The sequence below is a fragment of the Cervus canadensis genome, chromosome 4 (assembly GCF_019320065.1).
Source record: "Cervus canadensis isolate Bull #8, Minnesota chromosome 4, ASM1932006v1, whole genome shotgun sequence".
Taxonomy (NCBI): Eukaryota; Metazoa; Chordata; class Mammalia; order Artiodactyla; family Cervidae; genus Cervus; species Cervus canadensis.
In genome coordinates, this window is record NC_057389.1 from 103,675,048 (window position 1) to 103,743,657 (window position 68,610).

The 68,610-nt window shown below is 50.3% G+C and overlaps 5 protein-coding genes and 1 non-coding gene across 10 annotated transcripts in view; 3 read left to right on the plus strand and 3 right to left on the minus strand.

Annotated features, from left to right (window-relative positions):
- Nucleotides 1-1,357: 1,357 nt before the first annotated feature.
- On the minus strand, nt 1,358-2,997 carry INSL3 (insulin like 3). The gene is made up of 2 exons (XM_043467312.1): nt 2,739-2,997; nt 1,358-1,912 (listed from the first exon to the last, which is right to left on the minus strand). Exons 1-2 carry the CDS (start codon nt 2,926-2,928, stop codon nt 1,704-1,706), a joined length of 399 nt encoding a protein of 132 aa, XP_043323247.1. The 5' UTR covers nt 2,929-2,997; the 3' UTR covers nt 1,358-1,703.
- Nucleotides 2,998-4,758: 1,761 nt separating this feature from the next.
- Nucleotides 4,759-21,773, minus strand: JAK3 (Janus kinase 3). 4 transcript variants are annotated; one of them, XM_043467316.1, is made up of 24 exons: nt 21,587-21,773; nt 18,712-18,904; nt 18,163-18,286; nt 17,728-17,839; nt 17,324-17,469; nt 16,641-16,935; nt 15,919-16,041; nt 15,666-15,823; nt 15,138-15,249; nt 14,737-14,923; nt 13,812-13,939; nt 13,450-13,581; nt 12,664-12,748; nt 11,744-11,871; nt 10,916-11,048; nt 10,683-10,834; nt 10,393-10,543; nt 9,631-9,770; nt 9,370-9,559; nt 8,652-8,776; nt 7,954-8,126; nt 7,473-7,590; nt 7,016-7,126; nt 4,759-6,073 (listed from the first exon to the last, which is right to left on the minus strand). In XM_043467316.1, the coding sequence occupies exons 2-24, from the start codon at nt 18,893-18,895 to the stop codon at nt 5,966-5,968; spliced, it is 3,315 nt and encodes a 1,104-aa protein (XP_043323251.1). In that variant the 5' UTR covers nt 18,896-18,904; nt 21,587-21,773; the 3' UTR covers nt 4,759-5,965. The 4 variants fall into 4 exon arrangements, with proteins under 4 accessions (XP_043323251.1, XP_043323248.1, XP_043323250.1 ...); XM_043467313.1 differs by having other exon boundaries at nt 18,712-18,908; nt 21,587-21,772; XM_043467315.1 differs by lacking the exon at nt 21,587-21,773 and adding an exon at nt 20,648-20,762 and having other exon boundaries at nt 18,712-18,908.
- Nucleotides 21,774-30,599: 8,826 nt separating this feature from the next.
- On the minus strand, nt 30,600-32,070 carry LOC122440728 (glomulin-like). Its single transcript, XM_043467318.1, has one exon. It carries the CDS (start codon nt 32,049-32,051, stop codon nt 30,726-30,728), a length of 1,326 nt encoding a protein of 441 aa, XP_043323253.1. The 5' UTR covers nt 32,052-32,070; the 3' UTR covers nt 30,600-30,725.
- A 14,395-nt stretch (nt 32,071-46,465) lies between these two features.
- On the plus strand, nt 46,466-49,900 carry RPL18A (ribosomal protein L18a). The gene is made up of 5 exons (XM_043467319.1): nt 46,466-46,592; nt 47,931-48,110; nt 48,667-48,796; nt 49,421-49,530; nt 49,754-49,900. The coding sequence occupies exons 1-5, from the start codon at nt 46,575-46,577 to the stop codon at nt 49,844-49,846; spliced, it is 531 nt and encodes a 176-aa protein (XP_043323254.1). The 5' UTR covers nt 46,466-46,574; the 3' UTR covers nt 49,847-49,900.
- Nucleotides 49,168-49,301, plus strand: LOC122441127. Its single transcript, XR_006269262.1, has one exon. It is a non-coding gene; the product is annotated as a small nucleolar RNA SNORA68 (small nucleolar RNA).
- Nucleotides 49,901-55,367: 5,467 nt separating the features above from the next.
- The window catches only part of SLC5A5 (solute carrier family 5 member 5), a 14,249-nt gene continuing 1,006 nt past the window's right edge, over nt 55,368-68,610 (plus strand). Inside the window, exons 1-14 of one of the 2 annotated variants that reach the window (XM_043467320.1) lie at nt 55,711-56,667; nt 57,529-57,594; nt 57,941-57,992; nt 58,177-58,244; nt 59,136-59,290; nt 59,680-59,820; nt 59,894-60,023; nt 60,781-60,869; nt 61,578-61,690; nt 61,765-61,835; nt 62,260-62,346; nt 62,427-62,620; nt 67,202-67,326; nt 68,094-68,209. In XM_043467320.1, the coding sequence (XP_043323255.1) occupies nt 56,311-56,667; nt 57,529-57,594; nt 57,941-57,992; nt 58,177-58,244; nt 59,136-59,290; nt 59,680-59,820; nt 59,894-60,023; nt 60,781-60,869; nt 61,578-61,690; nt 61,765-61,835; nt 62,260-62,346; nt 62,427-62,620; nt 67,202-67,326; nt 68,094-68,209 (1,764 nt within the window). In that variant the 5' untranslated portion in view covers nt 55,711-56,310. Of the gene's footprint in view, nt 56,668-57,528; nt 57,595-57,940; nt 57,993-58,176; nt 58,245-59,135; nt 59,291-59,679; nt 59,821-59,893; nt 60,024-60,780; nt 60,870-61,577; nt 61,691-61,764; nt 61,836-62,259; nt 62,347-62,426; nt 62,621-63,063; nt 63,121-67,201; nt 67,327-68,093; nt 68,210-68,610 lie in introns of those variants that run through there. The other variant, XM_043467321.1, reaches the window with a different exon arrangement.

Consider the following 68,610-nt stretch of genomic DNA (forward strand, 5'->3'; position numbering starts at 1 on the left):
AAAAAAAGATGGCCAGTAGCCACCAAAAATTGAGAGAGGCGGGGGACAGAATCTTCCTGAGGGCCTTTCAGAAAGAACCAACCTTGCCAACACCTTGATTTCTGGCCTCCAGAACTGGGAGGGTATGTTTCTACTATTTTAAGCTGCCCAATTTGTGGCCATTACAGCAGCCTTAGGAAACGAATATACATGTGAACAGATCACATAGTCAAATATCATTTTTTTCCCCAAGAAGGTCAAATCATATAATTTCCATCTCGGGATTAAGGGAGGATGCAAGTGAAAAGAATGGTGAGTGTTGGACCAATAAGTACCCACTGTGACACATGGAAAAAGACCATAAAAAGGTACATGCACCCCAGTGTTCATTGTAGAACTGTTTACAATAGTCAGGACATGGAAGCAACCTAAATATCATCAACAGAAGAATGGATAAAGAAGATGTGCTACATATATACAATGAAATATTACTTAGCCATACGAAGTAATGAAAGTGTGCTATTTGCAGAGATGTGGATGGACCTAAAGATTGTCAGACAGAGTTAAGTAAGTCAGAAAGAGAAAAACAAATATTGTATAATATCGTTTACATGTGGAATCTAGAAAAATGATGCAGATGAACTTATCCGTAAAGCAGGAACAGAGACACAATGTAGAGAACAAATGTGTGGGTACCAAAGAGGGAAGCGAGGGCAGGATGAATTGGGAAATTGGGATCGACATATACATACATTTATATACAAAACAGATAACTAACGAGAACCTACTGTATAGCACAGGGAGCTCTGTGGTGATCTCAGTGGGAAGGAAATCCAAAAAAGAGGGGATATACATATAGCTGAGTTACTTTGCTGTACAGAAACTAATACAACATTGTAATGCAACTGCACCCCAAAATGTTTTTTTAAAAATCTATCCACCATGAGGGGACTCCCCTGGTAGTCCAGTGCCTAAGACTCCATGCTTCTACTGCAGGGGGCACAGTTTCAATCCCTAGTCGGGGAGTTAAGGTCCCACATGCCATGCAGCATCGTCAAAAAAAAAAAAAAAAGCCCACTGTGACTCATTCACACATTCATGTATTGTGTCCACTGATAAGTGGACCTTAAATGAGTTTAAGGCTTGAGACATGACAGAGACCTGGATTCGAAAAACTTGGCTGCTCCCTCCCTGTCTGAACTAGGCAAACAGCCAGCTCCCTTGGCCTGTTTCCCCACTGTGTATTGTTATGACTCTCCAATTATTATTAAGTTTCTAGAAGTGTTGGTGTGTCTGCAGCTGTCAGGGAAAAACCCCAAATGAGGGCTGACCTTGGCTTGTCCCTTTTTCTTGTGAGAAAATGCAACATTGCTTCAGATTCTGCAGGCATCTTATTTATTTACTATTGAGGAGACAACAAGAAGGGTGTTAAAGGCAGGGAGCGGGGCACCTGGGGCTCCTCTGAGGTGAGAACATTTGAGAAGAGTGTCTGGCATATCTGCAAAACCAAGGATCCTCCAAGCCAGATTTGGGGTCTGGTGTTCTCCCTAGTTGGTCTCCCCGAGGACAGGGGGCCTGGGTGAGGTGGTGAGCACCTTGTCCTAGGAGGTAATCAACAACATCCCCCTAGATGTGGGGCTTCATGGTGCTGTGTGGCATCAGGAGTTCACCAGACTGGACCCCTGTGGGTCTCAGGCTCCCCCAAGGCCACGCTCCAACAGGATTCAGTGGGGACAGAGGGTCAGCAGGTCTTGCCGGGTGCAGCCGCTAAGGCAGCAGTGGCGGGCAGGGTTGATGGCAGTTGCCCGGCGGTGGTGGTGGTGATGGCGAGAAGCCTGGGGCAGGGGTTGTGGAGCCAGAACCAGCACAGGGTCCCCACCGGCCATCAGCCCATGGAGGAGATGTTGTCCTTCCAGCCACCGCAGGAGCTCACCTGGGAACGGGGAGGAATTCAGCATAGAGGGAGGAACCCGAGAGGACCCCACCCACACTGCCCCCATGGCAGCCAGACATGCATCATGCACACAAATAGTAAGCATTTATTAAGTGCCTACTCTATACCAGGCACAGACTGAAGCACCCCATCCAGACATGTACACTCTCAACCCACACCCACACTCAAGTCCCCAGCTGGGCACACTCCCACGTACCACCTACGGTAAGAAGGCATAGAGGCTTCACAGAGCAGAAGACAGTAAGGGTGGCATGTGACGCGTGCATGTACACACTCGAGAGAGCCACTTGCTCTCGTAGCCCCTCCCAGTTCCCCGACCCCACCACGTGCATCTCGGCACACCCATCTGCATCTGCCATCTGCACCCAGACTGCACCCAGACTCACACACATAGGACGCCTGTGACTGATGTCCTGCATAATACCCTCTCCCCCAGGGCCGGGTCTACCGTGAGGAGAGCTAGGCGCTGACCCAGAGCAAGCAATTTAAGGGGGCGCCAGGAACACTCAACAGTCAAGATCACTCCTATTATAACTGAATATTTTACTAGTAAAATTAACGCAAAAATTCCTGAAGAGCAAAATGTTGAAGTTGTAAATAAAGATAGGATCGGATCTGACCTTGCACTTGTTAAGACTCTACCTGGCTTCGCACTGATTCCCTTGCCAGGCAGGGGTTCCTCCCCGCAGATTCGCACACGCCAGAGCAGGAAGCCAGAACATGCACGCAAATCAGTCTGCAGACACCGGCACCCCTACCCCTCCCCAGAGACCCCAGCGCACAGTCCTCGCCCGCCCCTACTCACGGTCGCCGCCAGCCACAGGTCGCCGGTCCTCGGAAGACCAGCGCGGGCCGCCGCACAGCCGCACGAGCGCGCGCACGAAGTGGTGGCCACACAGTTTCTCAGGCGCCTCCTGCGCGGCTGCAGGGCTGAGGGCGATCGCAAGGGCCGGGCCCAGCAGCACCAGAGCCCAGGTGAGCGGACGACGGTCCATGGCGGTGAGCGGCACCGGGCCCCAGCGGGGATCCCCCTTATAGGCGCCCAGCCTGCCCCAGCTGGGAGCCTTGGAGAAGGGACACAGCCTTCCCAAAGGACGATGGCTCGGGGAGGTCAAGGGCGGGGTCAGGGCAAGCCTAGTGGAACCTCTGATAGTTGAGTTTTCTCATTTTTATGATGTAAGTGCCTGACATCCTTGGATTGCTCAGGCATCAGCTTCAACCGTGGCTCCCTGATAAATATGACTAAAGAGCAGGACCACCTCTTCCCACGTTTGTTTCATTTATTTTTTTTCCACGTTTGTTTTAGACATCTTGACTGATTTCAGTCTCTTTCCATTGGGGCCACTTGGGCTTTTTAGTTTTGCTTTTGTTTCATTTGTTCTTCTCTTCTTATGCTTTAAACTCCAACCCTTGTTAAATTCATCAGTAAGAGTGAGCCCATGAAGCTTTAGGCTCCCATGCTTGACCCCAGTAAAAGCAGAACCCAGGCCAACGCTGCTTTCTCTACAAGAACCTGGCCCCAGGTGTGCTGGGTCATTTCCAGGTGTGCCATGTGATTTATAAGTAATAAATCTTGATTTTTCCAAACCTTCCTGATGGTTATTGCTGAAAGGCTCTTGCAATCGTAATAACTCCCAGGGCCAGTCCAACCACCACATTGATTATTGATAGGCTGTGTGTGTGCATGCTAAGTCGCTTCAGTCGTGACCAACTCTTAGTGACCCCATGGACCATAGCCCACCAGGCTCCTCTGTCCAAGGGATTCTTCAGGCATGAATACTGGAGTGGGTTGCCATGCCCTTCTCCAAGGGATCTTCCTGACCCAGGGATGGAACCCATGTCTCTTATATCTTCTGCATTGGCAAGCGGGTTCTTTACCACTAGCATCACCTGGGAAACCCATTGATAGGCTGAGAGCCACACAAAATGGCCATGGTCTGTCTTCCTGGGTGTATCTTTCCCAGGGGGACCATTGAAGAGTATTTTTTTTTTTTAAACTAAAGAGAAGAAATAAACTTAGATATAATTCCCTGGGGTGGTGCTGGTGAGCATCCAACCAACTGAGACCAAAGACATTCAGAATCTTGTTATCCTTATTACTGTACAAATAAGGAAATTGAGGCTCAGAGAGGGGATCCCGTAGTTGCCCAAGGTCACAAGAGGCTGGGCCCCAGGGCTGGGAGTGTTTGTTGGTTCTGCCTCCACATCAGGGTCTCCTTGGGTTGAACAGGGGCTGGAGGCCTCTACTGGGTGTCAGTTTTACCCAGGAGGAAAATTAAGGCATAGAGGTTACTCAATCCAGTGCAGAGGAGACCCTGAGCTGAAAACCCTGTGTTGCAACCCCCTACCACTTTTCATCAAAGCAGACCATGACAGTAGGTACAGAGATCTCTGTCTGTCTCTCCCAAGCTTCCTGGTCCTTCTCCGAGTCTCTTCCTGTGTCTCTGTCTCTGTCAGTCTCCAAATCTTTCCATCGGTCCTGAGGAGCAGAGGGCTGCCGTGGCCCCCAGTAATGCTGGACCTATCTCCATAGCCTAACCCTCCCAATAGGGCCTTGCCCTCTGATCTCCCTCAGAGCAGCCTGTTCCCTCCCCCCCCAAGAGCCTGTAATCAGCTCCCCAGGACAGAGCCAAGGCCAGCAGCTGGGGTTCGGGGGAGGGCTTCTGTCCTTGAGGGCCTCACCCTCCTGTCCCTCCTCCCCCAGCATGCCCTGAGGCTCCCATTGAGGCCCCCAGGGGTCTCTATCCCCCAACTCTGATCACATTTCTCCCTGGCTCACACATCCCCAAGAATTCCCATTGCCCAAGTCCAGCAACAAACCATCCTTTCCGCTGAATTTCTTTATTCATTCAATGAACACTCCCAGAGTCCTCTTTGTGCCCACCCCAGCCCAGCTCCCTAAGGAGCCTCCAGGTCAGAGGAGACAGAGCTGGATATAGACGTCCCCCAGCCCTAGAGCTGGAAGTATAGGGCTGAATGGGAGTAGTGGGAGAATCCCAGGGAAGGCTGCAAGGAGGTGATAGCTGGGGTTTTGAGAGATGAATAAGTTTTCCAGGGAGGCAAAAGTTGCAGGAAAAGCTTGGAGGCAGGTATGAAGGAGTGGTGGGGGCTAAGCCTGCACTAGATGCCTTCCCACAAGCTTCCAGAAGTTGACTCTGTAGAGCCCAAGGGCCAACACTATTGCCCATTAGACAGAGGATGGAACTGAAGCCAGAGAAAGGAAGCAACTCGCCCACCATCACACAGCAAGTAAGTGGCAGAGCTGTGGGCTCCAACCTGTGCTCTTAACCCCTGTACTCCGAGCCTCTTCCTCTCGCCATGCCGTTTCCTCTGCCAAGAATGTCTTTCCGTCCTTCAATTGATGAAAAGCTCCTGTTAGGCTCCATTGTCCACTGTATGATCCTCTGGTCCAGAGAGAAAGGGCCCCAGTTTACAGAAGCCCTGGAGAACACTCAGGTTCAGAGCCTGGGGACCTCAGTCTCTCCTGGTCTCTTACACAGTTCTAAACAGTCACACCGGCTCCCCCTCAAAGAGTGGATTTTCAGCCCGGACAGTTGCTCTTGTCCTTGGCTTCCTCCAGCTAAAGAGGGAGATGGGACTAGAAGCCTGAGATGACATATTTAAAGCTACATAATGGCTCCTCTGAAAATGAGAACATGAAGCTGCAGGCTAGACCGTGAGAGGTTGGGAAGATGGAAGGTCCTTAAATGTGGTCCCTTGATTCTGGGGAGTGGATGGAGCTCATTAGACCCCATCATGACATCTGTCTTAATCTTGCCAAGTTCAAAAAGCCACAGGCTGCTGCTGCCCTGCCAACCAGGGTTGCTCCCCCACATGCAATCTCAGGCACCCTATGAGGGGTCTCTGTGAAGCAGGAGGACCAGAAAGGAGCAGGTTCCCGCTCAAGGGCACACGGCAAGTCCATGGAGACCAGAGCCTAGAGGTCTGTGTGCAGGAGATATGAAAAATGACAGAGAATGGTGTTCTCCCTCTAGACAAGCAGGGAAGGTGACAGTCTCATGCCTCTGGACACTACCCCCGGGTTCCACTCCACAGTGCATCCAGCTGGGGGCCCAGGGCACTGAAGGACGGCCGGTCTTGAGGGTTAGGGGCCCAGCACAGCTTCATGAGCTCATGAACCTGAGGGGTGGAGAAGAGACAACAGGGTCACATGGGAGTGGCAGAAAGGACATGACTCCTGTTCGCAGTTTTAAAATATAAACTAGACTCCTGCTCTTGCTCCAAAGCCTCCCATGGCTCCCTATGGGTCTTAGAAAAAAATTTCATCCCCTCCCGTCTCCCTCCCTCTACCATCCCCTCCATCACCTCCTCTCGTGTTCCATGCAGCCACATCTGCCCCCGTCTCATTTTTCAAATACACCAAACTCGTTTCCACCTCAGGGCCTTTGCCCCTGTTGTGTGCTCCACTGAAAATGCTCTCTCCCGGCTCTCCCCTTGGATGGTATCCTCTTCCTCCCTCAGGCACCACCCCCTCTAGGAAGCTGCTCCTGACTATACCTCCCTCATCTCTTTCTAGACATTGATCACCACCAGAATGTTCTTGTTAGCTTCTGGTGGTTACAAGGAGGAGGGGTATTATCTGTTCTGTCCTCCACTGGGTCCCCAGCACCCAGCACAAAGCCCAGCGCACAGTCAGAGCTCAATAAATGCCTGTGGCCTGAGCAAATTAATTTGTGAATGACCAACCACATGTCAGACACTTCCACAAAAGCTCTGATGAGAAACTGTAAGAGTCATTTATTGAGCATCGACTGTATGCTAGACTCCATGATGAGCACTGAAGACGTGTTAGCAAATTGGTCCTCCCCCACCCTATAAGGCATTGTTATTCCCATTTTGGAGACAGGTAAACTGAGGCTCTGAAAGTGTTTGTGCTTTACCATACAGTGAGAGAGCAGCAAAGCAGAGGCCAGAAATCCCCTTCAGCCTCATTCCCTGATCCCTGCTCTCAACCAAGAGATATCTTGGGTGGAGAGTAATTCAGAGGGATCAGCAGGCTTGCTCAAGACACCGCGGTGAATCTACAAAGTGGGAAACTGAGGCAGGCCCTCCAGAGCTCACCTCACTAGGACAGGCAGGAGGTGCGGGCAGCCTCTGGCCCTCGGCCAGCAGCTCCAGGAGGCGGCAGAGGGCTGGAACATCTCTCTCACATCCCATCATCCGCAGGAACTCCTGGAGCCAAGGGAGAGGGCCCGAGGTGGGGGAGGAGCCACCCGGCATGGAGCCGGGCGGCGGAGGGGCGCCCGTTATCGTGGGGGTCAGCCACAGTGAAGGGAGGAAGGGGATCACCCGCCCGTGGTAAGGGAAGGGGGCCCTCCTAACGGGGAGGAGGAGTTGTCTGTGACGGATGCGGAAGGCAGCTGTCTGTGATTGGAGGGGAGGAGCGGGAGGTATCAGTCACAGTGAGAAGAGGTCCTCCCGGAGCATCCAAGGCTGGGACCGGGTGACCCTCAGCACAGAGGACAGGGGCTGGCCTGAGGGGGAAGAGGGTTTGGGGAACCCAGGGGTGCCGACTCACGGCTGAGGGGCTACAGTTCTTGTCACTGTAGGTGAAGAGCTCGTACAGGACCACCCCGAAGCTCCAGACATCCGACTGGCGCGAGAAGATGTTGTCCGAGAGGGACTCGGGGGCGTACCTGGAGGGGGCCAGGGAGGTCTTGGGATGCGACAGTAAGGCAGAGGACAGGAAAGGGAGCAGCCCTGGACTGGGGTGGCTGGTCCCGGTAGGTGGCTATGAGAAAGTCAGTCCCAGCCAGTTCTGAGGCCTCAGCTTCCCTGGCTGTGGGATGGGAGGATGCTCCAAGGCTGTGGGGTGCCGGGGCGGGGCCGGGGCGGAGCCAGAGCAAGAGAAGGCGCGTGATCGGGGAGGAGCCAGGGCTAGGGGGGCGTGGCCACAGCAGGCCCCAGCCCCGCGGGAGGCAGGGCGGAACCGAAAAGCCCCCGAGGCGGAGCGGCCCGGGTAGTGCGGAGGGAGAGTGGGGCTGGGAGGAGGTCCCTACCAGAAGATGGGGCTCTGGCCTGGCTCGCGGACCACGTAGTAGTCTTTGTCGAGAGGCAGCAGCTTGGCGAGGCCGAAGTCGGCGATCTTGACGTGGGTCTCGCTCTCCACCAGGATGTTCCGGGCCGCCAGGTCGCGGTGCACGCAGCGGCAGGAGCCCAGGTATTCCATGCCCTACGGGCGGGCATGGGGTGCAAACCCCCAGGATGACTCCGTAGGAGCCCCAAGTCTGACCTGGAATCCTACAGCAGCCCCAACCCAGATCCCAAGCCTAACCCTACCCCTGACCCATCTTGCACTCCAGTCCTCACCTTCTTATTGTTTTGGACCTACTAGAAGTGTTAGTGGCTCAGTCGTGTCCGACTCTTTGCGACCCCATGGACTGTAGCCCACCAGGCTCCTCTGTCCATGAGATTCTCCAGGCAAGAATACTGGAGTGGGTGGCTATGCCCTCCTCCAGGGGATCTTCCCGACCCAGGGATGGAACCCAGGTCTCCCGCACTGCAAGCAGATTCTTTATCGTTTGAGCCACAAGAGAAGTCCCCGACCTTAGCCCTAACTCAGCCACATTTCCAACCTGACCTGGACCCCAAACTTCCACCCTCAGCCTTCCCGGCGAATCTGTGCAGACCCCGCCCATCGAGCCAGCTCTGTGGACGCGGCGGGTCCACGGTCGCCCCGCCCTCCTCCGCCCCGCACCTTGCAGATCTGGGAGGCGTAGAGGAGCAGGCGGGCAGCGTCCAGGCGGGTGCGGTGTCGCTGCAGGAAGTCGCGCAAGCAGCCGCTGGGCAGATACTCCATGACCAACCGCAGGCTCTGGCGGCCTAGGGGTGGCGGGGGAGGCAGGGAGGGGTCACCACAGCGCCTAACTTCGTCTCCTCCCCCTCCCCATTCTTCTTCCCCGATCAGAATGGGACCGTGTGTCCCCTCCGGGCCTCAATATTGCTTTCTATAAAATGGGAACGGCAACAGTGACACGTATCGCTAGTCTATTTGAGTACTTTCTATAATATACATTAATTCTTTTTAACCTCATAACGACCCGTTTTTTTCAGGTGGGGAAACTGACGATGCCAAGGTAGTCTTAGGCTTCCCCGGTGGCTCCGCCGTAAAGAATCAGCCTGCAATGCAGGAGACTTGCAGGAAATAACGGTTCAATCCCTGGATGGGGAAGATCCCCTGGAGTAGGAAATGGCAACCCACTCCAGTATTCTTGCCTGGAGAATCCCACGGACAGAGGAGCCTGGGGGGCTACAGTCCAGGAGGGGGGTCACAAATGAGTCGGACAAGACTGAGTGACTAAACCAACAAGGCAGATCTGGATAAACAAGATCAGTCAGTAGCATGCCTGCTGGCGTTCTGAGACCACCTGAAATGGTCGTGCAGGATGAGGGCATGTAACTGAAGAGCGGTTCACCTGGGCCGTAGCTGACACCCCGGTACTTGACGATGAAGTCGCTGTGGAGGGCTTTGAGGATCTGGATCTCCCGCTGGAAGTCCCTCTGTTGTTCTGGCCCGCTGTGCTGCAGCTGCTTCACGGCCACCAGGGCCCCTGTGTTGTCGCCCAGCGGGTCATAGCGGCACAGCTCCACGCTGCCAAAGTTGCCCTGCGGGACAACGGGGCTGGTGTCCACACGCATGAGTGCTACCCCACCCACCCCAGCCTAACCCACCTCACCTTGCCCAGCTGTGAGATGTACTTGAGGTGTCTCTCCTCAAAGATGGTAGGGTCCTGGCACGCATAGAACTGGGTGCCATTCCAGAGCCCATCACGGGGTGCCAGGGTGCCAGGTGTGGGGTCTGAGAGGAGCTCATAATCTGGGGGGCAGAGGCAGTGAGTGAGCAGTGTACTGGGCCCTGGGCCCCCGCTCCTAAGCTAACTTGCTGTGTGACCTCCATCTGCATGCTCACCCTCTCTGTGCATTATGGCAGAGCCACTGCAAGCCAAGAGGTAGTTTGTAGGGCTGGGAAAAGGTGCCTCTTGGCAAAGGCAGCCCTCTTATGCAGTGTACATGCTGCACACAGACAGAAAGGCATTTCCCAGACTTCACTGCCATGGGGTGATGGGGAGAGAGACGTATTGGAAGCTCCTTTAGGCCTGGCCCATGAAAACCTAGAGTGGGACCCTCTATACTCTCTCTCCTGTTTACAGTGAATCCAATAGGGGCCTAAGGCCATAGGATGGGTGGAACCACAAAGAGAGAGTTTCTTGCTGACTTGGACACACCCACTGAATGAGAACTACACATCCATCGTGTGTGACCTTGAACTGAAGGGCTTGTCTGTTACAACAGCTGTTGAAGCTCATACTGACTGTAGGTCATCAATCAGTCCAACCTTGCCTGGCACGCAGGGCAGGCTCCACATACAAATCTCACTCTTCTACAGGGTCCAATATGACATCCCAGCCCTGCCCACCCTGCCTGGCCCCAGTGGGCACCTGAAGTGATGAGGCTGTTCAGGTCACGGATGACAGCGCGGAAAGAAGGCCTCTGGCCTGGCTCATAGGCCATGCACTGTTGGATCAGCAGGGCCAGCTCCATCCACTTGGGGGCAGGCAACTGCTGCCGTTCCTGGTAAAACTGGAGCTTCTAAAGGCAGGATGAAGGGTTGGTTACCCCCAGTGAACCTTCAGAGGTACCCCCGAGGCCCGCCCATCCTCCCCAAGCTGGACTTCATTCTGCCCTTCGGTCAGATGAGAGCTCTCGAAGCCAATGCTGGCGCTCTGACCTTGGCAGGCTCCAGGGCGCTGATGGGCACTGTGACACCACTGAACACCTCCCAGACCGTGGCTCCAAAGCCCCACTTGTCAGCTTCCAAGCCAAGTGTTCGGGCCTCCTGGAGACATTCAGGGGCCACCCAGGGGATCCTGTCAGTGAGCACTGGTGCAGGAGGCAAGGATGATCAGGGATCCACTTTCTTGCCCCACTAGGTCCCTCCCTCCTTCACCCCTCAGCACTTACTCTCCAAGCTTAGCACAGTGGGGCTGACACCCGGGTCACTCAGCTTGATGAAAGGCAGGTTCCCGTCAGTCCCCTCACGAGCCAAGAGCACCTTCCGGGCTGAGACATTGCCATGAGGGAGACCTTTGTCTTCCTAAGCGGTCCAAGCACAGGGAAGTGCCGGGGGTTGGGGTGGGGGTGAATGAATATGCTGGTTGGCGAACTCCTACACATCCTTCAAAGCCCACCCCGTACTGCTCAGACCATACTTCAACATCTTTCCTAGACTACTGGCAACACACCTCGTGTGTCCCTCCTCTTCTTGAACACTGCTCCTTCATCCCATGGCTCCTTACTCCCTTCAGACTGGCACTCAAGGCCCCTTGAAATCCAACTCTTGGCCACTCTTCCCATGGGCTTCTCTCTCCCACATCCCCACTCTGGTCTCCTGCCAGGAGAACAGACCTGATACGCCCCTGGACAAGCAACACATCTTCTAAGCTGCAGCCTTTGCCCAGGCTTTTCTCTCAGCCTGACATGCTTTCCTTCCTTTTTTTTTTCTTAATGAGCTTCTACTCAGTCTCCAAGACCCCAACTTTATTGTTCTTTCTTCTGGGGAAGTCTCCCCCGGGGCCAGCCTCGTTGCTCACCAGTCCTCTCAACTTCCATGAATGATCAGCTGTCTCCTGCTCTTACACCTCTGAGCCTGTATGTATGCTGTTCCCTCAGTCTCAAATGCCCTCCACTTGCCCTCCACCCTTGCCAAACTCCTATCCATACAACAGAACCCACTCTCAAAGCCCCATCCACTCTGTGAATGGAGGATGGAGCAGGCAGAGGAGCACTCACCAGGTAGTTGAGGGCATAGGCCAGCTGTTTGATCACCTGTAGCTTCCAGCTGGCTGGCACCAGGTGGCCACACTTGCGTAGGTATGTGTCCAGCGCTCCCAGGCGTACAAATTCCTGAACCATGATACCTGGTGGAAGTAGGAAGGGGCAGGGTTGGGAGGTAGGACTGTATTGTACTCAACAGGCTCTGTCCCCAACCCCAGCTTCAAGTGTCACTTGAACTCTCAGCTCTGACTTTTCTCTCCCCTATTCCTCCATCCTTACCCAACTCACCTCTCTGCTTCCCCACTTCCCATCTCAGAACCATTTGCCTCTAATGCCTGGAAGGTGTTGAGCTCTCTCCATGAGTCACTCCCAACCCTTTGCAAGGTCTGTGATTCTGACTGGAACACCCCTCTTCTCTCACTTCCCTAATGTCTATTTATTCTTGCCTTTCCAGCTTAGAGTGTATCCTTACCTACTCAGAATCACTGCTTGACCTCCAGAGGTTAGCAGCCTCTGATCACCCACAATGACCTGTGCTGCCCCACCACACACAATCGTTTATCATCCTGCTCAGCCTGTCATGTTCTATGCTATGCACCAAGCTCCTGGCACGTGTTGGGCTCCCAATAAACAGCTGCTGAGCTGAGCTGATGGAGACAAGGCTTGCAGAGGCAGCGTGGACCTTGCAAAGCTGCAGAGATGGTACACAATAGATCAGAACCCACGTCTGCCTGACTTGAGATAATTCTGGGGGCTTAAGTATTGGTGGGAGCCTGGAGCTGCTTATTCAAAGAGTGATGATGGAGGGACACGAGTACAGGATGATAGACCCTGGTGGAATGGAGCCCCAGCCAGGGCAGGCTCTGAGTGTGTACTGCTATTGCTGCCGTAGGTGGGCTCAGTGAGGCAGGGCAGAGATGGGGAGTGTCTCTCACTGTCTCCAGCCATGCACACGCCATGGAGCAATATGAGATGCTGATATGACACTTGGCTCATCAAGCTCGCTGCTTCCAGGAATGACTGGGGAGGAAAGAATGGAGAGAACATGTATGGGTTTCTTCCACTCCTGGGTCAGACGAAAGAACCCCGAACTTGCTGCTCACAAACTTGCCTCAGGAGACCTGGCCGCCAGCTTCCTTTGGCCTTGGAGTCCACCATTAATGCACACAGCACTCCGTATCATGATTTTTTTGATGGAGGCAGGAAGTCCCCACTGTAGTCTACCTTGAGTCACTCACCTTCTTGCTCAAAGCTTCCTCTGTGTTGTCCAGCCCCTGAAGATGCCTCCACCCACATCATTCCTCTCTTCTCCTTTGCTCATTCCTCTCTGCCCCACTGTTCTCCTTGCTATTCCTTAAACATGCCAGACTTGGCCCTGCCTCAGGACCTTTGCACTGGCTGTTCCCTCTGTCTGGTATACTCCACCTGTTTGCATCTAAATTCCTCACCCTTCTATATTTCATGGAGATGCTGTGGCTACATTTCTGCTATTTTAAGACCCTGTGTGTGTTCTCTTTGTTTTGGTTTTCTTTTTTGGTTTTTTTTTTTTTTTTGCTTCCCCAATCAGAGATTGAACCTGCACCTGCTGCTGTGGGAGCATGGAGCCTTAACCACTGGACCACCAGGGAAGTCTGACCCTGTGTGTTTTTAAATTTCTCTGAATCCACAACCCCCTCTCCAGCTAAGCCCTAACCCAGAAGGTCTGGTCCCACCCTGCTCACCTCCATGCAATTCTTGTGCTTGGCATCCATCACTTTGAGCAGCACCTCTGTCTCTCGGGCCTCCCCATCCACAATCTCATGGTGACAGCCCCGATAAATCTTGGTGAAGGACCCGTGACCTAGGTTCTCATGCTGGAGAGTGAAGAGGCAACATGAAAGGCCAGTAACAGGGCTCCCATGGGATCCTGTCCCTTAGCTCTGGCCCAAGCAAGGCATAGGTAATGGATCAATTTTACAGACGATGAAACAGAGGCACAAAGAGATTATATCACACGACTGAGGCCACACAGCAGAGACGGATGCAGACCTGGTCTCTGGATCCCAAATGAAGTATGTTTCCCCCATTTCCTGGGGCCCCTTACCCACTGCAGGCTGTCAGCAGGGATCTTGTGAAACGTCATCTGACTCAGCTGGCATTGGAATTGGGGCTGAACAGGGGATGATGTGGGTGGGTTGCAACCTCTCCGGACCACAATCAGATTGGACTTTTCTATGGGGAGTGGAAAGAGGAAGAAAACTAGAGGTCAAAGGTGAAAGGTCCTCAAAGGATTGCTCACTCCCTGTCTCAGTGTGGGGACGTCCTTGGTGGCTCAGATGATAAAGAATCTGCCTGCAATGAGGGAGATCCGGGTTTGATGTCTGGGTCAGGAAGATCCCCTGGAGAAGGGAATGGCAACCCATTCCGGTATTCTTGCCTGGAGAATGCACAGAGAAGCCTGATGGGCTACAGTCCGTAGAGTCACAAAGAGCCGGACACAACTGAGTGACAAATACTGAACTGTCTCAGCGTGGGGTCTTCTGCAGAAGCCAGGTCTAAGATGAGGTTCCAGGGCACACGGTTTATTTGAAAGGAAACTCCAGGAAGTCCCAGTGAGGGGAGGGAGAGTGAGAACAAGATGGAAGGAACTCTGCGGGTGGTATAAATGAGCAGGTCATGCTGTGGGCAGCCTGGTCTCAAGCCCTACTAGGGACTCTGGGAAAATCTGGAGAACTCACACCTCAAAGCTGTCCCATCCCAGGGGTCTGTCTGAGAGCAAAATTCACCCAGAGCAAGAGGCAAGAGATGAACAGAGGCTAAGTGCTCGTGACATCACTCAGATCCAGCTGTGCCTGGATTCAGCCATTCCTGGAAGCAGCCTCTATCCCACAAGCCCTAGGTCACCTTTTTTCCCTCCTAGACTACTTTGACCAGCAGTCTTTGTCACTTGTCACTCAAGAGCTGGGACAGATCACAGAAAGGCAGGGTCCCAGATTGCCTACTCAGCTCGGGGGAGAAGGCAGGCTCACCTTTAGGTCTGGGGTTGCAGCAGAAAGTGAGGTACAGCTCAACCCCATCTACATGCAACCCACCGTTCCAACAGGCTGCCAGGAGCTCGCGAAGACTGCTGTGGGGACGGCCAAGGCCAGCCAGAGAGAAGGTTCCTGTGGGGTCGCACCGGATGAGGCAGCCCTTATAATCCGGGCCCAGGGGGGTCTGCAAAGAGGAGTGAGTGGTGTCTGAGTGGAAGTGGGCGGCACTCTTCCCCTCAAATCTCCAAGTCTTTGCATATTCTGATCCCTCCACTGGGAATGCCTTTCCCCTCCCCTTCTTCAGGAAGCCATGCTGACTCATATTTCAGTTCTCAGCTCAAATTTCATCTCCTCCAGGAAGCCCTCCTTGCCCTCCTGGACCCTGCAGGTAGACTGACCAGGACACAAACAGTTAGGAGGTAGCTGTCGAAATCCTGGGGACTGCGGCGGAGGACGTAGGAGCCGGGAAGTGAGCCCCCAGTCTTGAGTTTGTTGATGGCAAAATCCAGGCTGTGGGGAAAGGTGGAAGAGAATTGAGAGTCGAAGATGGTGAGAAACAGATGGAGGCAGAGAAACCAAACTAAACCTGAGCTCTAATCTTGGTCTCTCTGAAGCCCTGGGAACCTCACCAGGTAACATTCCCTCACTCCCTCCCATGTGTAAAATGAACGGAAAGCTGGGCTTCTGCCTAGGGGATTAAAGAGGAAACCGCAGGCGAAGCCCCACACCTGGGCACCTCCAGCATCCCCAGGAAATGGCTCTGGGGTCTCAAGGAGCCAAAGGGAGGGAAGCGGCTGCAGAAATGAGACCGCAGACTCAGTGAGCGCCAGCTTTGCACCTGGTGCTGTTGAAGGGCTCCTGAGAGGCAAGGACACGGAGGCACCGAGAGGGGAGTGCCAAAGATTTGGTCCCCAGTGAGTCCTTACGTGATGGGGCCGTGGCACTGCTCAGCCACCTCCTCCAGCAGCCGCGGCGGCGCCACCTCCTTGCAGAAGTAGTGCCGCGAGTCCGTGGTCAGCCGGAAGTAGCCATCCACGAGCGCCACGAAGGACAACGCTGCGGGAAGCCCCGGGAACTCGGCCTCCTGTGAGGACCGGTGTCAGGGCCCGCCGCGGTCCGAGGGTGACAATCCCGCGTCCCCGCCGTCAGGGTAGGAAGGGAGGGGCTTCCAGCACCCACCAGGATCTGATTGTCTGTCCTGGTGATGGTGACCAGGCGATGCTCCGCAGCCGGGCCAATGCACGGCGCCTGCTTGATGCTGATATCCACGATTTCTGGAAAGTCGCAGAAGGGCTGGAGGACCTGTGAAGAAGCGGGAGGGCTGAAGCTGGGGGTCCCGCCCCCTCCGCGAACCTAGTCCTTTTTGGAAGCCTGGACCCCACCAGTCCATACTCATGAGGCCCGCTCCTCCCAGCCTCACCGAGTCCCATCCCTCTCCAGTCAAGCCCCCACCAAGCCCTGCCTCCTTCTGTCCACACCATCCCTCTCAACTCCCTCCCCTGCTCATCCCAAATATCCGCCCCCTCACCTCTGCCAAACCCCGAGTCCTTCCCTCGGCCGGTCCCCCACCCCGCCCCAGGTCCCGCCCTCACTTAACTCCCCTTTCTCTCCTGGTGTCTCAGTCCAGCGGGGAGCCTCGCCCAGCCCCAGGCCTGCCTCTTCGCTCCACCTGCCGCTAGCCCCATTCCGAGCCCCGCACACCCACTAGCCCCTCCCTCTACGCGCCGCCCTTTTCATTCCCGCTTCCTCGCTCAGCCCCACCCACACCTCACTGGGCCGGGCGCTCGCCCCAGTCCCGAGCCCCCTCGCTGTCCCGCCTCTCCCTCGGCCCCGCCCCCAATCCCCGCCCACGACCCTGCCCTCCCCTTGGCCCCCGCTCAGCGCCCCCCCACGCCCCGCACCTCTTGTTCTCCCGGGCTCCAGGCGATGCCAGTGCCGCCAGCCACACGGAGCAGCCCCGGCGTATCCTGCCCACCAGCAGCGCCGGGGAGACCCACGCGGAAGGTCTCGGCGGCCCTGTCTGGATCCAGCCGCTCGAGGTCCATGATGTACTTGACCATGAGCGAGTGCCTGTCGGCCTGGCAGGCCGCCACGCGGCGCAAGGCCCGGCGCACCGTCCTTCGGATGCGCCGCCGAGTCACGAAGCTCAGGCCCTGGATGAGGTCGCGCAGGCCAGGGGGCAGGCAGACCTTGTAGCTGCAAGTGGGCCGAGTGGGGCCCTCAGTGTGGGGCGGGGTCTCCGCCCCGGAGGACCGAAGCGGCACATCAGCCCAGCCTCTAGGTGCGGGGCTGGAGTGTGGCCTCAGTAGGGGGTCACACAACATACACAGAAACACGCCCAGGGACAGGCATGGGGGTGGGGGTAGGGAGGGCCTCCATGGGACAGGCAGGGACCCACATGGTCCTTTTAGCTGCCTGAGGTCTGGCTATGGAGTCTCAGGGGGACTGTGTTCAAGGGGAGGGGGTGGGTCCCATGAACACACTGTAGGCTTGGACGTGGCGAGCCGGACTCGTGACGCCCTGGTGGAGCCATGTTGGCTCGCTCCCAGTTAGAGGCTGGGCGCCACAGCCTGGAAGCCCTCACCTGACCGTCTTCAGCAACTCCTCGGGCCGCTGAGCCTGCTCGAGGGCCATCCGGGCCAGGTCCAGAACAGCCAAGCTGAGGCACTCACCCTGTTCCTTGAGGCTGAGGCCTACCGAGAGGCGGCCGCTCACCAGGTCATGGCGGTGCTAGGAGCCAGTCACAGCCCGATCCTGAGCCCTGATGTGGTCAGTAGACCCCCCAGCCCTGGGCCGACCTCCACCCTGGGGCTGCCACTCTGAGCCCCGCCCACCCAGCTGGCCCCTCCCTCTTCATACCGCCCAATTCATTCCCACCTCCTCGCTCAGCCCTACTCACAGGAGAGTCAGCCAAAGCTGCCCAAACATGAGCCCTGACATTGCCCTGTGTACCCCCACCCCTGAGCTGATCCCCACGCAGACACCTACCTGAGCAAAGAGGTGCTCCAGGACTGGCAGATCCAAGATGGCACTGGTCAAGTCCTTTCGTAGCCCAAATCGGTGGCACTTCTCTAGTCCAAACCAGTTGGGAAAATGAAAGCTGTGGGGGAGGGGAGAACCCTGAAGTAGTAGATATGATGAGGGGGGGGGGACTGTGCCAAGACCTCACAGAACCCAGGTTATACCCTTGACTTGCTGTGTGATGTTGGACAAGTGAACCACCGTCTCTGACATTAGTCTTCTCATATGTGAAATGAGCAATGCTCATGCCCTCCCTAAGGCACCCACCAGGAGGTGCAGGGAGATGATGATCCAAGGGTTTCTGTGGTTTTAAACTCCCATTTCCCAAGCCCTCAGCAAAAGGCATGCCCTCCCAGTATCATTTAACCCACATTTATGGGGGTGGGGGGAGACACTTCCTACCGGAGCCTGTAGACAAGGACCTGGGTACCCGTGTCCTCCACGGAGAAGATGTGGCTCGGGGGGAACCAGCAGGACAGGTCTTCCAAAGCCAGAGCAAAGAGGGAGTGGTACACGGGCAGGATGCCTGAGGGGACGCTCGCATCAGTTCCCTCTCAAATCTCCCCATCTGTCCCCTGCAGGCCTGCCATGTTATCCTCATGCAGCCCCACAGGTGCTTTCTCACCTTCAGCTCTGACATCATGTCCCACCCCTGCCATGGACTCAGCCTGCTTCTCAGGGCTCCCTGCCTCTCTCTCCAGGGCATCTCTTTCCACTTAACAGTTTACCTCAAGGGATGGCCATCTGTTTCTTCTAATAGACTATCATGCCTCTGAGTCTACGCACAGGCATAGAATGCCCTGTGCACCCTCCTCCCTTACCAAACTCCTACTCATCCCTCAAAGCCCCAGATCCAATGCTGACTCTGCTTGACAGCTATTCCAGCTCCCAATCTGTGTTCCACACAACCCTAACCCTCCTTCTGATCAAGCCTTCTTGGGACGCACTTACCACTGGCCTTAGCAGCGCAAACACACAGGTCTTCAGCTGAGTGGTCCCCAAAGGAGAAGGACAGGCACTGTGGGGGTCCAGGGCCCCGAGGGGGCAGCAGCACGTGCAGGGCACCAGCCTCTGAAGAGGAGAGGCTGCAGGAGCGCTGAGAAATCAGGGGTGTCTCCTCACTTGGAGGTGCCATGAGTGCAGCCTGCCTGAACACAGAAAAAGGTAGCCCCTCAGTTGGGATCATAGGACAAGTTTGCAGACCTTCTGAGGTAGGAGTGGGGTGGGTGAAAGAAATACAACTGAGTGAGGTAGGGATGAAACCAGAGAAATGAGGAGAGAGGGACAGAAAGAGGACAGACATGGGCAGAGGCAGAGAGAGGGAGCTGAGTGTGCAAGGTGGGTGAGGAGCCATACCACCCCCGGTGAGGGCTGTGCTGGGAAGCTGGAAGACATTCACACAAATTTGTGTGAACTCACACTTCAGACTCTTGGTGTCCAGGGCAAACATCTCTAGTCAACCTCCAGCCTCCACATATACCCACTCTCCAATTCCTTCTCCAGACAGGCATGATCAATCAATCAATCACAGATATAGGGATTTGCTAACCAGCAAGCAGATAGTTATTGGCCTGGGCAAGTGTGCATGCTCAGTTGTGACTGATTCTTTGCGACCCCATGAACTGTAGCCCTCCAGGCTCTTCTGTCCATGGGATTCTTCAGGCAAGAATACTGAAGTGGGTTGCGATTCCCTCCTCCAGGGGATATTCCTGGCATGTGGATTGAACTCAGGACTCCTGCAGCTCCTGCACTGGCCAGCACCACCTATGAAGCCCATTGGCCTGTGCACACATGTGTATAAGGAAATAGAAGTGGCCATCCCTCCTTGTGAAGCTGGAGGATTCTAGCACTTCTGAGGCTGGGGAAAGAAGCTTTTGCAGCTGGAATGGCAACCCACCCCAGTACTCTTGCCTGGAAGATCCCATGGACGGAGAAGCCTGGTCCATGGGGTCACATAGAGTTGGACACGATGGAGCGACTTCACCTAATGCATGCCTTGGGGGCTGATCCAGACATCAGACTCAGTCATCATCAGAGTCAATCAACAGAGATCTCTGCCTCTGTCTCCCCTGATCCCTGCATCTCTGTTCCATTAGTTCCCCAGAATAGGAAGTCCTCCCCGGGTTAGGTCCAGGAGGAAACCACCCACATTATTTCCAGGAGTTCTACACCAGTCACCTTCCAGATCTCTCTCACCCTGGTGGACCCAGAGCTCAGGACGCTGGGCTGAGTAGAGGAAGAAATTGGGTTTCACATGCCATGAGGAAAAGGAGGAAGACGAAGAAGATCTACTTAAATTGACCCAAATGAAGAAGATACAAAGAGAATATTGGTAAAAACTATGTTCCAGGGACTTCCCTGGCAGTCCAGTGGTGAGGACTGCGCTCCCAATGCAGGGGATGTGTGTTTGATCCCTGGTGTGAGAACTAAGATTCCACATGCTGCTGGATGTGGCCAAAAAATATAAAACAAAAAACAAACAACAACAAAAACTATGTTTCACAATAATAGTGGGAGTGGGTGGAGAGTGTTAATGAGGTTTTAACACACTCGGAATATAAGCCTGGGACTGGGGATCGGTGAAAACCTCAGGCTGTGGGTTCTGGGACACAGTTTTCTCAGCTATGAAATGTGCTGACTCCCACCTGCTTCAGTGAGGTAGTTTACTGAGTCCAGCCCGACCTGTCAACACGTTTAAAAGTGAGAGTATTGGCCACTCAGTTGTGTCTGACTCTCAAGACCCCATGGACTGTAACCCACCAGGCTCCTCAGTCCATGGAATTCTCCAGCAAAAATACTGGAGTGGATAGCCATTCCCTTCTCCAGGGGAATCTTCCGAACCCAGGGATTGAACCCAGTTCTCCTGCATTGCAGGCAGATTCTTTACCTTCTGAGTCACCAGGAAAGCCCATTAACACATTCGCTGCTGCCGCTAAGGCGCTTCAGTTGTGGCCGACTCTGTGCGACCCCACAGACTGCAGCCTACCAGGCTCCGACATCCATGGGATTTTCCAGGCAAGAGTACTGGAGTGGGGTGCCATTGCCTTCTCCAATCAACACATTTAATCCCACTAAATGATACAAACCCTTGGTGACATGCTCAGCAAGCACTTGACAAATGTCAGCCAAACCAGATGGGAAGGTCCCTTAGGACAGTGGTTTGAGGCTTACCATCAGGGATGTAGGACGTAGGGAAGAGAGAACTTTCCCCTGGGGACACTCCAGTGTTACCAGCTCCCAGACCAGGAATTGGAACTTTCCCCACCCCACCCTACTCTGTCACTTCTCACAGATATGCCCAAAACCTTATTTCTAACAGTCGCCCTGATCTTTGCACCTTTATGTAAATAGAATCACAAAGCAGTGTCTTTTGTTTAAAATAAATATTTAAAACGTGATTTTTTAAATATCGAAAGTAAAAATAGGAAGTCTATTTGGCGCCCAGAGAAACGTCCCTGTTTTAACATCACAAGTCCCACATGCCCAGAAGGGGAGGTTGGTTGGTCGCCCAGTGCTCGGGCCTGGGAACCTGGGGCATAGGAGTCCCGGAGTGTGTCCCCAGAGCTTGGAGTCCTGGGCGCATGCGCAAGGACTCCTTCAGGTCCGGGAAGCTGGGAATTCGAGGCCTCGTGTTCCGGACGAAGTTGAAGCCCAGCGGGGAAGCGCTTTGCCGGAGGCCGCACCGCTAGCTGTCTCAGCTTATGTCAGAAGGCTTTTCTCTGAGACCTAGAAGGCACACTTGCCTTTGTCCCCAGCGGCGGCCGTCCACAGAGTCTCCCCCCACCCCCACCTCCGACCCGAGCCAAGTGGCTCCATCAGCTCTTACCTGGAGGTGACCGCCCCGGGCCAGCGACGGGAGGGCAGAGCCGGGCAGCAGCCGGAGGAAAGTCCCACTCGCTCCTTCCTGTGTGGGCCCCTCGGCTTCCTGAGCGGCTGTCACTTACCGAAAGTCATGGCCCTGTGGGGGCCGGGGCCGGGGAGGGGCAGAAAGTCCCGGAAGCCTATGCCGCAGCCGTGCTCCTCAGGCTGCTGAAGACCCTGGACCTCAGGGAGGCAGTGATAGCGGAGAGAAGAGCCCAGGTCACACCGAGGGGGTCTCAGCAGGCTCCGGGACTCAGCCTCCGTGGGGCCCTGGCAACCGTCTGGCTTCCTCCGGCCTCAGTTTACCCATTTGTGGCGTGTGTCGGGGGGAGGGGGGTGTGGGCACCCAGAGGACCTGATTTCACACCTAAGGAAGGGAACTGGTCTGGATCTGTCCAGGAAGGAGGCAGGGAAGTGGCCCCAAACAAAAGTGAAGTTCTCCTTTACAGAATTTTTCCAATGAGACCCTGGAAGGTATGGCGGTCCCCTTTTGTGCTCCATGCCCCAAGCCCAGCCCTAGAATCTGTGAAAACCAGACAGACTGGGTCACCTCACTGTCTGGTCTGGCGGGGAGGCAATTAATCATGGATAACCAGGAAAACCAAGATGATGGGACAGGCACAGGCTGAGGCTGAAGGGCCGGGATGAAGGGCGGGGAGCTTGGGGGACGGGCGGGGGCCCGTTCTGTGTAAAGGACATGATGGATCAAGCAGGATGTGAAGCAAGACAAAGACGACTCCTGGTGAACACCACAGGGGCAGAGACCCAGAGGTGAGAGTGAGTAGAGATATTTAAGGCTCAGAGGGCTTGACTGGATGCAGTGGGGAGGGAGGGGGTTTGGCAGCCAGCAGGAGTCAGCTCACAGAGCCAGGTCTGATTGGGGTTTTTTAACACACCTGAGGCTGTCATGTGTGGAGGAGGCAGGAGGCCAGGGCAGTGCTCTTAGTAGGATACAAACCCCAGAAAGTAGAGCTTTGGGATACATTTTTTTTTAATTAATTTATTTTTTATTGAAGGATATGGGGTAAATTTTAGAGCACCTTTTCATCTCTGTGCTCCCCTGGTGTCTCAGATGGTAAAGAATCTCCCTGCAATACAGGAGACCAGGGTTTGATCCCTGGATCTGGAAGATCTGGAGAACCACTCCAGTATTCTTGCCTGGAGAATTCCACGGGACGAGGAGCCTGATGGGCTGCTGTCCCAAAGAGTCAGACACGACTGAGTAACCAGCACTTCATTTTCATCTCTGTAATCCCATCTCAAGCTGTGGCACAAAAGTGGTTTTGGTACATATTTTGTTGACTTCAGCTGAGTCACCCACAGACGCTTACTGGGCACTTCCGGGGTACGGGGCATTGGGGACACACAGCGGGGTACAGCACAGATCCAGTCTCTGCCTGGTGGAGCCAAGAGGGAAGATGAAAATAAATTAGTATCCAGTCAGGGTTTCAGTGGCCCTCGGTGCCAGGCTTCTAGGAGAGACACTAAGTCTGGGAGGGTTTCCTGGAGGAAGTGACTTTGATATACTGAAACCCAAGGACAAGTAGGATTAACCAGTAATCCTGAGGCGTGGAGAGTCCTGGCAGAAGAACAGCCCAGGCAAAGACTGAGAAGCTGGGTAAGGTCACAGTGTTCCTGAGGACAGGGTGGCAGGGGAAGATTGTACTGAGACTTGTTTGTTGGCATCAGTGGGGCCTTTGTGGGCTTTGCGGGTGGAGAGGGAAGAGGTATGAGTTGTGTCCTCACTGCAGCAGGAGCCAGAGCAGGCCTGTGGCAGGAAGTGCTGCATGGGGCTTAGCCAAAGTATTTTTCTTCCACTTCCGGGATGGCTTCAGCAGAGAAGAATGCAAAGAGTGAGTTTCTAGGCCACTGACAACTCTCACAGTGTGAGGGTCACTGTGGTATACTGAGAATGAGCAGAAGGGGGACAGAGTGAGGACAGAGGCACCGTCAGTCCCAGAGAAGTCTCTGGCATGTGTCTCTGGCATGTGAAGTCTCCATGAGGTGATCCCAAGGGGCACAGCCCAGCATTTGCCCGTAAGTTGGATATTTTGTTGATGCAAACATCCTAAATTTTCTCCTGGCATAAAACCCACAAATACAAAGAATAAACAAACGAAACTGGAGACAAAGGTAAACTCATGTCATGGATAAAATATCTCCATAGTATGAACAATGGCTGCATGCATGTGTGCTAAGTCGCATTAGGCATGACCAATTCTTTGCAACCTTGTAACCCGCCAGGCTCATTGGTTCGTGGGATTCTCCAGGCAAGAATACTGGAGTGGGTTGCCATGTCCTCCTCCACGGTATCGTCCCAATCCAGGGATCAAATCCATGTCTCTTTGTCTCCTGTATTGGCAGGAGGGTTCCTTACCATTTGCGTCACCTGGGAAGCTCAAGCAACAATTAGAAGACAATTAAAAAAAAATTCCAGTGACTTAGCAGGATATGAATCCATAGATCACAGAAAATGAAGTACAAATGGCCCTTAAACCGAGAAAAAGATGCTCAGCCTCACTCATAATAGGAGAAATGCAAATTAAAAGTAGAGTTGACCCTCGAATAACAAGGGGTTGAACTGTGATGGTCCATTGATACACAGATTTTTTTCAATAGCTATGTACCACAGTACTGCACATTCTGCAGTTGGTTGAATCAGTGGGACTTCGGGTATGGAGGGCCGTATATAATGTTATCCATGGATTTTTGACTGCACAGAGGTCAGCACTCTTAATCCCTCTGAGTTGTTCAAGGATCAACAGTATAGTGAAACCATGCTTATTTTAATGGACTCAGGAAATGATGAAATTCAACACCTACTCATGATTTTTTTTAAAAAGTCTAACAAACTATGTGCAAATGGGAATTTCCTCAATCTGATAAGGAGTACCTACCAAAAGAAGTCTACAAGTAATATTATACTTAATGTAAAAGACTAAATTGTGTCCTTCAGAGATTGGGAATAAGACAAGAATGTCTATTCAGCATTGTTCTAGAGTTCATAACCACTGCAATGAGGCAAGAAAAATAAATAAAAGGCTTAAAGATTGAAAAGGAGGAGGTAAATTTGTCCTTGTTTGCAGATGATATGATTGCTTATACTGACAATCCAACGAAATCTATGACAACTACTGGAACTAATCAATGAATTTATTAGTTCAAAGTTCACAGTTTAAAAAGTTAATGTATAAAATTCAGTTGAATTTTTTATATACTAGCAAGAAACAATTGAAAATGAAAAAAAATTTTAAATGCCATTTGCAACAGCACCAAAAAAGATAAAATACCTAGAAATAAATGTAACAAAAGACTGTTTTACTAAAAGTTACTGATATTGCTGAGAGAAACTCATGAATACATAAACAAATGCAAAGAAATACCATGTTCATGGATCAGAAGATTCAGTGTTATTAAGACATTAGTTCTTCCCAAACTGGTCTATGTGAAAGTCTCTCGGTCATGTCTGACTCTTTGCAGCCCCATGGAATATACAGTCCATGGAATTCTCCAGGTCAGAATACTGGAGTGGGTAGCCTTTCCCTTTTCCAGGGTATCTCCCCAACCCAGGGATCGAACCTAGGTCTCCCGCATTGCAGGCGGATTATTTAGCAGCTGAACCACAAGGGAAGCCCAAGAATACTGGAGTAGGTAGCTTATCCCTTCTCCAGGGGATCTTCCCAACCCAGGAATCGAACCAGGGACTCCTGCATTGCAGGCAGATTCTTTAACAACTGAGCTATCAGGGAAACTGGTCTATAGAATCAATGTAATTCCAATCTAAATTCAGCAGATTTTTTTTTTTTTAAGAAACTGGCATTGACTTTAAAATTCATATAGAATTATGAAGGGCCAAGCTGATTTTTTAAAAGAAGATAAAATCAGAATAATTATTCCACCTAACTTCTAGGCTTACTATAGAGCTAGAATAAGAAGACAGTTTGGTATTGGTGAAAAGATAGACAGGTAGATCAATAAAACAGAATAGAGCAACAGACCCATATAAATATAGCCAGTTGACTGTTGACACAGATGCTAAGGCAATCAAAGGAGAAAGGAAAATTCTTTTCAACAAATAGTATCAGAACAACTAGACAGCATATGAAAAATAACATTAACCCTTACCTTATATCATACACAAAATTAACTCAATATGAATCACAGAGACTTGAATGCATAACCTAAAACTCTAAGACATCCAGAAAAAAGTAGAAGAAAAAAATTTTGCAAACTGGTAGGCAAAATTGTCTTAGCTAGAAAATTAATAAGTTAGACTTCATCATTTTGCTCTTCAAAAGACACCATCAAGAAAACAGAAAGGTAATACATAGATCAGGAGAAAATATTTGCAATGCATGTATTAAATAAACAAAATACCTGCATCCAGAATATATAAATAATTCTTACAACTCAGTAATAAAACAAACAACTCAATAAGAAATTGGGCAACAGATTTGAATAGACACTTCACCAAAGAGGATATATGCGTGGCCAACGAACATGTGAAAGGATGCTCAACATCACTAGCCTGGGAAGTACAAATCCAAACCACATGAAGATACCATCTCACACCCACAAAATGGGAACAGTTAAAAAGACAATAGCAAGTGTTGACAGCGCACTTCTGGTGTAAAGGAAGAGTGATACAGCCACCGTGGAAAACAGTTTGGCAGTTTCTTAAAGCTAAACATAGAATTACAATCTGACCCAGTCACTCCACTCCTAGGTATTTAGCAAAAATAGAATGGATGTCCCTGCAAGGCCTTGTATACCAGCATTCATTGCAACTTTATTTGTCATCGTCCTAAACTGAAAACAACCAAAAAGTTCATCAGCAGGTGAATGAATGAACAAGCTGGTCCAGCCATCCAGGGCAATACGACTCAGCAATAAAAGGGAATAAACTACTGATAAACACAACACCATGGAACAATTGCTGAACTATCCTGTTGAGTGAAAGAAGCCGAGCACGAAGCTTCCATATAAAATTCTGAACCTTGCAAACTCATCTTAGTGATGGAAAGCAGATCAGGGTTACCTGGGAATGAAAGCATGGCATTGCAGGTATTTTCTCTCAATCTATGTCTTGCCTTTCTGTTTTCTCAGTGGTGTCTTTTGAAGAGCAAAATGATGAAGTCTAATTTATCAATGTTATCTAGCTAAGACAACTTTGCAAAAATTTTTCTTCTGTTTTTTTCTAGATGTCTTATAGTTTTAGGTTATATATTCAGGGATCAAACTCACGCTCTTGGCAATGAAATTGTGGCATCCTAACCACTGGACCAGCAGGGAATCCCCTCACTTCCCTTGTTGGGGACTAAGATCCCACAAGCCATGTGGTGTGGCCAAAAAAGAAAAAGTGGAAATGACCCAGCCCTGTGGAAGGGAGCAGACAAAGCTGAAGAAATTGGTCTGAAACCCAGCAAATCTCCTTCTAGCAAATGAGACTTCCAAGAATGATACCTTTACAGCATTATTTAGTCATCAAAATCACTCTTAGGACAGCAATCTGTTGGAAATAACCTAGATGTCCAGCCACAGGGGATTCATTGAATAACCTATTGCCATTCTCAGCATTGAATATTATGCAGCTATGCAAAAAAAATAAGGTAGCTTAATGCTGACAGTGTGGAAAGACCTCCCAGATGCTGCAGCCAGTGCAGCAGATAGGGATCTAAAGTGGTCGGCACACAGTTTGGAAAAAAGAAACTAGAGACAGAATTAAAGTTTTAAAGATGGGACTGGGAGACTCAAGACCTCTAGGATCAAGAGCCCTGTTCCTCGGAATGACAACACTTTTATTTAGTGTCTTGGCAAGCAGAAAGTATCTGTTGTGCTACAATAAAATCAGCCTCCTGTGTCCCCAGTCACGTCTCCCATTTTATTGATTACTTTGAACTATCTTTGTTGTTTTCTTGTACAAGGGGTATCAGCCAGCTGGAGGTCATAGACCCGCATATGCCTTGGGAAGATATCTTGGTGTGTGTACAAGCAACGTTTTGAATTTGCGCTGACCCAGTGTTCCAAGGTCCACACTATGTTTTTCCTTGGCTTAGCAGGGCATGATGACCCCAACTAGTCAACCTGATGTACTTTTGTTTAGATTATACTGTATTGCTATGTTTTGCTTTTATTCTTTTCCCATGGTGATTTTCTCATGGCTTAGCCAGAGCAATAGGCGGCTGATTGTTAACCCCTGCATGTCCCTCTTTTTGTTTTTGCAGCAGAAAATATGTTGACCTCGCAACTTCTTTCTTCATTAGTTATCGGAGGGCTAGCGTGCATTTGAGGACTAAACAGATTATAGTGAAACAGCAAAACACAGCTAGCGTTCTGATGAGAACACCTCTGATACCTTTGATCCATTCGAGAGGTTTTAATGAGTTAAGGCCTTCTGCTATCCCTTGAAGTATATCCGTACCTGGTAATAGTCTAAGAGAAGCATGCTGTATGCCAATAATTCTTGCTTGTAGCTTTTTAATACTAGAGTAAGGTTGTTGGCCGTATGGCCCTGCAAGTGCCATCTAACATTTCCCCAGGTGTGTTCAGATTGGTTATATTCCTGAGGGGTTACACAGAAAGTAGTAATGTTCCAGTGACACTCTAAATGTATTTTTAATTTAAGATTTTGTACTTCTCCCAAAAGTAGCACTGCATTTTCTAAATCCACCAACCTGTTGTTAATCTCCTCATCTATATGAATTTGGGCTCCCCAAGAGTAACTGGTGGTTGTTTTTTTTTTGTAACTGGCGTTTTTATGCCACTCCTGCACAAAAGTGGTAGTTGGTACCATCTGATGGAGAGCTACTCCCCCCACTGCCGCTGTGGTGGTGATAGCAATAATGCCCATTATGGCGGCATTAAGGAACCCAATAAAACGCTTGGATCTTTTCAGAATGGTATTTAGTACTGTGAGCAAAGTATGCATGTCAGGGGAGAGTTCCCAAGACCTACTTTGAGTTACTGGCAGCCAAACTCCTAAACGTCTGTGCAAAATCACATAGGAACGATTAGAGTTAAATAATGAACTGTTCAAGCAGGTATATGGCTTACAATCCTGGCGGGTCAGATTCCTTTCTGTCTGATTAATAGTTATAGTGCCAATCATAATTACATATGGATCCCTAACACCTGCTTGAGTATAAAATGTCCAATTTGTTGATGTATTGAATGACAGAGTATAATTCGTGGAATAAGAATAATTTACACCCCAAATTTGATATTTTTTCAGGCTTATGGCCAACTTCCATACTTCTGTTTGAGCCCTACCTAATTTGAGCTGTGGCTATGGTGGAGACATGCTAGATAATGGGATAGGCTGAATGTGCAGTAATGTCAGTGTGATTGTATTCAGACACATGCCAATGCAATTTCTTGTAAGGACTGCAGGATGAGTTATGGTATGAGCAATTAGAGACTGCATACCCCTTAGGGGACCAGTCCCAGACAATTCCATAGGAGCCATTAAGTAAGATCACCCCCTCAGTTCCGCGACAATTACCCCAGCGTATTTGGTCTTGTCGGTCTGCCCATATGCGTCTGTTCTCACGCAAGAGTCTATCTGGCTTAGTTAGATTATCTTGATTAGTCTCTTGATATCCAAAGCTCAATCCAGAAAGTAAATGCAGTTGAACCTTAGTGTGATTTCTGTTTAAACAATTTACAGAGAGCCAAGCCTGCACTGATAGATAAGACAGCCCTGGCCAGCACCCAAGCAAAAAGGCCAAGTGTCAAAACCCAAAGTATTGTTAAAGGGGGTCTCCTCTTCTTTTTTATGAATGGGCAAATGCTTATCTTCTGGACCAGGGATCCAGGAAGAGTCATTAACATAAACAGGGATAGATCCTTCACCACAATTAACAGGCCTGAGCAATGGGGGATTTGGTACATAGATAGGACCAATAGGTATATTAGCAAAGAATAGGTATATTCTTTGCTTCTGCCAAAGCCAGGGGTATACTCACTGAGATATCAGGGCAAACATAGCCATGGTCAGGTTGCCTGGAGTCACTGGTCGTTTCTGCTTGGTTTTACTCTATGAGCTGGAATCCACACAGGTTCTAGACCTTCTCCTGGGGAGAGTATAAGCAGGCCTTCTTCCCCATGTAATTAACTTCCCCAGTGACCAAGCATTTGTTAGTGGATCTTGCTACCAAATCACAGACTTAGTTGTATTTGTGGATGTAGCCTGAAAATGTCACTCAGCTGCAGTTTCCATAGTTTGTGCTGAAATAGTCAAAAAATTGAGGGTAAATAAAGCTTTACTCAATATTGTTTGTTGTCCTATGGCATGTCCCCCTTTTTGTTTTTGTATTATATGTTTTTTTTTTTCAGAGTTCTGTTAATTCCTTTAATAATGTTCAAAACATATTGGTACATGTATATAAAACTTAGAAGCTTTTTTTTTTTTTTTCTTTGGGAAGCTTTTTAATGATACAAATTAAGTTGGAAGAACAAATGTTTAATTGCAAATAAGTATATAGCATTTTCTAATTAGCCCCTTGGGTTAAAGAAAAAGTCATATATACCTTTTTATAATACAAGCCAGCCACTATTTCTAAAATTAATCTTCACAGATACTTTCATACTGTAACTATTGCTGGAAAGCTGGTGATAGAGGACTCTGTCCTCTAAGACTCCTGAGGCAGGGAAAAAAAAGGGAAATCAGGAGTAGTTCACAGACTCAGAATTTTTCTCTAAGCTCTTACAGTGCTGTGATAGCCAGTTTAACACTAAGAGTTCTAAAATAGCATCTAACTAGAACATAAAGTGTATCAGAATTTTTAGAAACTCACAACTGTATGAATAAAGGTAATTCCAGTACATTTTATGAAATCATAATATGAAATTATTGATTCATATTAGATTTTTCAACAGTAGTATTTAAAATACACATGGGCATTATTTACCATATAGATACCTTTTTAAAAGGAAACAGTGCTACTGATCCATAATGTGTCATTGCTGAAACAGGTAAGTAAGAGAAGCTACATTTATTTTCTATCAGTGTGTTTTACAGAAAAACTTCTATAAAGGTATTAAATAAACCATAATGAAAAATATAATGTATTACCAGTTTTTATTTAGGAGATGGAGCTTTCACTTTATCCCATATTTTCCTCAGAGGTAGACTTTGTTTTTGTTTCAATGAGTTCTTCTACTCGAGCCAGAACACTTTCAATCAAATCAAATGTGAAAAGAGCTGAATGTAGGACCTTAAGCTGCATTTCAGGAGGCATATTTGGGATCTCCTCTCTACCTACATTTAATGAACAATGATCTTTAGACTTCTGGACTTCTTGGCTATTCTTAATTTCTGCTTCATAATGTGCTTTTGACATATTGAGTCCTGTATGGAGGGGCTTTAAGAAATTATTCTCAATCTTTTCAAGTTCTGTCCACAAACCAGTTTGATTGTCTTTTTCATTGTCTTTGATAACCAAATATCTCAGTAAATTCAACGAAGCCATTATCCTATCTGAGTTTTGCAGTAGATCTGTTTCAGCACCCTCTGGGAGAAAGAGTATCAAATCTAGAAGGGAAATCAGCTGTGGTCCTGTAAACCATTTGTTATATGTTTTCTTTAATGACATGTCAATTTGATTTTTGATATTTTGAATAATAAAGGCCTCCACACCTGAGTGATTACTTGTATTCAGTAAGCACCTAAATAATGTATATTTGCCTTGTGGATCCAATTTGTTAATATATAGCTGAAGCACAGCTAAGCCTTTTTTCCTCAATGTCTCAATGGGGCAAAGGGTCATTACTTTGACTAAGCCCTGAGGTACCGTAAGAAAACTCTTGATTTCTAAGTACTGGTGAAGTAGACTGCTATCCTCTATTCTCAGTAAACCATTCTCCAACAGATCCAATCCTTTGGAGAAAACAGACTCCTCTGTTCTTTGTAAAAGGACTTCAATATGCCCCATATTAAATTGCAAAAGATATGATGGGCTTAAGACCATTGGAAGCTGATCAATACTGATGCCCTGCACAAATACTAGATATGCCAGAGAAGCCATAGAGTCTGATAACTGTTTGTCTTCTTCTTCCTCAAATTCAAGGTAATTCCAAATCTTCTTTTTCCTTCTATGATTAAAAATCATTTTGGGAAAAGGGTATCCAATTGCTGACAAAAATCCCTTTACCAATAAATCAAGCAGCAGGAAATGACACTTTCTTTTATCATCTTCCTTTTCACTCCTTAAAAGTGATCGAACAACAGGACCAACAAGATTCCACCCCATATTCTTGACGATGACCTTATTCTTTTCATTCTGAATAATTTCTAACAGTTGATCTATGTGCCCTTCATCTATACATCTTTGGCCTGCTAACTGAAGCAGGCCAAAATCTTCCTCTTTAAAGTCTTGCTCTTCTAGGATTTGACATCTCTTTATGATAGACTGTAGTTCCTCCACAGCCATTCCTTATTTTTTCCAGTTTTGATGCGCCAGGCCTCTCGCCCCTCCCGCGGCTTTCCGGGTCCCTCCCCTCCCAGCCGGCCCCGCCCCGCGCTGCGCGCCGGGTCTTGGGGGAAAGACGCCAGGGTCGGTTCCCTATATTATATGTTTAAATGATTGATTAGCCCCCTCCACTATGGCCTGTCCTTGTGGATTATAGGGAGTGTCAGTAGAATGTTTTATAGCCCAAATTTTAAGAAATTGTTGGAATGCTCTACTGGTATAAGCAGGGCCATTATCAGTTTTTATAGTTTTTGGTAGTTTTATAACAGCAAAACAAGCATATAAATGTCTTTGTGCATGTTTTGTAGTCTCACTGGATTGAGTAGTGGTCCATATATCAATAGTCACATGTACATGAGAGAGCTTAAAGGAAGATATATGAGTTACATCCATTATAACTATGGATTTTATAGGGAACTGTATACCATCATTATATCAGTGTCTCAGTCACACATTTGTGACTACACACACATAATGTAGGGGACAACACCTTTTGAAACAGGTAATATAGAATACAATATCAGTTCAGTTCAGTTCAGTCGCTCAGTCGTGTCCAACTCTTTGCGACCCCATGAACCACAGCACACCAGGCCTCCCTGCCCATCACCAGCTCCCTGAGTTTACCCAAACTCATGTCCATTGAGTCGGTGATGCCATCTAACCATCTCATCCTCTGTCGTCCCCTTCTCCTTATAGTTAGGAGTAATAGTAAAATCATAAGTAAGAACTTAAGTCAAGAACTTTCATTAGATATAGCCCAATGAAATCTTTACATCATCTGACTTAGTTTGTTAAAGGACTATAGCTTGTTGTTAATTTCCTGGTTGTAGATCCTGGAGCAGCTGATCTTTATTTAAAGACTGGTTACTGAGATAAGCTTTAGAAACAAACTTAAGAGTGTCCTTTTTAGTAACTTAATTAAACCTCTTAGCAATGTAACATAACCACAAGGAACTATATTAGAAGTGAGTCTTAGTAAATACAGACCTTGATTAACAAAACTAGAACGTAACATTCAGTGAAACATAATAGATACCACAGGCCTGACAATGGTTGAGTGGATTTTTCTTTTAGAGCTCCCCAGTATACTCTTAAGATTTTTGTACATGTCTGGAGACAGTCTTTTCTACAATCTACAACTTCTACAACAGCCTGGTTGAGGCTGTTCAGAACCCAAATGTCTCCAATTTCTGGAGGGATGAGGCAGAGAGAAAAGAAAAATGTTTTTATTCTACCCACAGGTGTAAATCACTAAATTGTTTTAAACCATCAGTGACTTGAGGAGAAGAGCTTTTTTATATTTGAAAACAAAGATTAGAAGCCAGTAATATGTCAGACAAAAAGTCATGAAAATTGTAGTCATATTTAGCAGTCTGTTTAATCTCACATAGCCAATCCCTTTGTTTTGCGGTTCTTGCCCGATGACCGAGGACGTCAGTAAAAACGATAGTCTCCGAGAAGTTTGTGAAGTTTTTTGTCAGTGTCTGTACGACCTGTCCAGCAAAGTGGGTGCCCCAATCACTGGAGATTGTAGAAAACACATTTTAACCTTTTTTTTTTCCTCTATTGTGAGATATTAACCCTGAAGTCAGGAAAGGCTTTATTTTATCAAATAAAGTTGAGGTTTGTCAGGGAGCCGGGAAAAGCCAAGCAACTTTTGGACTTCCGGTAGCCCTGACTGGTTTATAGCCATTGTTTATCCATTTTTAAATTTCCTGACGAGGGGTTAGTTTTGTAGAAGCAGAACGAGCTTTGTCTATGTGTGCCATAGTCTCCATAGATCATTGTGAAATATCACTCATTCATTTTATCAAAGTAACAAAAGATTTTAAAAGAAAGTATGAATCACTTAAAGACAAAGAACTTTACATAGTCTGTTATCAAAAGCCATATTCCAAAAAAACTTTGTTCTTTTAATAGGAAGAGAAAACCGAATTCCACATTGGTGCCAGCTTATATTCACTGTGAAAAAAATAGTTATTTACTTAGTCAAAGTAACAATAAGACTTCAAAAGCAGTTTAATGTCTTAAGAAACTTGTACCATGCACAAAACTCTTCTTTCATTTGCCACAAACCTTTTTTTAAACTTTTGTATTCATCACTTCATTTATTTCTTTAGAGAATAGCCACCTGTAAATTTAAACTTACCTTTTTTTAATAGACTGTAATTTCATTTTTAATACCTTTTTAATTAAAAACATAAATTATTTTCTTTAAACAACCATGAACTGCTGACAAATTTAGCTTACATTAAACCTAGGCACATTAAAAGTATTACATAATGTTGATGACTCAAGACATGTCTTAATTAGATTAGCAAACATTAATGTTAGATATTTAATATTGAATATTTTTCAGTTCACATGAACCTGAATTTAAATAGAGCTCATTTATAAATTAACCTCATATTATCCAAAAACAAAGACACACACTGAGACACAGATAAATCTAGACAGACAGACAGACAGAGATCTCATAGTTTTCCACTTGAAATTTAAAATGTCTCTTTTCCTCTTCTTTTTCTCTTGGTTTGAGTTCTACCAATTTGTTCATGGCTGTGTATCCCAAGGACATGATAAGAGTTAAATTAACTTCAGGTTTTTACCCAGGCCTGTTTTTGTTTCTCAGGCAGAACTGGAGCTCCAAAAAAGTATTTTAGTAAGCCAACTTTTTCCTAATTTCATGTGCAAGAAGAATTGGTTTTATAATTTCAAAAAAGATTTTATTTTAGCCAGTTTTCTCTGGAGTTTAAAGAATATCATGGCTATTCAGTGTCAAAAATGTCATCTCTTTTTTTTTTGTAGTCATAGTTTCATAGCTAAAAATTAAACCAGAGAATGTTCAAATTGGCTCTGATGACAGGGGTAGCCTGACTGATAAGTTGTTGTCCCAGCAGGGATTGTCTCTCTGGGAAGGTGAGGTCTTCTCTTAAAGTAAAGAAAGCCTGTCCTTTAACTTCTATTTTCTCCCAGGCTCTTAAGCAGTATCACCTCACCTGTTCTATAACCTGATCTTCCATAAACTCTTGATCTTGAGTTCTCCCCCAATTTCCATTGCCTATCAGTTGATCTAAAGAGATGGGGATCTGCCTGGCTTGGTTATGAGCCGCCATAATCAAGCAGGAGCCCTCAGCACTAATAACCCTGCGCTATTCCCAAGGTAAAAGGAGAACTTACTTCATAGTTCTGAACAGCTTGCTTAAGTTCCTTTAGTATTTAGAAGGGAATCTAGGTACAACCTCATACACCCCATTAGGATTACTAAAATCCGCCCCAGGAGCTGTCCGTTCACGTATTGTCACTGGAAATGCCATAGTCACCTCCAAGTCACCATAGCCTTCAAGTCACTCTCCTGTCAAGCCCACCAAATACCTTTCTGGAGGGGTGACAGAACTGCAGTCTGTCCTAAGGAAGGAGAAGCTTGAGATGCTTCAGTGGTTAAGACAGGAGAGGGAGGAAGAGGAGGCAGAGAAAGTTCGTCTTCCCTAAACAAAGGCGAAGAAGGAACTGCAGCTTTGAGAGCCTTCTGAGTTTTTTGCCCTACCCCCTTGGGCTCTAGCATATTCAGATCATCCCTTTGTTGGGGTTTCACATTCATCCTCTTGCCCTTCTGAGTTTTCTGGGGTCTGGAAAGGTTCTAAAATGGGTTTTATCAGTGCCCAGGTTGACCAGATGGATACAGGCAAGGGCACTCACTCAAAGAAGTTTCTCTAATTCACTACCTATCTTCTCCCATGTTCCTAAATCTAAAGTACCAAGAGAAGGGAACCATGAGCAGTGTTTCTCAATGGCTTGTAAAAGCTCCAATAACCTGCCCTCACTTAATTTTGTTCCCTCTGCTTTGAAATGCTGCCTTAAGAGGCATATATATGGCCAGTATTGTTCTGAGCTTTCTGAATTTCCCATGCTTAACACTGGTTGCAATGCCTGAGAGAGTGTTACTTACCCAAAAGAAGACTTTCAGAGGTCTCACCCCATTCTTACTCCGGACCGTGTGCAGATATTTCAACTTTAGCTTCGCTCTCTGCGATCCTTTGCTTTTGAGCCCGACCTTGGGCGCCATTTGCTGGAGCCAGTGCAGCAGGTAGGGATCCAAAGTAATCCACGCACAGTTTGGAAAAAAGAAACTAGAGACAGAATTAAAGTTTTAAAGATGGGACTGGGAGACTCAAGACCTCTAGGATCAAAAGCTCTGTTCCCTGGAGCGACATCATTTTTATTTAGTGTCTTGGCAAGCAGAAAGTATCTGTTGTGCTACAATAAAATCAGCCTCCTGTGTCCCTGGTCACGTCTCCCATTTTATTGATTACTTTGAACTATCTTTGTTATTTTCTTGTACAAGGGATATCACCCAGCTGGAGGTCATAGACCTGCATATGCTTTGGGAAAACATCTTGGTGTGTGCACAAGCAGCGTTTTGAATTTGCGCTGACCCAGTGTTCCAAGGTCCACACTATGTTTTTCCTTGGCTTAGCAGGGCATGATGACCCCAACTAATCAACCTGATGTACTTTTGTTTAGATTATACTGTATTGCTATATTTTGCTTTTATTCTTAAAAGAATAAAGTGGAATTCTATTCCAATTTCCATAAAAATCATGGTGATTTTCTCATGGCTTAGCCAGAGCAACAGAAGGCTGATTATTAACCCTTGCACCCAGATACTCTGTGAAGGAAAAAGCAAGGTGCAGAAAGTCTGGGCAGGAGGCTTCTGTTTGTATAGAAAGAGAAGAGACAATGAGGATTTCCTCATACTGGCAAAGACTCTGCAGGGAAACATAAAAAACTTGTTCACATGATGTCTGCTGAGGCGGGGAACTGGGGAGCCATGAGAAGTGAAAGAGGGAGACAGTTTATGCTGTTTATCTTTTTGTGCCTGTTGAGTTTTGTATCTGTGGTGCTCAGACGCTCAGTCGTGTTTGACTCTTTGCAACCCCATAGACTGTCGTCCGCTAGGTTCCTCTGTCCGTGGAATTCTCCCAGCAAAAATACCAGGGTGGGTTGCCACTTCCTCCTCCAGAGTATCTTCCTGACCCAGGGATCAAACCCTCATCTCTTGTGTTACTTGCATTGGCAAGCAGATTCTTTACCACTAGCGCCACCTGGGAAGCTTGTACCTGTTAATAGTGTTTAAAAGTTAAGGGCTTCTCCAATGGCTCAATGGTAAGGAGACAGAGGTTCAATCCCTGGTCTGGGAAGATCCCCCGTGCCACAGGGTGACTAAGCCCATGTGCCGCAACTATTGAGCCTGCGCTCTAGAGCCCGGGAGCCGTGACTGCCGAGCCCACGGGCCGCAGCTGCGGAAGCCAACTCGCCCTAGAGCCCGTGCTCCACAAGAGAAGCCTCCGCAGTGAGAGGCCCGAGCACCGCAGCTAGGGTAGCTCCCGATCGCCACAGCTAAAGAAAAGCCCACACAGCAATGAAGACCCAGCACAGCCAAAAGTAAATAAAATGATAAAAGTTAAGTGTTGATCAAAAAAGGAAGTATAGTTAATTACACAGATCGTGGGGGGCGGGGAACGGGAATTCCTGGAGCTGCTGTTCAGATCTTGACCGTGAACCAAACCAATCATTGGGGGTAAGAGCAACAAACACTTCTCAAGCGATCACCAGTACATCAGGTGCCCACTGCGGGTAATTCAGTTAATCCTTGAAACAACCTCAGAGGTGTGAACTGTGATACCCGTATACAGAGGGGAAAATTGAGGCTGGGGGCGGTTGAGTGACAAGAAGAAAGAGCCCCTAGCTTGCTTTGCTTCTCCTTCTCACAATGCCCTAGGATTCCCCTCAAATAGAATGAGAAATGAAAATAAGGATCTGGCCCCTGGGTGTGTGTGTGGTGGGGGAGGGCAGATAGCTGCATAGAGACCAAACTTCCTTACTTAATTTTTCTCCCTAACCTGCACGTCACACTCTGCTGGTACATATCTTTCTTCTTTATCTTGTTTTTGGCCATTTCCCCCATTGCTATGTCAGCTCCCTTCTAGCTGGAGCTTTTGGTTGTCGTGGTCACGGCTGGGTCCCCAGTTCCCAATACACAGTAGGTACTGATGAATAAATGAATGATGAATGAATGAATTCAGAGGAGGAACCTTAGGAAGGTTGAGAGCAGGGACAATTGGGGACAAGAGAGGAGCAGGGAATGAGGCTAGGGCAAGGATGGGGTGGCACCTAGGGTACAGGGGAGCAGGTGGCTTGCAGACATCTGGGGGACAAAAGGACAGGAGCAGAACTCTGGCCAGCAGAGCCCTGGAAGGATGGAGGTGCCGAGATGGAGAAGGAAGTGGTCAGGATGGCGGAGTTCCAAATGTGACAGCCAGGACAGCCCAGGAGGGGCAACTTGATGATGCAAGCCGAGGATTGCATGAGAAGCCTGGATTAACGAACTGGTCCAGGGCACTCAGGGGCGTCCTCTTGAACCAGGAACTTGGCTGCACCTAATTGAATCATGGTGACAGAAATGGAGCAACGCCTGGCTTGAGATCTCTGGTCTAGGACCAGCTTATCCGATCGGATTCCTGCTTGGCCCCAGGTGGGGGCAGCCAGGAGGGGTGCGTAGGGGCAAGAAGGTGGGTCAGGGGCGCAGCGGGAACTGTGACAGCACTTGCCAGGCAGGTGCTGTGCTGTGCCTAGTCGCTCAGTCATGTCCAGCTCTCTGTGACCCCATGGACTGCAGCCCGCCAGGCTCCTCTGTCCATGGGGTTTCTCCAGGGAAGAATACTGGAGTGGGTTGCCATGCCCTCCTGCAGGGCATCTTCCCAACCCAGGGATCAAACCCAGGTCTCCCGCATTGCAGGCGGATTCTTTACCATCTGAGCCACCAGGGAAGCCCAAGAATACTGGAGTGGGTAGGCTATCCCTTCTCCAGGGGATCTTTCAGACCCAATAGTTGAACCAGGGTCTCCTGTTTTGCAGGCGGATTCTTTGCCAGCTGAGCTAGCAGAGAAGCCAGGTAGGGCCAAAATGTAAAAACAAACAAACAAAAAAACACTTTTAGAATACACACACACACACACACACACACACACACAAGTGTTCGTCCCTCTTCTTAGCTGCAAGGGTCATCCTGACCCAGGCTTTGGCGACAGTAGCGCCAGGTCCCAAGGCCAGGGCTCTTCCTATCACCCTCCCTCTCCACTTCACCCTTCTCTCCTCCCTCTTCTGTTCCCCGTCCTTCCTACTGCCCCTCCTCTGGATCCTCTCCTGCCCTCACAGGATTCATTTTGTGCACCAGGCTCTAAGACTTCTTTCCATTGCCTGTTTCCTCCCCGAAGCCTGGGGAAACTGAGACCCAGAGCGTTGAGTTCACACACAGCAGGAGGGGTACAGCCAGCAAAGACAGACAGTACAGACAATTATACACCTTTTAAACCGCGCAATGGTTTCCCTGATGGCTCAGTTATAAAGAATCCACCTGCCAAGGCAGGAGACACAAGAGATGTGGGTTTGATCCCTGGGTCGGAAAGACCCCCTGGAGGAGAAAATGGATTCCCTTGTAGCTCAGTTGGTAAAGAATCTGCTTGCAGCACAGGAGACCCAGGTTCTATCCTTGGGTTGGGAAGATCCCCTGGAGAAAGGAATGGTGTTACCCACTCCAGTATTCTTGCCTGGAAAATCCCATGGGCAGAGGAGCTTGGCGGGCTACAGTCCATGTGGTCACAAAAGAGTTGGATACGACTGAGGACGCACGCACCAGACTTCCCAACAACCCTACAGGCTGGGAACCATAATTAGCCTCATCTTGCAGATGGGGAAACTGAGGCCCAGAGTAGTAATGCCCAGAAAACTTGCTTACCCTACATCAATGTCCTAGGCTATTTGGCCTCAGCCTGGCAGACAGGCAAAGGCTCTTCTGCTATCTAGTGGACACTCATGGCAACACCGTTCAAATGGAGTCACCTCTCACCTGCCAGTGGGCCCAGGGAGGGGGCCAGTCAGGAAGGTGCAAGCCTAATGCCCTGACCACCTTTTCTCTGTCATGTTCTTCTTCCTCCAAGCATTCAAATGTTTACACCCTAAATGTCCGCCTGAAAGGCATCGACTGACTAGTCTCCCTCCTGGGCCCTTCAGCAGAGAAAGACCCCAAAAGGTGGGCGGGGGAGGGGGGTGACATTAATTCGATACATACAAAAAATTAAAGACCACGGATAAAGGTAATTCTGTAATTATAAAAAAACAGCATGCATGCATATTTCTCCTTTTGTCTCAATTGATTTTAAAAAGCAGTTGTATAAAAATTATTAATTTTATTTGGGGGCTTATAACATGTAGAAAGGTAATATATTTGTCAATAATAGCACAAAGGAGATGAGAGGAACAAAGCTGTATTGAAATCGGGAAATAACACCAGGTAGTAATGTTACCCAAAGTGGGGTCTGGCTGTTCACTGCTCAAAAGCCAATAAAAAGGCAAGTTGGTGGAAAGGAAAGTTTGCTTTATTTTGGGTGCTAGCAACAGGGGTGCAGGGGAGGTGGACTCCTTCCAAAGGCTGACATCCCCCCCCCACCCACTGACAATCAGTGGGCAAGAGGTTTTATAGACAGAGGGAGGGGGCTACATGCAGAAATAGCACAGCCAGCTCTGACGGTCATCTTCAAATTGGTCACTCGGTGGTCTGCAGCATCACCCTGACTGTTTCCCTACAGTTAATCTTCAGTTCCAGGGTCAGTTTGTTCCCAAGTCCTTGAGGCCGGTTCTTGAAATTGTAACAGCTTAGCTTATGTCATGGCTACCGTCTGGTTATCATGTAGTTCACTTCTTCTACCTGGTAGGGATTTCAGTATCTTAAAGATAGCACACAGCATACTGCTCAGAATATTATTTACAACCCATGAAGAGGAACTAGAAGTGCTTGACTATGTCTAATGATTAAACTGTTACTGTTTGGTCTTGTTGAACTGTTGCCCTTTGCTTCTGCATTGTCTCACTTCTCTGATTAAACTTATTCTTTGGCTAAAGTTTTTTGTCACAGACGAAAGGCAGGCGGAGGACATGGGTCCTGTTCCATTCTGGTAACTCTAATTGACAAAAACAAAGGAATCAAACCAGAAATTCAAAAAGAGAAAACCAATATAACAACTCTGGATATTTGCCCTCCTTTATTTTTTTGGATTCTTTATCAGACATATAACTGCACGGAGTCATCATTATAACAATGTATTATTTGTTCTGTAACACACGTGGATGCAATATGTAAAACAATAGTAGCATAATAACAATAATAGCATGGGCTTCCCTGGTGGCTCAGATGGTAAAGAATCTGCCTGCAATGCAGGCGACACGGCCGGGTTCCATCCCTGGGTCGGGAAGATCACCTGGAGAAGGGAATACAAACTCCAGTATTCTTGCCTAGAGAATTTTATGGACAGAGGGGCCTTGTGGGCTACACAGTCCAGGGGGTCAAAAAGAGTCAGAACTGAGTGACTTTCACACATAATAATAGGACAAAATGGGGAAGAGGAAATGAGATATGTAAGATCAACATTTCTATATATGTCCTTAAAATTTAGGCAGCATAGAGACTTCCCAGATGGTCTAGTGGGTAAGTCTTCGTGCTCCAAATGCAGGGGCCCAGCTTTGACCCCCAGATGAGGAACTAGATGCCACATGCATGACGTAACTTAGAGTTAGCATATTGCATCTAAGACCCAGTGCAGCCAAAATAAATAAATATTTTTTTAAAAATTTAAGACAGCAAAAATCCAAGGAAATTCTAAGTTGAAATGCATATGGTAAGCCCTAGAACAGTCACTAAGGAAATAACTCAAAATATATACCAAAGAAAATCATTAAAGGAAGTAAAATGTTACACTGGAAAATAGTTGCTTCATGCAACAGTAAGCAGTAAAGAAATAAACAAGTGGGACTACATCAAACTGAAAAGTTTCTGCACAGTAAAAGAAACCATCAACAAAATGAAAAGACAAGCTACAGAATGGGGGAAAATATTTGCAAACTCTATATCTGATAAGGGGTTAATATCCAAAATACATAAAGAAACTCAAAACCCAAACAATGTGATTTTTTTAAATGGGCAGAAGAACCAAATAGAAATTTTTTTCAAAGAAGACATCCAAATGGCCATCAGGTACAGTGCATGAAAAGATGTTTAAAGTCACTAGTCATGGGACAGATTCAAATCAAAACCACAATGAAATATCACTTCACACCTGTTAAAATGCCATCAAAAAGACAAGAGTGGGACATCCCTAGTGGTCCAGCAGTTAAGTTTCTGAGCTTCTGCTGCAGGGGTTGCAGCTCTCATCCCTGGTACGGGAACTAAGATCCCTCACGCCCTGTGCGTGCGCTTAGCCGCTCAGTCATGTCCGACTCTTGCAACCCCGTAGACTACAGTCTATGGAGCCCACCAGGCTCCTCTGTCCCTGGGACTGTCCAGGCAAGAATACTGGAGTGGATTGCGGTTTCCTTCTCCAGGGAATCTTCCTGACACAGGAATTGAGCCCAGGTCTCCTGCATTGCAGGCAGATTCTTTACTGACTGAGCTGAGGGAAGCCCCCCTCATGCCCTGCATGGCAGAAAGAAAGAAAAAAAGACGAGAGAACAGTTGGTGTTTCAAACACGGAAGAGAAAAGAACCTTGTCAAACTGTTGGTAGAAATGTAAATTGATGAAGCCACCTATGGAAAGCAGCTTGGAGGTTCCTTTAAAAAATTAAAATTAGAACTACTATGTGTGCTAAGTCGCTTCAGTCATGTTCGACTTTGCAAAACTTGTGGACCATAGCCCAACAGCCTCCTCTGTCCATGGGATTCTTCAGGCAAGAAAACTGGAGTGGGTTGCCATGCCCTCCTCCAGGGGATCTTCCCGACCCAGGAATCCAACCCATGTCTCCTACAACTTCTGCATTGGCAGGCAGGTTCTTTACCACTAGCACCACCTGGGAAGCCCCCTATGATCCAGCAATTCCACCGCTGTATATTTATCTGGAGGAAACAATAACACTCACTCAAAAGGATATTTGCACTCTCGTATTCACTGCATATGAAGTAGCGTACATCTATGCTGTATCAAGGTGGCTGGCATCCTGTCATATCACTTACATCTTAACCACTAAAGTACCATTGGAACAGCCCACATGTGTTCTATAGGACGGATGGAATGGTTGGGTCTCTGTCGTTAGCTAATGCTTTGCCTTAGTAATAAATATGTGAGGCCTTTTCTGGGGGGAAAAGTGGGCAGGACTTCCCTGGCAGCCCAGTGATTAAGAGTCCACCTGCCAGTGCAGGGAACACAGGTTCGATACCTGCTCCAGGAAGATTCCATATGCTGTGTAGCAGCCAAACCCGTGCACTGCTAAGCCCACACGCTGTGACTGGTGAAGCCCGCGTGCCCCAGAGCCCAGGCTTCGAAAACAGAGAAGCCAGTACACTAAGCCTGCGCACCACAACGAGAGACCAGCGGCCCCTCAGTGCAACTGGAGGAAGCCCACAGAGCAAGGAAGACCCAGCACAGTCAAAAACACACAGACAAAATAAATGCTTTAAAAATGGGCGATGAAATTGAATAGACATTTCTCCGAAGAAGATACAGGTAGGGTCAATAAGTGCAGGAAAAGATGCCCAAAAGCAATATTGCTTTTCAGCGAAAAGCAAATCAAAACTACAATGAAATACCACTTCACACCACTAGGATGGTTATAACAAGAGAAAAATAATATGCTGATGGGAATGTCAAATGACACAGGCATTTTATAAACCACCCTGGCAGTTAAACACAGAATTACCAAGGGACTCGGCAATTCCACCCCTGGCAATATCCAAGAGGAACGAAAACATACCCTGATATAAGGATTTGCATGGAAATGTCATTATTTCCTTATCCACAATAGCCAAAAAGTAGAAACCACACAAGTGTTCATCAGCTGAAGAATGGATAAACAAAATACATCTATGCAAAAGAATATTACTCCGCTGTAAAAAGAAGGATCAAAGTATTGATCCATGATATAATGTCAATGAACCTTGAAAACATTATGTTAACTGAAAAAAGCCAATCACAAAAGATCTCATTTTGTGTGATTCCAATTCCCCAGGTGGCGCAGTGGAGAAGAATCCGCCTGCCAATGCAGGACATACTGGAGACAGAGACACACAGGTTCAATCCCTGGGTGAGGAAGATCCCCTGGAGGAGGAAATGGCAACCTACCACAATATTCTTGGCTGGAAAATTTTAGGGACAGAGGAGACTGGCGGACTACAGTCCATGGGGCCCCAAAGAGTTGGACGTGACTGAGAGACTGAACATGCATGCCATTATGTAGAATGTCTAGAATAGGGAAATCCATGGTGGTGTGAAGTAGATTCCTACAGCCTAGGGCTGGGGAATGGGGAGGGAATGGCAAGCTACTCCTAAGAGTAAGGGGCTTCTTTCAGGGGGGAAGATGGAAATGTTCTCAATTTTATGGTGATGTTGCACACCTGTGTATATATGCTGCTGCTGCTAAGTCACTTCAGTCGTGTCCGACTCTGTTCGAACCCATAGATGGCAGCCCACCAGGCTCCTCTGTCCCTGGGATTCTCCAGGCAAGAATACTGGAGTGGGTTGCCATTTCCTTCTCTAGTGTGTGTATGTGTGTGTGTGTGTATGTGTGTGTGTGTGTGTGTGTGTGTATGTAAATGTAGTTAAAAAAAATTGAATTGTACAACTTACATGTGTGAATTGTATGGCATGTGAGCTATATTGTTTGTTTAACTGACATTCCCCTTTATAAAAAAAACTGTGGCTGTGCTGGGTCTTTGTTGTGGCCCTCAGGGTTTCTTCCTGTTGCAGAGCACAGAGCTCGGGGCAAGGGGGCATGTGGGTTTGTGTGCCCCACCCCATGTGGGATCTCAGTTCTTTGACCCGGGATCAAACCCACCTCCCATGCATTGGAAGGCAGATTCTCAACCACTGGACCACCAGGGAAGTCCCTGTGAACCATATCTTAATTAAACTTATTAATTTTTAATTAATAAAATAAAAATTCTAATTGGGCTCAGCTGTCACCTCCTCCAAGACCTTTCTCTCCTAATATAAACCCTCCAGTTTATCCTCTTTCATGTCTTTCTTCACAGCCTGACTTCGTGAGTTCTTTCCTTTTCCATTCTGGGTCTCCCCTCCAGAGGAGCCATTTTTTTGCCTAAACAAATTGCTAAGCCCGAAGCTTCCAAAGGTGCCGCTGCCCCTTGATCATTTTTAGCACCCCCACAACCACTGCCCCCCCCAGCCCTAAGCCCTATTCTGCCCCAGGATCTGTACTGGAAACAAGCAGATGGGGTTTGAATATCTGCTACTATGAAACACAAATCAGATCCTCCCATAATAATAATTACTATTCCATTGCTTAATGAATGTTCAGTGTGTTTGCTAAGTGTGTCTGACTCTGCGATTCCATGGACTGTAGCCCATCAGGCTCCTCTGTCCATGGGATTTCCCAGGCAAGAATACCGGAGTGGGGTGCCATTTCCTTTTCCAGGGTATCTTCCTGGCCCAGGGATGGAATCCGCATCTCTTGGCAGGCAGATTCTTTACCACTGAGCCACTAGGAAAGCCTTTAATGAACGTTAGCATTTGTAAACTGCTCTGTACCTGGCCTTTCACATGAGTTGAGTGTGAATGAGTGTTATGTGCTCAGTCCTATCCAACCCTTTGCGACCTCATGGACCGTAGCCAGCCAGGCTCCACTCTTCACGGAATTTTCCAGGCAAGGATACTGCAGTGGGTTGCCATTTCCTGCTCCAAGGGATCTTCCGGACCCAGGGATCTAACCTGTGTCTCTTGGTGGGTGGATACCTGACCGCTGCGCCACCCGGGAAGCCAGTATGGTAACATTACTAGGGGGAAAAAACACCTGTACTATTCCCATTTTGTGCTTCCCTGGCGGTTCAGACGGTAAAGAATCCGTCTGCAATGCGGGACACATGGGTTCGACCCCTGAACTGGGAAGACCCCCTGGAGGAGGGCATGGCAACCCACTCCAGTATTCTTGCCTGGAGAATCCCCATGGACAGAGGCGCCTGGCGGGCCCATGTGGTCGCAAACAGTCGAAAACGACTGAGCGACTAAGCACACATTCCCATTTCATAGAAGAGAACGCTCAGGTCCTGGAGCCTCATCACCGGGACGATGATGCACACAGTATGGATATAAAGGCAGGAACCTGGAACCGGCCTCCGAGACCGCCCATTGTACCTACAACTCCCGGCATGCCGCGCGCGCCGACGCTCCCTTACGCCTCGCTTGAACAGGAGGGCTAGTCGCGCTGCGTCTCGGGAGTTGTAGTATCGCCGCAAAGGGAGGCCGGGCTGTGAGAGATTGGTGGATCTGGAGTCAACGAAGAAGCAAATCTTATAGAGCTCGGGGCTGAGGAGCCAATGGGCTCGCGGCATCGAAAGGGCGGGACTTCCGGCCGCGAAATCAAGGTGAGCGGCTGCGCGAGGGCGGCCACTTCCTTTTCGAGGGTGGCGGCGGTCGTGGGTAGAGCGCCATGAAGGCCTCAGGGACGGTAAGGCGGGCGCGGTGGGGCAGAGTCAGAGAACGCGACGCGGACAGAATCGAGGGCTGCGGGAGGAGACATGGGACACGCGGGGAGTGCGCGTTCGGGTTAGGGCCAGTGCGCCGAGGTCCCCAGTTGCGGCCAACATGGCGGCCACTGCGGGAGCCGCGTGGGGAGGCCAGAGCGTGGCCCGGGCCGGCTCGGGAATCGCGGGGGCCGGGGAGTCCGAGTCTCCTTTCAACAGGAAGAGACAAATTGAGCGGTGTGGAAACACGCGCCACGGGACCTCATCGACCTTCCGAGCCTCAGTTTCTCCGTTTGCGAAGTGAATATGGTGCCAAGGGTGGGGCTTGGTGGGCAATAGTGTTCTGTTTCTCTTGGCATGACTGTAAGAGAAAGTAGAAGGAAACTAGTATAATTAGGGGCTGACTTGGGTAGTGGGAGTCTTAACCGCTGTGGCAGGTGCTGGGCAAAATCAGCGTTAGTGCTCACAGATGGAAGAGTAGACCCTGCGGAGAAGCATTTTGGGTGGGTCATTCTCAGCTTTCCAGCTCCATTTTGCACACTGGAAAGGGGTCCGACCGCATCGGTTCCTTCCTGAATGGGTGGTCTGCGAGGCCGGTGAGTCAGATTGAGAGATTAAAGTAAGAATCGAGTTTGTGATGTTTGGGGTTGTTTTCTATTGACATTAATAGTAAAATGGTGACGAGCCATTTTTTGGTGGTGGCGCCTTTCTACTGTATCCCAGGATTTGAACGTGGCAGATATCATGCCCGTTGCATCTGTACAAACAGGGAGCTTCTGCTTGGGAGTCCAAATCTCTTGGACTGCAACTGGGAAACTGAGGCAGCTGCAAGTCGTGACCTACGTTTGGGGAACCCAGAGCTGGGCAGGGAACTGGATTCTTGTCCTGATTCTGCCTGGAGTTGACTGTGAGATTCCCGGCTGGTCACTGTCTCTGGGGTCCCGAATTTTCATTTTGACAAGTTGTGAGCTGGATAGATGCGGTGTTGGAGGAACGAGGCAGCCCCACCGTTCTGTGCCTAGCTAACTTAAAGGGGGAAAGGGGCTGAGAGCCTCACCCAGCTTTCCTGAGCCAGGGCAAAGGGCGTTCAGGCACCTGGGTTAATCCTCCCCACTCTCACTTCTTTTTATGTAGAAGGCTCGGACGGTGGAATGACCCACAGTCACCCAGATATCACAGGAGGGCACTGGGGTGGGACTTGACCTTCTCCATCCCCTGATCCAGTTGTCAACAGGCTTGGGGAAAGGCACAGAGTGAGTCTCCGCAGTTGCCTCTAGACTTTGGGTGCTGGTCCCCGCCTCAACCGCTGTTTTCTTTTTTAGCTTCGAGAGTATAAGGTGGTGGGGCGCTGCCTGCCGACCCCCAAATGCCGTACGCCGCCCCTCTATCGCATGAGGATTTTCGCGCCTAATCATGTTGTTGCCAAGTCCCGCTTCTGGTACTTTGTGTCTCAGTTGAAGAAGATGAAGAAATCCTCGGGGGAAATCGTCTACTGTGGACAGGTATGGGGTATCCGAAGCTGGGCGGGATCGGGGTGAATTTACACTTTCCCATGGGGCATCTGTCACCCTCCAGAGCTAGCAGACTTTACACACCCTGATCCTGTTCCTTTGTGGTCTTCATGCCCATCAGGATGAAATAGGTGGCTTGGTGCCCTTTTCCTAATAAGAAACCCTGGGCCTCATCTGTAAAGTGTGGGGCGTGGCGCTGTACTCTGCACAGTGAGGCTGCATTGGGTCACTGATGGTTTTTTGGCCCAGATGGTCCCAAGAGAATTGTTGGTTGGTTGGGGGGAGTCAGAAGCTGTGTCGGTCCCCATGGCGGGGGAGCATCCCAGCCTGGACTGCCCTGCATCCCTGCGGTTACCATGGGGATTTCCCTCGGACAGCAGATTTCCCCGCGGGTGCCTGAAGGTGCAGGGACTGGGAGACGGGCAAGAGAGGTCCAGAGGCTGGACCATCCTTTGTAGCATTGGGGGCAGAGGTTCAGGGATGGTGGGGGGCCCTGGTCGAGGCCCACTTGCTGTTCTAGGCTCAGCCGGTCTCCTCTCCTTGACAGGTGTTCGAGAAATCTCCCCTGCGAGTGAAGAACTTCGGCATCTGGCTACGCTATGACTCCCGCAGTGGCACGCACAACATGTACCGGGAGTACCGGGACCTGACCACCGCCGGCGCGGTCACCCAGTGCTGTAAGCCGCCGGGTCTCTCCTTCAGACTCAGCAGGGCAGGCACCTTCCCTGTCAGACAGAGGCCTGACAAATGCAAGAGGCTTCTCGGGGCTCGGGGGCAGTCCTCAGGGATGGAGGCAGGGGGAGTGGCGAGGATGCCCCAGGCATGCCTGTTCTGGAACCTGGCAGTAGGTGGGCTCGGGCTGGGGGTGGGTGGAGAGGAGGGGGTCTGGTCCTTCCTGAGCTGGTTCACCACCACCAACTGCATCTGGAGCCTCCCTCTTGAGGTTTAAGGTCAGCCATTATATAGATGCAGCTGCCGCCCGGGGATGGGACCCAGCATTAGCAACCCTGGGTGCTCCCAGCGTGTGTCACCTGCCAGGACCAGAATCCAAGCACCTAAACCCAAGAACTGCTGTTTCTTGTAGCAGTGGTTTAAACAGAGGTGCTAACAGCAAATGTTATCTCGTCGCCTTTGTGGGGCTGCAGCCGTGCCCCTCAAAGTGAATTTGGAGGTTCTACACACTTGGTAGCCAGTGCCTGCTGGGACCAGATGCTGTGTCTGTTTGGTCCCCGAGTGCCCTCCTTCCCCACCCATCATGGGAAAATGTGTACATTCACCCTGCCCCCTCCTGATCTCTACAGACCGAGACATGGGTGCCCGGCACCGAGCCCGGGCCCACTCAATCCAGATCATGAAGGTGGAGGAGATCGCAGCCAGCAAGTGCCGCCGACCAGCGGTCAAGCAGTTCCACGTGAGTGCCCTCAGGGCCCTGCAGGGCAGGCTGGGCTGAGGGGGCTCTGTTGGAACACCAGACTGGTCTGGCAGCGCCCCCAGCCTTGGGAGATGCAATAAGGCAGCGGGTTTGACGCAGGAGCCCAGTGGGGGGTGGCCACACCTCAGTGGTCCCTGGGAGACAAAGTTAAGAGCCTTCCACCACCACCACCACCCCTGCTACCTCCCTTTTCTTATCACAGGACTCCAAGATCAAGTTCCCACTGCCCCACCGCGTCCTCCGTCGCCAGCACAAGCCACGCTTCACCACCAAGAGGCCCAACACCTTCTTTTAGGTGCAGGCCCTCTGTCCCCGGGTCTGCCCAAATAAAACTTAATGGGAAAACCAAGTGCCCAGATACACTTCTTGTTTTCTTTACGCACCCTGCAGAACTCAAAAGGGTGCAGCCAAGCTGTGAGTGCTCTGGGAGGGGTCCTCCTCTCCTTGAGTAGGGCCCCTGCACTGGATTCTCCAAAGAGGGGGGTGGTCTAGGAATGGTGAGCCCCTCCCCACTCCCAGCTCGCTCTCCATTCAGTGCCATCAAGACAGCTCTGCTGTGGGCCTTGGGGTGTGCTGTAGGCCACAGGTTTGGCCCCAGATCTGTCTTGCCTGCCTTGTTATACATGTTTCTCAGCTCTGTGCCACTCCCCCTCATTTCTTGGTGGTAAAATGACAGCTGGCTGCACGCTGCGGGCAAAGCCTATGGGTTTGGTTCTATTCCAGGTGTGGTCTTCCCTACCTAGCCTCCAACCCTGTTGTAGATCCTCAGAGCAGGCACAAGGGGGCGCCCAAGAGGGCTGTGAGCCTGCTGTGCTGGCTGGTTTCCCCTCCACCAGCAGGGGGCCCATTGAATGAAGCTGCCCTAATCCCACCTAGGAGGCCAAGGTCTCTCAGTGGGCATCTTGTACTTGAGGCCTGGGGAGTTCCAGGCATGAAGCTAATCCCACCCTAAGCTCCTCAACCAGAGACCGAGGCACAGCTAAGAATTCAGTTCTTGGTGTTGTCACCTTGGACAGTCCAGGCCCTTTGTACCTTGGTGTCACCCTCAGAAGGTCAGACTAGATTCGCTCAGCTGCTTTGGGGAGCCAGTGTTCTGCAGGCGGTGGATATACAGGTCAGTAAGGGCCTGCCTTGTCTTCCAGAGAGCCGTGGATGGGGAAGAAGCTGAGGCACAGAGCTAGTGTGGGGCGGGGGCACAGCCTCTGCTCCCCCACCTGTGCGAGGAGGGGTTTAGTTGGCGTGGTGATCTTGGGTGGTTTCCAGAAAAGCAACTCACTTCAAATCCCACCTGTTCTTGGAGAGGTTCCTGGGGCAGGGCTCAGGCATGGCTAGCCATTCTCATGGGAAAGACAGGCCCTGGGTCCTCAGTGACCCCGCTTTGCCTGTCCCAGCCCCTGGGACGTCCCAGGTGACACCAGCGGTAAAGAACCTGCCTGCACATGCAGAAAGGTGAGAGACACGGATTCAATCCCTGGGTCGAACGATCCCCTGGAGGAGGGCGTGGCAACCCACTCCAGTATTCTTGCCTGGAGGATCCCGTGGACAGAGGAGCCTGGCGGGCTACAGTCCATGGGTCAGTAAGTCACAAAACCCATGACTGAGCTCACACAGACCGGCACCAGTGGCTCTTCCCTGCCTCCCTGCACTTGCTGAGCGCTCTGCCTAGACGACTGCACAGACCACTGCCTCCCTGGGGATTGTAGACCATACAATGATTGGTTCACAGCACCGTCCCACACCAGACTGAGGGCAGGGACCACAAGTGTCACTGTGAGCCTAGGAGGGGTTATCTGAGACAGGGTTGTGATGGCAATGAACACCCTTCTACCTTCATCTGCACCACATGTGTAAGCCCTGATTGGCAGTGCTGGGCCAAGTTTTTTATATTAATGCCAAAATGCCTGCCACTAACATACTAATTAACATCACTTAATAAGAGGACTATTTTCCTTCAGCCTTGCCAACACCATGGGTGAACAAGCTACTGGCTGAAAATAAACCTTAGGATTTGCTTTTCCTTATGTGGAAAGCATTCTGCCCTGATACAAAATAATCACTCATAGGAAAAAACCTTAGGAACTTGAATCATTCCTCTCATGGGCTGCAGGGTTGGTATGGTACGGGCGTTCCTTAGTGGTGCAGTGGTTGGGATTGCAGTGCTTACACTGCCGGGGCCTGGGTTTGATCCCTGGTCAGGAACTAAAGATCTTGCAAGCCTTGTGATGTGACCAAAAAAAAAAAAAAAGAAAAAGCTCAGGTATGTGGAGCAAAAGGCTGAAAAAATTTTCCCCACATATATTAGAAATACTTTTTCCTCAGGGCACTTCATCCTGGTGTTTAAGACATTTGTCCAGCCAAATTTTTCTTGAATATCTGCCTAGGTGATTTAATTAACCCTGTGAACCCTGGCAGAAATTCCTGGTTACCCTAAAGATTTCTCCTTTCTCAGGCGTCCCCATATCTAGGTGCCACCCAGAAAAAGTTTGGCAGCTTCCTTTTCACTTAAGGATGGGCGTGTGATATTAGCAGTAGTGATGCATGCATTTCCAGGAAATAATCTGGCTGGGATGTAGGGACAATGGCTGGTTCTCCACCAGCTGTTTGGCCGTGAAGCGCCTGATGCTTGTTACTGGGGCAGGTCAGCCCACTCTGAGCCTTAGTTTTCTCCTGTATAAAGTAGAAATGGTGATCCCTTAGGTCTCAGGTGGGGGCTTCAGATGAGATAGAGGTTGAAAGGCCAGAAATGTCAGGTGGGAGAATAGACCCCCAGGAAAGTGGAAGGCCAGAGATGGCCCCACAAAGGCCCCCCATGCACCCCCATCCCCGCCTTGAAGCTCTGCCAAAATTTCATCCACATTACAGCCTGGGAACTTGGAGAGGGCGTTGCCCCCAGCCAGCTGGGGAATGGAGTCAGTCTCATAGAGGAGGCCTTGAACCAAGAGATGAGTGAGCCCTCAGCTTGCTAACACACCCATTCGTACACCCCCTGCCATGTAACCGCCCACCTGGCGATTACCCCACAAAGCGTGCATAGAGCAGTCACCCAGAAGCTGGCTGAGATGAGGCCCACTGAAGCGAACCCTCCAGTCTCCAGTGGTAGTCATGCCAGGACCAACCAGCACAAAGGCCCGGAGCTAGAAGAAATGGGCCCTCTGTGTGGGCCTGTGGAGCAAGACTGGCCGCTTGGATTGCTGCCTCCCCTCAGTGGTCAGCTCAGGCCCAGGGACAAGTCTTTTCCCGGGCCCACGCGGCCAGCCCGAAGGTGGGCAGGAATCTGCTCCCCACAAACCCTTAGGTGCTGAGGCACTCCCAGGACCCTCCCCAGGCTTCTCCAGGTGCCGGCTGTCCCAGACTGGACAGGCTGGGAGCCCTGGAGGAGGGCCACACCTCCCTGACCCACCCCGCACCTCGTTTCTGAGTCAGGCAAGGCAAGCGGGGGCCTCGGGTGACCCATGGTAGATCCTGAAACCCAGAGAGACTGGGAATCACAGGATCAGAATCCTCAGGACTTGGAATCAGGGAATCTTCTAGACAATGACAGCCACTGGTGGTAATAATGGTTTGCTTTGACTGAATGCAGGATTGGATGTTCCAGGACATACCCAGCAGGCCATGCTGGAGCAGCTAGAACAGCTCACAGCCTCTCATCTCTGACCCCTGCCCTGGCTCCAGGGAGACATGAGGACTCTGGGGATACCCAGGCGGCAGGCAGGAGTGGTGGCAGCAGATATCCCCTCAGCACCCCGACATCCCTGCCCCTTTTGCTTAGCCCACTGCTGCTGGGCTCTCGGGGACTGCCCTGCTCCTCTCCCCCATCCAGGGGGAGTCCTCGGGTCCTGCCTGCCCTCCTCCCATCCCATAATTGGAGTCATACAGTCCAGGAAGGCATACCTGCTTCCCCTCCCTCTTCCCTGCCCTCCACATTTCCTCCCCACCCCACCACCGCCACCCTGCAGGGCTTCCAACTCTGAGCCTACCAACCAGGAAATCCAAAACATGTTCTGAATCTACCCATTTTTCCCCACCCTCAACCCCTGCCTTGGACCCGGTGGGTTTTTCAGAACCTGTGGTGATTTAGTCGTTAAGTCATGCCCAGTTCTTATGACCCCATGGACTGTAGCCTGCCAGGCTCTTCTGTCCATGGGATTTCCCAAGCAAGCATGCTGGGGTGGGTTGCCAGTTCCTTCTCCAGGGGTCTTCCTGACCCAGGGATCGAACCCAGATCTCCTGCTTTGCAGGTGGACTCTTCATCGACTGACCCATCAGGGAAACTAGGTCCCTCATTTGCTCCAGACTCTCCAATTGCTCCCACCCAGTGCCCTCAATAAAATCCAGACCCCCTCCAAGGTTCCCGGTCTACAGTGATCCTCCCTGTCCTGCTCTTTCCAACCTCGGGGCCCTGCCCCCAGCTCTCCAAACCTGGCTCACTCTCTGCTGCAGGGTCCCCCTCTGAGGCCTCACATTAAGCGTCCCCCACCTCCATCCCCCAGGCTGTCTCCATCTCTGACCTTGCTTTTGTCATGTTAGCTTCTGAAATGGGTATTCATCTGCTGGCTCGATCAGAGCCCTGAGGCCACGAGCAGGGCATGTCCACCTGGATCCTGTTGTGTGCCCAGTGGCTGCTGCATGGCCCTGCACACAGTAGGTGCTTAATGAAAGGGTCTCAGACCAAGTGTTAGTCTGCAGCCTGGACCCTCCTTCCACCAGGGTAGAAGAGAGGGGAGACAGGACAGCTTTTGCCCTAACTTGCATCAATCTGCATATATTTGCATTTTCTTGCTTGGCTTTGCGGGGAATCTTCCTGCATTTCCCTTTCCCAACAAGTTTTCAAGGAGGATGCAGCAGAGAAGGGAAAGGAGGAGGAACGCGGTGTCCTCTGCACCCTTCTGGCAAAGGTGAAGGGAGCATCAGTTCAGTTCAGTCGCTCAGTCTTGTCCGACTCTTTGCGACCCCATGGACTGCAGCACACCAGGCCTCCCTGTCCATCATCAACTCCCGGAGTTTACTCAAATTCATATCCATTAAGTCAGTGATGCCATCCAACCAACTCATCCTCTGTCGTCCCCTTCTCCTCCCGCCTTGAACAGGAGGCACTTTAGTTCTTCTTCGCTTTCTGCCATAAAGTGAAGGGTGCATACCAGCAAACAGTAGATGCCCGAGTGGAGCCGCGGCATCCCATCTCCAGGGAGAAGTGGGTCGACTCTGCAGCCCTGCACGGAGACAGAATAAGACAGTACCGGGTCAAACGTGAGGCTGCCTGGCGGTCACTGGACCCAGCTTGGGTGATGTGACCAGAGGAGGCCACCAGGGGGCGGCAGAGGCCGAGGAGGGTCCCAGTGCCCGAGGAGGACAGATTCCCAGATCCCTCCCGCTTATGGAGGAGGGAATCCAGCTTTTGGAACTCCAGCTAGGACTCAAACCCAGCGGTCAGAACCTCCAGATGACAAAGTGTGGGTTTCTTGAGGGCATGACCTGAGACAAGCGACTCCCCCTTCCTCGGTACCTCTGATGCCATTTGTGGGACATGCCAGACACCACTTCCCCGGGTAGTCATGCCCCTCCATTTTTGGGAACATGATCATAGACAACCCCTCTGCCATGACCGCCACTTTACACTTAAAGTCTGGCACAGCATAGACTCTCGATGCATGTTTGGTGAAGGAACCAACGAATATACGAAGAAAGGAATGAATGAGGTACTTGTTCTGTGCCAGGCTTGTGTTATACAGGTTCAGTTTGTTCCTCTGAGGCAAGGGCTATTTTATGCTCATTTACAGATGGGGAATCTGAGGCCCAGAGAGACACCGAGTCTTTCTCAAGTATGGATGCATTCAGAACTTGAAGGAACCTGTTGCCTTCCACTCCTCGTAGCCTGAGGGCCGGGTTTGGTGATGCCCTCCTGCTAGGCTCTAGAGAAACGGAGAAGGTCAAAGTGCCCAGTGAGGGAGGGGTTGAAGCAGAGCGAATTTCCCTACGGGACCCTGCAACCCTGAAAGTAAACCCCAGTTCTGTGGGTGAGTGAGCTCCCCACAGCTCAGGTACAAAAGCACAACGGGGATCTCAGCGCTGGGCCTCCGCTCCCAGCTGTGTGGCCTTGGCTGAGTGACAGGCCAACTTTGAACCTCAGTTTCCCCACCTGTCCAAGGGCGACATTAACAGCTTATGGTCAGCGGAAAGTACCCCACAAAGCAGGGAGGAAGGGGGCGTTTGGGAGCCTCCCCCCCACCCCCCGGCAGCCACCTAAGTGTCCTGTCCTGGCCCATCTGACGGAGTACAGGGCGGAAAGGGTGCGGGTCCTGCCCGCCCCAGCTCTGGGGGCGGAGTCTCGCTGACCAGGAGCCCAATAAATCCGCGGGCCGCCGCCGCCGGGAGCTGCCCCCTTAGGCCCCACCGCGCCCTCCTGCTGTCAGCCCTGAGCACAGCTCCCAAGGAGGCGGCCAGACGTCCGCGCGGGGGACTTGCCGCTTGCACCGGGCGCCTGGACGGAGCGAGCGGCCAGGCGGACGGACAAACAGACGCGAAGACGAAGAGGGGTGACAGGGGGGCAGACGACCTGCAGCGAGGAGCCAGAGATTTCTCGCCCAGGGAGCCCCGGGCCGCCGGGGACCACAGGGGACAGGCGCGCGGTGTCGCTGCCGCCGCTGAGCATCCTACCTGCGCGCTGTCTTGCCTCCTCGGCCGCTGCCAACTTCCCTCAGCCGAGACACGCCGGGTGGCTGGAAGGGGCTGAGAACGCGCCTGTCCCCTCCCGCGCACCTCATGGCCGCCGTCGAGGCAAAGGAGCGGGCCACGTTCGGAGCCTGGGACTACGGGGTCTTCGCCCTTATGCTGCTGGTGTCCACCGGCATCGGGCTGTGGGTCGGGGTAGCGCGAGGCGGGCAGCGCAGCGCCGAGGACTTCTTCACCGGGGGTCGGCGCCTGTCCGCCCTGCCGGTGGGCCTCTCGCTGGCCGCCAGCTTCATGTCGGCGGTCCAGGTGCTGGGGGTGCCCGCCGAGGCCTACCGCTATGGCCTCAAGTTCCTCTGGATGTGCCTGGGACAGCTGCTCAACTCTCTGCTCACTGCCCTGCTCTTCCTGCCGGTCTTCTACCGCCTGGGCCTCACCAGCACCTACGAGGTACTGCGCAGGGGCCCGGGGGGCTGAGGACCTGCCTGACTGGGAACGCGGGGACGTGGCAGGGGAGGCCCTAAGGCTCTGAACCGTGGTGCAGGGGGCCGCAGGCGGGCTGCGGGAGCCTCCGAGCTGGACAGGTGGGGAGGGTTCTGGCAAGAAGCCGCAGGCAGTGAGGCCGGGGCAGGAAGGAGGAAGAGGAGCCAGCGTCCTGGTTCTCTTTGGTGGAAACTCGCTCAGGTCGGAGCCAGGCTCGGCCAGGGGCGCGCTCACCTGTGGACAGGCACACCCCTGCCCCCCCAGGCCTGGGTTTGCGTCCACCTGAGTGATCCCCTGGTGGCAGACTCCGGATTCGAAATCAGGCTTCCCCGCAGCGCGCCTCCTACCTTCCGCACGGGGTTGCCTCTCCGCTCGGGTTTCCCAAACGTCAAACTGGCGTTATTACAAGACCTCGCTCCGGGGCAGGGAGCACAAAGATTAAAATCTTGACCGGTCGTACAGTAGGCAGCCAGTCACAGGCACTGTCTGCATCTTGCGAAAGTTGACTCAGAGCGGCGGCAGCCCCGGGGGAACGATCAGACATGAGTGGGAGCGTGTGGGACCACTGTGTACACGCTTGATGGTGCAGTCCTATGGGCACACGCCGTATGCACAGGCGCGGGGATGGTGCGTGTGCACAAGTGTGTGCAGATAGATTGGAAAGGGTGCTTGGCGGGAGCCCTCCGTCCCCCTCCTCCGTGGGCAAGAGTGTGGAGTTGGCCTCCGGTGGGCGGGCAGAAGCCAAGAGGGCGGGTGAAGGACCCAGAAGCCTCGGCCCCTGAATGGGGACTCTCCAGGTGACCACGAGCCCTCGGCTCCTCCTTGTAGTACCTGGAGATGCGCTTCAGCCGCGCTGTGCGGCTCTGCGGGACTCTGCAGTACCTCGTGGCTACAGTGAGTGGCCTCGGCCCCGTGCTCGCGCCCAGGGTCCAGCTCGCGTCAAATATCGGACGGTCACGCCCACAACCCCGCCCCCATCCTCACGACCCCACTCCCACTCTGCACAGCCTTGTCCAGGCCCCGCCCACAATCCTTCTGGCCCCGCCCCAGGAGGCTCTATTTGCAAGTCTGGGTCGCCGGCCCCCCGCAGACCTCCGGCCTGACCCCACCCCGATCCCGCATGGCCCGGCCCATCTGCCCTCAGTCAAATACCCCAGCTGTCCTCCTCCCCCTAGCTCCTTCTCAATACCCTCTTCGCACAGGTGCCCCCAGCCTCCCTGCCCTTACCCTCTATCTGCAGATGCTCTACACCGGCATAGTGATCTACGCCCCCGCGCTCATCCTGAACCAAGGTTTGAATGGGCGGGGGTGGGGAGGATGGTGGCGGGAAGGAGCCAAGGCTTAGAGGCTGGCCGGGGTGAGGGGAGGGACAGTTCTAGGAGAGAAGAATCCTACTTCATTCCCCGCAAGGCCCCAGGACAGTGAAAGCCAAGCTTTCGGCCTGCAAATTGACCTAACAGGAGGGTCTCCTTGCAGTGACAGGGCTGGACATCTGGGCGTCGCTCCTGTCTACCGGAATCATCTGCACCTTCTACACCACTGTGGTGAATGTCCCTCTACCCCCACCCCACGTGGGGCTGCATGCCCACTGAGTGGGAGAGACCCCGAGCAGGCCCCTTCACTTCCCTACCTTCCCTTTCTCCAGAGGAAGACTGTGTCCCCACTGGGCCTATTTCCTCATCTTTATTATGAAAAGTGACTTGAAAGGCTTATTGCTGAAAGCCCAGGGATAGGGCACGGCTGGATCCAGGGGCTGCAGGAGAGCCCTCTGTGTTCTGTCCCATCTGTTAAGAACCTCGTTGGCTCTGGGCTTCCGTCCCTTTGGGCTGCATTCTAGCAGAAAGTGAGTTCCTGTTTCAGGATGGACTGCCTGAAGTCCCAGGAGGGTTCTGTCTGGCTGGCACTGATGTTCGGTGAAGGATGAGCCATTCGCAGAGGTGTGGGGAGCTAGGATGTTCTGTTGGCTATTCCTGGAGTTGGGGGCAGGGTTAGCCTCACCTGAATGACCTGGAACTGCGGAAGGGGCTTCTCCAAAGGAAGAAGGAGAAGCTGCCCAGGGAAGGCAAAGATGTGAAGGCTGGATGGGTAAAAACAACAGCTAATAATACCAGTAGTAGTAATAATGATAATAATAGTGGCAGCCATCACTCACTGAACACTTGTATGTGCCAGATGCTCTTCCAAATATTTTTCTTGTATTAATTAATTTATTCCTTGCAATGATACCCTGAAGAAGGTACTATTATTAACCCCATTTTACAGATGAGGAAACTGAGGCAGAGAAGACCATTGGTCCCAGCCACTACTGGAGGCCAGGCCAAATCCCCGCCAGGTCCCCCACCTGACTCCTCCGCCCTCCCACCTCTGCTCTGTCCTACAGGCCGCAGACAGATCCCTATCTGACATCCTCTCTCCCTCTCTGTTGCACCTTGCAGGGCGGCATGAAGGCTGTGATCTGGACGGACGTATTTCAGGTCCTAGTGATGCTGAGTGGTTTCTGGGTTGTCCTGGCTCGTGGAGCTGTGCTTGTGGGTGGACCTGGGCAAGTACTCGAGCTTGCCAAGAACCACTCCCGGATCAACCTGATGGAGTACGTGAAAATGTAGAGGGAGATATGGCCAAATGATGGAGCTGGCACCTCTGCCCTGGGAGAAGCCAGCCAATGCCGCCTCCCTGGAAGCCCTTCCTGCTCCCCTCCCCAGACAGAAAACCTAGACAAAACCCTGGCTTCCCCTCTCTGGGGACTGAAGGCTCTCTGTGATCCCAGTTAGGCACAGAAAAAAATGTTTTTTGAATACATGTGGATGACTCAATAAACCCATGAACTTTTAATCTGGCAAACTCCTATTCACACTTCAAAATCTAGCCCCAAATGTCCCTTTAAGACCCATCAGGTCCAGAATAGGCATCTGGGGCAACCTGGAGGGGAGAAGTCAGTGTAGCATTCCCACATGGCTGACTGTCCCCGTCCTCATCCAGCTTTGACCTGGACCCGAGGAGCCGCTACACGTTCTGGACTTTTGTCGTGGGCGGCACGTTGGTGTGGCTCTCCATGTACGGGGTGAACCAAGCCCAGGTGCAGCGCTACGTGGCCTGTCGCACAGAGAGGCAAGCCAAGCTGTGAGTATTTGGCAGGGTGCCTCTGGGATGTGCTGCCCCCTTCCTCCACCCCGAGACCACCTCTCCCCTCCAGGGCTGTGCTCGTCAACCAGCTGGGCCTGTTCCTGATCGTGTCCAGCGCTGCTGCCTGTGGCGTCGTCATGTTCACGTTCTACCTTGACTGTGACCCTCTCCTGGCGGGGCGTATCTCTGCCCCAGACCAGGTGAGTCTGGTCCAGGCTCCTAGGCCACTCCTATCCACCCACCCCCACTGAGAACCTCTGAGTGAGTCACTGGGAGTGAGGGTGGAAAAGTATTCCTAGTGGAGAGATAGCCTGTGCAAATGTCCAGAGGCAGGAAAGAACTCAACACAGAGGAGGATCTGGGAGGTGATGCAATGTTATGGGGAGGGGAGGGGCATTTCAGACTCCCTGAGGGATATCAAGGAGGCCATGGGACCACAGTCCAGCATGAAATGATGACACTGCCAATAACGACCAGCTCTCACGTCCCAAGTACCTGCACTGTGCCTCACGCCCCTTCATGAACATGAACACGCCCCTTTCAACATGTGATGAGGCCAAGACTGCCCTGGCCCTTGATTTACAGATGAGAAACTGAGGCAGGAGATCAGAAGTGAAGCAATCGCCTGAGGTCCACAGGCAAGACAGGGGTAGCACCAAGGCCAGGACCCAGACGTGCTCACCCTGGGGGGAGCTCTGGCCATGGGGTTCAGAGTCCATGGGGTCGGATCCCAGACTGCCTCTGTAACCTCAAGCAAGGAGTGACCCTCTTTGGCCTCACCGGCTTCATCAGTAAAGTGGGAATGACCCAGGATCACAGAGTCAGTCAAGAAGCACGCACTGAGTGCCCACTCAGTCTGGTCGGTACTGGGTGTTGGGAATGTGCAGTGTGAGGACAGATAGAGGCCTCACCCTCGGGGCCTTGCTGTCCTGGAGGTTGACCCCTGACCCCCTTCAGTACATGCCCCTGCTGGTGCTGGACATCTTTGAGGACCTGCCTGGAGTCCCCGGGCTCTTTCTGGCCTGTGCCTACAGTGGGACCCTCAGGTGAGTGACCCTGCTTTCTCACTTGGCCACATCTGAGCCCCTGGGGCCTCGTCATAATGTTCTGAGCACGTCCAGCATTTACTGCTCAGCCCCTAGTAAGTGGGGTCCTGTGGAAGGCATACCCTGAGCACAAGGACCCCAGATCTGGGATCTTTACCCCTTATTACCCAGCAGGGTTACACTCGATTCCTTTCCCTTTCTTCTTTCTGTCCTCCCTCCCTCCCTCAAACAAATGTTTGTTGAGCGCCTATGGGGCAGGTACTGCTGTTCTAAATATTGGGGCACAGCTGTGACCAAGCGGTCCCCCACTCCTGCCCTCGGGGGCCTCACGCTCTGGCAGTTTCAGATCTCCCCTGACTTCTGGTCGCATCGCTGCTCCTGCTGTGACCAGAGTCTATGTGGCTGTTCTCTGCACCCCATCACTGCTTTGTAATGAGGCCTTGTGTCATTAATGTTCTCAGTCATGGGTGTCCTTGCTCCCGTGAGGGTTCTCAGGTCTGTGGGGAGAGTGGGGAGGTGGACCTCTCCTCTACTCTTGAGGGATTCTGCTGCCCAGGCCTCTGCCCTTGGCTTGGGTTGGGTCCTGGCAGGCCAGTTGGTGTGGGTAGCTGGGGGCCTCCTCCAGCAGGTAAGCCCTGGGGGCAAGAGGTGGCCAGTCCCTTGAAGTGGCCTGAGGATGCCCACCTCCTTTGTACTCCCCTCTCCCAGCACCGCATCCACCAGCATCAATGCCATGGCTGCCGTCACTGTAGAGGACCTCATCAAACCTCGGCTGCCGAGCCTGGCCCCTCGGAGACTGGTCATCATCTCCAAGGGGCTCTGTGAGTTGGGGGAACCTGGGTGGGGGGGCAGGGAAGCCTCTCCCCACTGACAGAGCCATCCCCACCCGCTACAGCGCTCATCTACGGCTCAGCTTGTCTCACCGTGGCGGCTCTGTCGTCTCTGCTGGGGGGCGGTGTCCTCCAGGTAGGTACCCCCCCTCCCCCACCGCCTCCAATCTTCCCAAGAGGTGAGGCCTCATCCACTTTGAGGCTCAGAGAAGGCTGTGCGTGTCGATGGCAGAACTGAGTTCTGACACTCCACCAGCAGGATGGCCGCAGCCTGGCCTGAGACAGGGATGCTGGGAGGTGGGAGTAGTGACCTGGGGGCAAGAAGGGCCTCCTCCTGGCATGGTCATGGTCATGGAACCAGATTTGTCAAGAGAGAGAATCTGCATCTCTGGGAGAGAGCTGAGAATAGGGCATCCCTTCCCCTTTAGAGAAACTGAGGCGTAGAGGAGTCTCAAGACCCCCAGTGGAGTTCCCCAGGTCTTCCTTTCCCAGCGGGTAAACTGAGGCTAAGAAAGGTGGGATGACTCTGCCTTCAGTCCCACTCCCACCCACTCTCCCAGGGCTCCTTCACTGTCATGGGGGTCATCAGCGGCCCCCTCCTCGGAGCCTTCATCCTGGGGATGTTCGTCCCCACCAGCAACACACCGGTGAGTATTAATACACCGACGAGGGACTAGGAGTGCGAGGGGTCAACACCGACCCCCGCTGACACTGGGTCCCTCCCCAGGGAGTCCTGTCGGGGCTGGCAGTGGGCTTGGCGCTGTCGCTGTGGGTGGCCGTGGGCGCCACTCTGTACCCGCCTAGCGCGCAGTCCATGGGGGTCCTTCCGTCATCAGCTGCCGGCTGTGCTGTGCCCTCAGCCAACGCCTCTGGTCTCCTGGACCCTCTTCTCACCGCCAACGCCTCGGGCAGGGTCTCCAGGTAAGCTCTGAGCCGGGAAGCATGGCCAGAGAGTGTGTGGTTGGAGAGATCCTGAAGCTGAGTCCCTACTGGGAAGGAGAAGGTGCGGGCGGGGCTTGGGGAGCAGGGAGTAGGGCATTCCCCGCAGAGGAGAAAGTGCAAACTCTCTGAGGCCAGGGTTCAGGTAGTGCATGCCAACTGTGGTGAGGTTAGAGCGGATTTAATGGCAGAAGAAAGGATACGTGAGATGAGGTTCAACCAGAGAAATCGGATTCTTTTTAAACTGTGATATCACTTACAGGCCATAAAATTAGCCATTTAACAGCGGTTTTTAGTATATTCACCAGGTTATCCAATCATCACCACTATCTCAAGAACATTTTCATTACCTCAAAAACAAAAAAGACAAAAGCCCCAAACCCTGTACAATTTAACAGTCACCGCCCGTTTCCACCTCCCGCTAGCCCCTGGCTTCCCCGGTGGCTCAGCTGGTAAAGAATCCACCTGCAGTGCGGAAGACATGGGTTCCATCCCTGGGTTGGGAAGATCCCCTGGAGAAGGGAATGGCTGCCCACTCCAGTATTCTGGCCTGGAGAATTCCATGGACTGTATAATCCATGGGGTCACAAATGGTTGGACAGAACTGAGCGACTTTCACTTCCAGCCCCAGGCAACCTCTAATCTACTTTCTGTTGCTATGGACTTGCCTGCTCAGGACATTTCGTATAAATGGAATTGTGCAACATGACCTGTTGGGTCCAGCTGCCTTCACTCAGAATGATGTTTTGTGTGTGTGTGTGTGTGTAATAAAGTTTTATTAAAGTATAAAGGAGACAGAGAAAGCTTCTGACACAGGCATCAGAAGGGGGCAGAAAGGGTACCCCTCTGTTAGTCTTCAGCTGGGTGTTATATAGTCACTAGCAGTCTGTTAATGAAAAGAAAGGAATGTCTTAAAACTCAGAATGCCACCAGGCCCCTCACCCATAAATTGCATTTTGTGTTAATCCTGGCACCAGATGATTCATCCCAGGCCATGAAACAACTGACTTGAATCTTGTAGAAGGGCAGATTACCATACAAATAGTTTTGTTTACATAGATTAGGGGAACAATATCTGAGTATAACATACTGGTTTGTGAAGTAGGCTCTGAGCCATTTGGCAGAATCCACTTGAAGACAGAGTCTGGGGTAAATGCATAACACATTAACATAGCTTAAGACAAACATTTCCATAAGAAAAATGCATTGGTTAACTCAAGGTTTGAGAATAGTTAGCTTCAGGTGAAACCAGGTGTCATGGCAACACGGTATTTTAAGAGAAACCTCCTTTTAAATTTGTACAGAGAAGGAAAAATATCGCTAGTTTGTTTCCTCCTGCCGCTTAAGAGAGATAAAAATGTCTGACACTTGCAGCTTATTTCCTCCATTTGGAGACCTCTGACCTTCCTGTCTGTTACCCTCTCAGTGTTTGATATACAATAGTCACTCCAAAATGCTTGTTGATAATTATATCTTATTCCAAAAAGTACTAATCCTATGGACAAAATCCACTGGGTCAATTTTGGTATAGAGCTTTGGACTAGAAAGACACTTTAAACAAAACCGCATCAATTTTTAAGCCAACAAAGAAATCTTTTCACATATCACTGACATATATATTCCTCCAGATTCTACTTAGACATTTCTAGTGATGGGTAAATCACTCCTTAAGAAGACAGTCTACTCCATTTTGACATCTCTTAAGCATTAAAATAATTAAATTCGGATGTCTTATAACTTGTACTCATCAACCCAAACTTTGCCTTCTTAATTGACACAGTGCAGTTCTTCATTCTATATGTAAACCACCCTGTAAATACTTGAAGCCAATAAGTATGACCTCTCTCTCCATCTAAAGCTCGTTTTCATCCCTAGAAAGCATTTTTCCCATGTCAAACAGCCAAAAATATTTCCAACAATTTAATGGTTGACTTCATAAACAAACTTGAAGTCAATCTAGCCACTCTCCAGGAGAATATCTGAGAGTGCTGCATCTTGAAGAAAATAAAATTTCAGATACAATATAGTCAGTCAGAAGTAGAGCTACCAATGGTGTTGCCCTAGATTTCTGTACAGTTAAAGACTGAGTTACCTATTATAAAGGCTAAAATATTGAAACCATGCTAAAGAATTCCTCACATCTTTTACTTCATTCAGGTTGGCATCCTACTAAATTTGGTGATCTGTGCAACTAATAAGAATGTTTAAGAGTGACCAACAGTAGTAATTCACATCCCGTAACATCTCTAAATTGCTGAGCAAAGAAATCTGCTTCTTGAATTCTTAAGAACAAGTCTTTAAGAAAAGAACAAATTCTTCTATTTTCAAGAGACATTAAGTATGTTTTCCTCTATGTCTGTGCTAAAAAACAACTTATTATTGATTACAACCATACTTGAACTTTCTGCACAGTTTCAGAAAGGTTAATATAAAATATGCCTTCTTATGCAGTGTGCAAATTGCCTTTAGAAAGACGGATGTTTTAAGAATATGACTATTTCCCAAAAAGGAATAAATAGAGAAGATTAAATTTTCAGTGATTTAGCTATATAGACTAAATCACAAGATTAAGAAGTTACTAATAAAGAAGGAAGCTGAACTATAAGTAGTAAATGGTAGTTACTAGGAGAGTATGGTCTATCTGTTAGAGATAGTGATAATATTGGGAGTAGTGATGGTGTATATTACTGTTCAGTTTACACATTGCACCTGTGTTTCCAGATAAGGGATTAAATGGGTGCTAAAATGCAACTTGTGCACCCCGTGTTAAGACTTGCAACCCTAGAATGGAAGGCACCTTAACAGGGGCATCATTTTAAAATTCACCTGGGCAGAAGGGGCACTATTTTGTAACGGTGACCTTAAACAAGTAGACCATCAGTTATTTCCCCAGCAAATATATTTATTTGGGATCAGCAAATAATTGCAATTTGGAGTCTGTAACCATTCCAAGCCACATGCAAGTCCCCATACGGCAAGCCAGGGAGAATGCTTTTAACAGAACGATGTTTTTAAGGTTTGTCCACACTGTAGTGTGTCTCGGTGCTTCATTCCTTTTATGACCTCAGAGTATTTCACTGAATGGATGGACCAATTTTGTTGATCCTTCATCAACTGATGGACATTTGGGTAGTTGCTACTTTTTGGTGATTGTGACTAGTGCTGCTATGAACATTTGTGTCCAAGTGCTGGTGTGGACATACATTTTCTTTTTTCTTGGTATATACCTAGGAGTAGAATTGCTGGGTCATATGGTAATTCTACATTTAGCTTTTAAGAAACCACCAGATTATTTTGCATAGCCACTGCATCATTTTACATTCCTACCAGGAATGTATAAAGACTCCAACTTCTCCACATCCTTGCCAATACTTATTATTATCTCCTTCTTTTTTCTGAATTCTAACCATTGTACTGGGTATGAAATAATACTCATTGTGGTTTTGATTTGCATTTCCCTAATGACTAATGATATCGACAGTCTTTTCATGTGCTTATTGGCCATACTTATATCTTCTTTGAACAAATGTCTTCTCAAATCCCTTGCTCATTTTTAAATCGGGTCATTTGTCTTTTCATATTGAGTTCTAATTTATGTGTTCTTTATATCTTTATTCTTGATGTTAGATCTTTATCAGATGTGTGATTTGCAAATATCTTCTTCCATTCTGTGGGTTTTCTTTTCATTCTGTTGACAGTATCCTTTGATACACAAAAGTTTTCCATTTGGATAAAGTTCAATTTATCCTTTTATTTTTTCTTTTTTACTGGAGTGGGTTTCCATTTCCTGCTCCAGGGGATCTTCCTGACCCAGGGATCAAACCTGCGTCTCCTGCATTGGGAGGTGGGTTCTTTACCACTGAGCCATCAGGGAAGCCCTGTATGTTTGTTTTGTTTGGCCATGCTGTGCTGCTTGCGGGATCTTAGTTCCCTGACTAGGGGTTGGACACAGGCCCTCAGTAGTTAAAGCATGGAATCCTAACCACTGGACTGTCAGGGAATTACCTCCGTTTTCTTTGGTTGCTTGAGCTTTTGGTGTCATATCTAAGAAAGTGTTGCGAAACCCGTGGTCATAAAGATTCTTGCCTGTTTTCTTCTTAGAGCTTAATTTGGTTTGATTCTGAGGGTGATAAGAAGAAACAAGAGGCAACCTGAGTTACATTTTATTTGTATGTGTTCAGTCATGTCTGACTTTTTGCAACTGTAGCGGACTGTAGTGTGCCATGGAATTTTCCAGGCAGGAATACTGGAGTGGGCTGCCATTTTCTCCTCCAGGGGATCTTCCTGACCTAGGGATGAAACCCATGTCTTTTGCACCTCCTGCACTGGCAGGCAGATTCTTCACTGCGCCACCTAGGAAGCCCTGAGTTACATTTTAGTGATATTCCTCTGCTTGTGTGTAGACAATGCCTGAAGGTGTTGGTGGGATAACAAGAAGGAAGGCAAACTGGCATACACCCATACAAGCAATCACGAAGGACTGGGCTGGGTTGTGAGAGTGTAGACAGGAGGAAGCAAATGGAATGGATTTTAGACTCATGCTCATCTCTATCTCTCTCTTAGCCTGGAAATGGACCCTGATCAGCAGACCTTAGCTGACAACTTCTACGCCATTTCCTATCTCTATTATGGTGCCTTGGGCACACTGTGCACTGTGCTATGTGGAGCCCTTGTCAGCTGCCTGACGGGTGAGGAGGACATATGACATCCTTAGAGGTCACCTTGTCCACCTTCTGCCTCTAGGACCCACAGGGAGGGGAAGGAGGGCCCTTCTGTCAGTCGAGCGGCCACTGTATACTAGCCACATCTGCACCCTTGTTGCTGCATCGCTTTCAGGACACCTTCCACCTTGTGGGACTTGTCCTGTTTTGCAAAGGCAGGAACTGAGGCATCTCCTCTCCACCTCTCTATTCCCTGTTCAACCCCAAAGATAATGCCTTTGCTGGAGGATGGCGGGAGAGGGGCGAGGGGAAGGAGGGGAGGGCGGAGGCGGCACAAGACGCTGTCCTTGGTGCTGAAATAGCTTTTCCCCGAAGTCTTGGCAACTCCGCACCCGTCTGGGAGTTCTGAATCCTGAAGTGGAAAGAGATTAAAAGAAATCAATAGTGATAAGAGTACCTATTCCCTCTTCCTGAGTCTCAGACTTCCCATTCACCAGGGCTGTACTGAGTCCTTCCCCAAGTTGGCCGATATTCTAGACACTGGGGACACAGCAGCAAATGGAGCCATATGCTGGACACTCCTGGCCACCCACTGTTGTCTATTACAACCTCTCACTGTGTAGATGAGAAAGTGAGGCCCAGAGAGGGGCAGAGACTTGCCAGTGTCCCCACTGGGTCACTGTCAGATCTGGGTTTGGAAGCCATCAGAGATCTCTCTTTTCTTCCCCAGCGCTTGGTCTCCAGTTCTCCCGCCACCCTCACTAAATAGCCCCATTTTCTCTCTGCCCCCTCAGGCCCCACCAAGCGCGGTGCCCTGGGTCCCGGTCTGCTCTGGTGGGACCTCATGCGGCAGACAGCATCAGTGGCCCCCAAGGAAGAGGTGGCCGCCCTGGATGACAGTTTGATGAAGGTCAGTCTCAGGGCTGGGATCCCAGAGCAGGGGGAGGGGCAGTGAAGTGGCTTCAGGTGCTCTGTTTGTGGTCTTAACTCAGGGAAGTGACATGGTGAGTCACCGTCTTCGTCTTTCTCAACTTCGCCTTACTGCCAGTGGGAAGGCTCAGCTGGGAGCTAGTGCATCTTCAACACTTTCTATTACTCACTTTAACAAGGACTGAGCAGACTTTCATACTGTTCATTTTCATTGTATCTGTTTTTACAATTACCTCCAATCTGTGGCAAGTGAAACTGGCTTGCCTTTCAGTTATTGATATAAAGTCTCTCCCCAAAATAAAATTGCTTAATTCAAAAGTGAGTCAACTTAGAAAAAAGCTTACATAAGAAACATGACAGGGGGTAGATCAACATTGACCA

Bases quoted from the DNA above. Each gene is read 5' to 3' on its own strand.
- INSL3 (XM_043467312.1), bottom strand. From the start codon at position 2,928: ATGGACCGTCGTCCGCTCACCTGGGCTCTGGTGCTGCTGGGCCCGGCC. The intron at 1,913-2,738 runs GTGAGTAGGGGC...CCCCGTTCCCAG, and splicing joins ACCTGTGGCTGGCGGCGACC to GTGAGCTCCTGCGGTGGCTG.
- JAK3 (XM_043467316.1), bottom strand. From the start codon at position 18,895: ATGGCACCTCCAAGTGAGGAGACACCCCTGATTTCTCAGCGCTCCTGC. The intron at 18,287-18,711 runs GTAAGTGCGTCC...GCGTCCCCTCAG, and splicing joins TTGCGCTGCTAAGGCCAGTG to GCATCCTGCCCGTGTACCAC. The intron at 17,840-18,162 runs GTAGGAAGTGTC...CCTCCCCCACAG, and splicing joins GTCCTTGTCTACAGGCTCCG to CTTTCATTTTCCCAACTGGT.
- LOC122440728 (XM_043467318.1), bottom strand. From the start codon at position 32,051: ATGGCTGTGGAGGAACTACAGTCTATCATAAAGAGATGTCAAATCCTA.
- RPL18A (XM_043467319.1), top strand. The intron at 48,111-48,666 runs GTATGGGGTATC...TCTCCTTGACAG, and splicing joins AAATCGTCTACTGTGGACAG to GTGTTCGAGAAATCTCCCCT. The intron at 49,531-49,753 runs GTGAGTGCCCTC...TTCTTATCACAG, and splicing joins CAGCGGTCAAGCAGTTCCAC to GACTCCAAGATCAAGTTCCC.